Consider the following 72,089-nt stretch of genomic DNA (forward strand, 5'->3'; position numbering starts at 1 on the left):
AATAAAAAGAATTGATATTTGCTTATTGAGTACCTTTATGCTCATTTTTCTTTTTGCAAAATGTTTCAGATAAATCAGGTGGTGATTCTAAAATTGTGAAATTTGGCATTCTGGTATAAGGCATCGAAAGATTCTTCTCGTAGGATTTCATAGTTTATTTTTGGTTTGTAATAATGAGTTCTTTTTTCTTTGAAGTGTATGTTGTAAAAATTTCTAATCGTTATGTTTTCCATATTATTATTATAATAGTTGTTTTGAAAAATATAGATTGTCACACTTATCATTAGTATATGGACAAAAACAGTTATCTACCTCGTTTCAAAATGACTTCTGAATATTTAAAAGTTGGATTTAGTATCCTTTACCTTTCAATTTTTTTTAAAAAAAATATCATTACTGTTAGTATATGGACAGAAACCGTTATTTACACTCCATCACCTCCTTCTTCCATCTTCTTTTGTTCTTTACTTCAATCTATGACTTGATACTTTTTTATTTTCGCGCATTTTCCCCTTAGGACTTAAATGTTGTAACAATATTGTATATTAGTAGTTGAGTTTGTATTAATAAGTCATTTGAGTTTAGTACACAGAAAAATCGACACATTGAGAATTTGAATCATAATTTTGAAGACAACCAATAAGAGGAAAAAGAAAAAAAAATATGTGTGTATTGCAAATTTGTAGCGATGAAAAGGTTAATTTTGTTACGTGTTCAAATTTAGTCTAGTTTTTGTGATCAATTAAAAACGTTTTTATGATCAAAGATGATATTTCTTTATCTTTTTTTTATTCGATGATTCATTGTTTTATTAACTTGGAAATTTTTTATTATGAAATCTTGTGGGACTTTATGCTTCACTTTGCAATTTTGAGTTTTGTATGATTGCGAAGAAAAATTGCTGTAAAAATTATTAGATAAATGGAGGAGAAATGAGACTTGAGAGTATCTATGAAAATTTTGATTATGGAAGCTATAAGAATATTTAATTTTAAGGTTAAGTGTGCCACTCTTGAAAGTTCAAACTCAAAGACACTTTTGAAATGAGATATTAATGTTAGGAATTTTTGGATCTTTGATTTGAAAATTTAAGAGTAAAACTCTTAAAATTTCAAAAATATTTTAATTTTTTAACGGTATTCATAAAAAATTAATGATAATGGTATTTTTTAACTTATGTTTAAAAATCTAAGGATATTATTGAAACATTTGGAGGTTTATGAGTATTTTTGAAATACTGTACAAAGTCCATGGATATTTCTATAATTTACCTAAATAAAAGATTAAGAATCATTGAAAATATTTTCAAGTATATCAAATGTGACTGTATATATATTTGAAGAAGACAAAATGTCACATTAAGAAAAGAGCATTTTGTTTTTTAACATATTTTTTAGTCGATGCATTTTAATTACAAAAGGTATTAAAAGAATTCTGCCTATCAACTATTTTAATTTCAATTCAAGACGAAAGTAAATAAATACAAACCAAGCTTGCAACCTAACATCCTCATCCCACATAATAGAAAGAATATCATTTGAAAAAACATCTTTGTAGACCAACCATGCATCACTGAGAGGAAGCTAAAGATTTAAAGTTCTCATTTCGATCCGGTTTCCTAATTCTTGATGGTTATTAAACACCCCTAATATATATATATATATATATATATATAACAGAAGAAGAAGAAAAAATAGAAGATATTTGTCACGGAATTATATGAAACCTGCAACAGATCATATACCCAGAATAACTCATCCTTGCAATCATTAAAAACATTACAGAAAGCAACACTTATTATTCTTTACCTGCTTTCTTCATTTTTTTTTTTTTTTTAATTTTAATTTTTAAATAAATAAATAAAACTAAATTATTTATTTATTAAAAGAATAAGAAAGGAAAAAAGGCGTCCGGTTTTTTCTTCGCTCTCCCACATCGGCCATGTCAGGGAATCTAATTCCATGTGCAACTTTATCCTTCTCTTTTTACCTATAGCTTTCCTCAGACCCCATGACCTCAAAACTCACCCGTCGCCACCACCAATAAAATAAAATTAAAAAAAAAAAAGAAGCTAAATTACATGAAAAATTAAAAAATTAAAAAATTAAAAAAAAAATAAATTTTTGTACTTTAGGTCAAAATACTCTAAACTTTCAAAAGTATCAAATTTATCTCTTAAACTTTTAAAAATATCATTATCGTTAATTTTGGATTGAAGCCGTTTGTATAAGAGTACTTTTGACACAAACAAACTTTTAAAAATATCATTGTTGTTAATTTTGGATTGAAGCCGTTTGTATAAGAATACTTTTGACACAAACAAACTTTTAAAAATATCATTGTTGTTAATTTTGGATTGAAACCGTTTGTGTAAGAGTACTTTTGACACAAATAACAAAGTTTAGGAACATTTTGTATAATTTGACCAAAATAAAAATATTTTTTAAAATTGAAAAAAAAAAAGAATTAATTCCAATAATAGAATAAACCAGGACCACCCCTCTATTGAAAATTGATTACGTATTATACAGTATAACAGAAAAATCCAAGGTTTTTTACATCCGTAGCTTTCAGATTTCCTTTTGGGAAATGAAAATTCGACCTGCAAATTTTCACAGAGGAATTTGGTTTTCTGTGTTGGGGTTTTTGGGTTGTGCTGTAAATAGCAAATTCTTCTTGATTTTGTTTCACATGCCTCTCTATCTAAAATCTAAAATTGGAGAACCAAACAATATTGATTTTTTTACGAAATTTAAAGAAAACTTGTGCAAAAAATATGAACAAGCTTTAATTTCACGATGAATCTCAGATTCTGTAAACAGTATGTGCATGGCAAATATGAAATGCAAAAGAATATGAATTGAAGAGAAGAAGAAAGAGTTAAAAAAAAAAGAGCATATAAGAAACAAAAGGACAAAATCAAAACGGCATTTCTTATCTGTCCATAAAAATGTAACTAAAATATAATTTTAAAAAAAGGAAAAATGGAAAAGAGATGAGAAGGAATTTTCAGGGAATCTTACCAGAATGAAGAACTGAAACCGTGTGTTGCAAACTGAGGAATTTTAGATGCTGGATGGATCGGTTCATCTTCACAAATAAGAATCTTGTTTGTTCAATTTCTTCCTAATTTAATTACAATATCTTTTTCTGTGAAGAATCGTACGAAGAACAAATTAGCTTTGGCTTTTCTACTTTTACAAGATGATGATAGAGATCAGAATGCTAACAGCTGTACAAAATTAGAAGGAAAAAGAAGAAGATCAAGGAGAGGGAAGTTTACAAAGAAGGTAGGTCGATTGAATACTAAATGGAGGTTTAAGCCTAATTAATATTATTTAATTTATTGTTTTTGTTCTTATGGCTTTACTCGAACCCATTCGTAACGTCCTTCCAACGGAACATCCTCAACAATATCGTAATTATACCTGCAATTTGTGTTCACAATTTTTTAACTCTGTTAATTTCTTCCATGGCTACAAGAAAATTTGAAGAAGCTATTAGCTAGGCATCCTCCATTAAACTTACTTCTCAGCGAAACGTTTCTGTATGTTTTTCTCGGCAGCGATGAAGAATTCTTCCAGCTCCGATTCCGCCGGCATCTTCACCGAAGACGAAGATCTATTGCTGGAAGTCGCTTCGCTTTTCCTCGCCGGAGACTCCATATCGCCGGACTGCGGTGATTGGAATTCGCTAGACGGAGTCGTCTCTCTGCTGCAAGAAGATGAAGAGGAAGAACGGATCAGAGCGTGAAGATTTATGAGACTCTAATCGCAAACTGTGTATTTATGGACGAAAGAGAGAGGAATTAAAATCACAAACGGAAACAATTAATTAATCAATTAGTTTAATGGAGGTCAAGTCCGTTTCTGAAACGCTCTTTCTTTGAGTTTTGAATTCAAAAATTCGGTAACAAGGAAGACTCAACAATTTCAGATCGAGATCAGTAGGAAATTAATTAAAACCTTTCTCGGCTGGATTTGAACGCGACTCCATGTTCATCATTCTCATCCTGCAAAAAATAATATGAACACAAAATTTTCAGAAACAAACGAAATCAAAAACAGAAATCACAAGTCACAAAAACAAACAAACAACTCGGAATCAATTTAGAGTTAAAAAAAACTGTGACCTCCAGATCTACGAACTTGCTCTCCTCAACAATCTCGTTGCAAGCGTTACTGGAGCAGCAAAAGGCGGACGTATCGTCATCGGAGGTAGGGCTAATAGAGGTTATTTCCGCCGGCGGTGAAGGAACCGAATTCTCTGGAAAAAGAACACGGCGTCGGCGGCTCCGGAGCTTGAGAAACGAGGTTGTCGTGGTGGAGATTTCAAAGTCTATTCCGGCGGTGATCTTCCTCTTGTTGTCAGGTGGAGGTCTAGTAGTTCTTAGGTCGACCTCCATGACTGCAATCTCTGCAACTCCTCTACATTTCCTCACCATATCTCAATCTGATCTCTTCTTCTTCTCTCCTCAGAATTGGTTGGTTTTCTTTGTGGGTTACAGAGTACGAAAACAGAGAGAGTGGAAGAGAGAGAAAGAGACTCACTGTGGCTTTCAGGGACGGTTGATGCTGATGGTGATACTCATCACCACCACTCTACGCTACCCTACGGATTGCTTTTTTTTTCTCTCTTTCTTTTTTCCTTCTAATTATTTAATTTTAATCTTTTATTTAATTTTCCTTTTAACTATATGCAGTTAGAGATGCCCATTTTCTTCAAGGATTGAGACTCGGTGAGAACCCGCCCGATAAGTATCACACACAAATACATATATCCATAAATAATAATAATAATAATATATTATTTACATAGTAGAACATTATAGTTAATTTTAAATTTTCATAACCTTTTCATAGTTTGATACATTTTTAGAATGTTTTAATGTTAAGACTTTCCTATTTTTATGATAAAAATGTTTTAATATATAACACTAAACTATAATATTGTAATATTTAATTTTTAAATGGTGAGATTAAATAATTTAATTATATAAAATATTATTAATTTTATTATAACATTATATTTAATTTTTAAATTGTGAGATTAAATAATTTAATTATATAAAATATTATTAATTTTATAACAAAATGTTATAGTATTTTATTTGAATAAAAATATATTAGAAATAACTCATTTAATATATAATATTTTATTTGATTGAGAATAGATTTAAAAATTATTAAAAATAAATAAATTATATAAAAAAATAAGTGGGAAATTTTTTCCGCGGGAACTCAGTTCCCGCCAATTTTCCGTGGAGAATTTAACCAAGATGGGAACAGAGAAGGCTTCCTTGACCCTATCCCGAGCCGTGGACATCTCTATATGAGAGTGGAAATCAAACATTGTAAAAGTGATATTACACTTGAGCTAGACTCATTTGGCTTTTTAAATTTCAAACTAATAAACATTTTGGTATCACTTTTCTTGAAATATCATTTTAGTTTCTCAATCTCAACATTATTTTGTAACAATTTAGTTTTATTTAGGTTTGGTTTTGTAACCATTTGATTTTTTATTTTGTTTTTGAACATTAAACATGTAGGCACTACTTTCACCTCCAAATTTCTTCTTTTGTTATTTATTTTTTACCAATTGTTTAAAAAATCAAGCTAAATTTTGAAAACTGAAAAAATAATTTTTATTTTTGAAATTTGGCTAAGAATTCAACCATTGTATTTAAGAAAAATGTAAATTATTGTAAAAAATGAGGAGAAAATAGGCTGAATTTTCAAAAACAAAAAAAAAAAAAAAAATGGTTACCAAATGAGACTTTATGTATCATCAAAATTTTAACAATTTATTCAATTTAGTCCATATATACACCAATTTGAGCACATGGAAACATAACTCAAGAAAGCCATACTTCCCATAAAAAATATAGACCTCATTTATAACTATTTGGTTTTTTTAAAAAAAAACTAAATTTATTTTCTCCCAATTTTTTGTAATAGCCAAATTTCAGAAATTAAACAAGTATTTAAAAATTACCCTTTTTAATTTTTTTTTTTCCAAAATTTAGCTTAGTTTTTTAAAATATTGTTAAAAGGTACCTAACAAGTCAATAAATTTAGAGGTGCAAAGAATGTTATAGACTTAATTTTCAAAACAAAAAATCAAAATCAAATAGTTACTAACTAGATTTTGTCAAAAGTATTTAAATAAAAGTGATTTTTTTAAAAAAATATTTTTTTATAATCAATTCAAACCACCCTTAGTCTGTATAGTTTAAATAAGAATCATATATAATTTCAACGGTAAAAAAAACATTTAAAAAATAAGTTTCAACTTTTATTATATGGGTGACTCTTCGTATTTCTTTATACGACAATCTTTTTTTTAAAGAAGTTTTAATAAATTTTAATAATATTTTTTATGTTAGAGACTTGAATTGTTTGTAACAAAATTTTGACGTAGTAATTGAATTATTATTTTTATAAAACTTCATGAAGGTATTTTATAACCTAAAAAATCTCTATTCGGTCTCCTCAGATATACTCGTCTTTTTAACATGTGTCTTGCATGTGGTATATTATCCACTATTTTATTTGCATTGATGATATGATACGGTTATTTTTGCAATTTAATTAACTAAACAGAAAAAGAAAAAAAAAAAAGAGATTAATTTTAATGTATTTTACTTTTAGATGACTATTCCAAAAGGTTTTTTTGATAGATGGTAGTATAAGAATCTAGGTTAGCCTTTGCATCTTATATGCAAATACGAGAAACCTTTATACATTTTTTTCAAAGGAAGAAATCTTTATATTAATGGTCAGCTTAACAATAAATATAATTTAACTGATGTAGTACTTATATTATCGATCATTAAGAAAGTTTTTGATTTTCCTCTCACATATTATATATATAAAAAAAATAGTCAGTTTGCCAAATTATAGCAAGTAGCAAAAATTATACTACATATAAGTTTTGTTGATTTAAAAAAATTGAAACGGTTGAATATTTATATTTTAGCTAATTATTTTTTATTCATGGCTTACTAAAATCACGTAACACTATTATTCATTTAAAATTAAGAAAACCTAACAAAGAGAAAAGATAATAGTGTTTCTTATTAGGACAAACTAATTTTTTGGTCCTCAAGTTTTAAAAAATAGGTCTGTCTGGTCCCTGAATATTCAAAACAAATCTTTTTAATCATTGACATTTTAGAATAGATGCATTCAATCTCCAAGTTTTCAAAATGTACATTTTTAATCAAAGTATCTAAGAATCGGTTTAAAAAAATCCTTGAAATATTTTTATTTTAATTATATGAATATTGAATTACAAAAATATGTTTCAAAAATAATTTTAGAGAGAGAATCTTAAAAAAATAATTTTAATTTAAAATAATAATAATAATAATAAATTAATGCAAGGATCTCTTAAACATATTTTTAAAAAATCAATGACCAGAAAGTATATTTTGAAAATTTAGGGTTCAAATGAAGCCACTCAAAAAAACTTGAGAACTAAAAAAATGATGTTTTAAAAATCAAAAACCAAACACACGTATTTTAAAAACTTGAGGACTAAAAAGGTAACTTTTTCTTCTTATTATTACGTAAGAGATTACCCCATAGAATTTGATGCAAATGTATATGATTAGCTTCAAATGATACTATATCTTTAAGCTTAATAAAGACCACCTCTTAAATAACAACTTACCTATATCGCAGGTGTTTTTTAAGGTATATAGTTCAACTATGAAGCACAAATACTTTATGTGAGGCAAAAAATCAGTATCAGATACGTACCGGATACTGATACTTCCAGATACGTATCTGACACGCAATTTGACGTATCTATATTTTCATATATTTTCCAGATACGTATCTGACACGCGATTTGACGTATCTATTTCTATGCGTACTTTTTTTTAAAGGAAAAAAAAAGTAACTCATCTAATCTTTCCCAATCTAAAATTAGGCAACTTATTTAAAAAGCTCACTACTCGAGTCTAAAACTAAAAGAAAAATAAATAAATAATGGACCAAACCCTGGACTAGAATCATATAATCTCCATCTTCACATTTGAATCCCCACAGAGTCCATCAAAATATAAACCATTTGGATATTTTCAACAATTCAATGAAAAAGTTCTTCGTTTATCTTCATACTTCTCCCTCTAATCTTCTTCTTCTTCTTTGTCATATGAGTCACTTTTCTATTGCATTTATTAACTACTGTACTTAAACATCTTAGATGTTACTTTTTTTGTATTGTATTTCAGTGTTTGTATTCTATTTTGCGCTATTGTTATTAACTTGTATTCTAAATTTATTTATATCCTATATTTTTTAAAGGAAAAAAAATGTAACTTCAACATATCAGTACCATCATTTTTTAGAAATATATATATAAAAATATATATAAAAAAAGATGTATCCTTAGACGTATCTGTATCTTAGTTTTTTAGAAATTGACGAATTATCGTATCCGATCGTATTCGTATCATGTAGCCGTATCTATATCTATGCTTCATAGTAGTTCAAATATTACATCAATAAAAATTAGCTGGAAAAAAAATAATGAATGAGAGGACAAAAGTTGATAGACATAATAGTACACTTTTATAAGAAAGAGAAGTAGCAGAACGCTCTTTATATTTGTTAAAACAATAAATAATAATAATAATCATAATAATAATTATATTATGATTATTAATTTAATAAATAGGTATATTTTTACAAAGTGTATATTGTTGAACTATGATCCTAATTTTTGTAAGGTGTTTTGCCATTACTACACTTATTTATAGGAATTAGACTAATTTATTCATAGGAATGATAAAATGGATATTTCCGATGTTTCAAATAACTTATTTTTTTCGGATTCTAAATTGCTTTAAAAAATTGATTCAATTTTGAAAGGATTGAAAAAGCACTATCTCGTTACAAAAAAGAAGAGTAATTCAATGTAAATCATTACGTGTAACCATTAAATGAAAATTTTGAAAATCTCCCTGACTTCTCTCTTAATTAGGACTTATGTGTCTAATTTTGTTGACTCTGTTTAGGATAATTTTTATGAAACTTATGTCTAATTATATCAAATCGAGGCCTACAACCAACCGACCGGTTGGTTTTGTAAAATATTAAACTGATGTTGTCTTAGCCTACCAACTAACCGATCGACCGAATTTGATCAGGTCAGTTTTAGTTAATAGGCTAAGGTTTTTAGTCTGCTATGCTCAAACTCACCCCTAAATTTTTTTATATTTTCAAATTTATCCATCATACTTTAGCAAACTTTGAACAAACAAATTAAGAAATCTTTTTTTTATGCATGCGTTTAGATTAACTTTTTAAGTATTCAATTTTTAAATAAGTCACTTTAAAAAAGTGTATGGTAACCATTCAAAATAGTTTTTGAAACACTTTCGAAATTCATTGTAAACAATTTTTATTAAAAGAGTTTAAATAAAAATATATTTTTTTAAAAAAACACTTTTTTCTCTAGACAAAAGATTAAAGTATCTCTTTTCAAAGCTAAAAGCCAAATGAACGCTACATGTAGCTCGATTTATTAACGTATTATATTTTGAATCAAATAGTTAGATGTTTGAATTTTAAGCTTAATACATATTCGCGTGCTATGAATAAAGAGAATTTGAAATTTATTTTGGAGGGAAAGAAAGGAGAAAATAAAATATCAATTTGTTAAAGATCCCACAATGAAAAAATCAAGGCCCGTTTGATAATGTTCCCGTTTCCTGTTTCCTGTTTTTATTTTCTGTTTCTTGTTTCTTGTTTTCTCTTTTTTTAGAACAAGAAATAGAAATATGTTTGATAACTATTATTGTTTCATGTTTCTTTAGGAAAATAAACAAGAATAGAAACTTATTTGATAACTATTTCTAATATTTTTTCCCTTACATATATTTTTTTTTCCATATTTTATAGTTTAAGTATAAACTAATTATGTAAAATACAAAAATATATAGCATGCATTAAAATATAAAAAATAATTATCATATACATATAAGTCCTGATGTAAAATTAATAACAATAATACAATTGTTATTATCGTTCATATGTTACTAAAATTTGATTTACAATATTACTTCTCACTCAAGTCATTTGTTTTAAATTTTAAATGATGTAAACTCAAATATAACTCGATTGTATTATTATGTAAATGTCGTTGTTGTAAAATTTTTTAAAAAAACCTAAATGAATATCTTAATAAACAAAATTTATATATTGTAAAATTATAACCGGTCTCGTATGTAAGAAAAATAAAAAATAAAATTTAAAAAATATATAAATATGCATATTGCAAAAATATTTAAAATTAAGAATTCAAAAAATATTTATATATACATATCGAAAATGGAAATTAAAAATATTTCGGGGATAGACAGTGAAATTTTGCTATAATTTGCAAATATTTTGGTTTATTTTCCTATATTTGAAAACAACCCTATTGAAAATTTGAAATTCGAAAATAAAAATAATATATAAATCTAAATATTTAAAAATTCAAATTCAAAATTAAATTTTCTATATTTTAAAATATTTTGGTTCATTTTCCTTTATGTGAAAACAATCTTATTGAAAATGTAAATTTGAAAATCTATATAATATATAAATTAAATATTTATTAAATTAACATTAGATATAAAAAATAATAAATAAAAGAAAGAAATAATTAAAAAATATAAAAACATAGAGAAAAGGGAAATATAAAAGAAAGTAAGAAAAAAAAAAGTTTCATCTAAAATTGATTCCAACACCATGAAGTTGAGGAGAGCTATGGGCATGTTTCCTCACCAACTAGCCAAATCTACAATTCAATATATTTTATAACAACTTTAAATAAAATAGAAACAAAACAATTGACTCCATTTTTAAGAAAATTTCTCAAATTTTAGAAACAAGAAACAAGAATTTTATCAAACAAGTCAATTTTTTAAAAAATGAAAACCAGAAACAAGAAACAAGAAACAGGAAACGAGAATGTTATCAAACAGGTCCCAAGAGACTTACACTCTTTATAAAGATAAATTGACTAGTCCTTTCATTGCTAGTTGGCTTTGAGATGAGATGAAATCTCATGCATCTAATATGGTAGGGTCCGTTAAAAAAAAAAAAAAAAAAGATAGATAAGCAAAATTCACCCATTTTTTAGGTGTTTTTAGTACGCATGATAAGAATAGAGATTTTTGAACCTCTAATCTCATTTACAAAAATATGAAGTAGTTTTCGCTGAGATGGTTAGACATCAACTTTTAAAGCATTTAATGTGATTGATAAAATTAAAAACTAGAAATAATTCATACAAACATTTCTCAATTAACATAACTTAGAAACTTATCCTTATGAATTCCATTATTCAGTGGATAGATGGATATTATTTGATTTGATAATATTATTAATACAAACATTTGATAATAAATTTATTTATTTACATACTGTTCAATTGAAAAAAATTGTACTTGATATAATTAATAGCACATGTTATGTTATGATAGTAAAAGTACATGAGGTTAAATCTTGAAAGAAAAATAAAAACAAGTACAGAAGAAGGGTTTTATATGAGATATTTTAATGAAAAAAAAATCCCATTAAAAACTGTTTAAAAGGTATTTGTTTTTAGTACCCATGAATGTACAAGATGCCTTCTTTCTTTATATCATATCATTTAATGTAACGGTTTGGATTTTTAAATTATTCGTTGGTAATAATTCTTTTATTTTATTAAAAAAATAACTTTATTTTTTAATTGTGAAAGCCTACATTACTCAACTAATATACAGATGTATCGATCAAAAAATTAGTAACTTAAATCTTCCTACCTCTATTATTAAAAAAATAGTTTTTTTTTTTATTGAATTGTTTTCAAATATGATAAAATGAACAAAAAATATTTACAAATATAATAAAATATCATAGTCTATCAGTGTCTATGGACAATAGATGACACGGATATTTTGCTATATTTGAAAATATTTTCAATTTTTTCATTTAAAATAATTTCTCTTTTTTATTCATTACATATATAGATTATATTTTATACTTTTTTTTTTTTTAATTCTACTATGGTTGGTTATTTGACCTCTAATCAATATGTGCTTTAAATATTTGTGTAAAGATATTTTACTTGTTCATAAAGGGATTAATTAGAACCATCATGGGTTGTCCTAGCGGTAGTGGAAACATAAAAAAAAAAAAAAAAGGTCAAAAGACGAGGGGATTATGGGTTCAATTCATGGTGGCATGGTGGTCACCTACCTATGATTAAATATCGGTACATTTATATGAGATTTTTATCTAACAATTATTTTAAAATTAATAGAAATGGTTAAAATATATTTTTTTCACAAATATTAAGGAATTATTGTTGGGAATCTCACAATAAAAAAATCAAGGGATCTCACACTTTTTATAAGATAGATGATCTACTCCTCCATTGTTAATTGGTTTTGAGATGAAATCTTTTACTGTCTAATATGACATCAGAGCCCATAAAGCCCAAATATTTATACCATCCAATAAAGGTTAGGTTATCCAAATGTTTATTCCATCCAATAAAGGACGGTGAACCAAAATGAGGCATCATCTCCTGCGAAAGTAGGAGAGATTCAAACCTCTAATTCATTGATCGAGATCATATGCCTTTAACTAGTTGAACTATAGTATTTGATATGTTACAAGAAAAAAGGGGAAGAAAATAAACCAATAGTTAGTATTAATTTTACTTTGAAAATTTGCACCCTTATAATAATCGTTGTCAAATGGATTAACACAAAATAATATCCCATGAATTTAAAATTTAGAATTATATAATGAAATAGACACTAAAAAAATTGGTTAGAAGAGAAATTACATTTTTATTAAATGTTTGTGAGAATGAAACATTCTAGATTTTACAAATCAATGCCATTGAAATAATATTTTCTTTATTTAAACTAATATTTCATTAGTATTATCAGACACTGAAAATAACTAAATTCTCTTATAAACACATTTTTTTCAAGTAAATTCAAACAGACCAAAAATTTGATAAAATTATTTTGAAATCATATAAAAAGAAGCATTACAATTTATGTCCAGTTTAAAATTTAAATAGATGAAATTAAAAGTTTAGATAAAAAAAAATAAACATTTTTTTCAAAACAAATAATTAGGGAGAGAGACATAGGACACATGGATATTAATTAAAGGGCCATGACCATAAAATTAGGGCATTAAATTGTAACTGTTAGGTAAAAGGAAGGCTAATAATTGTTGGCGGAAACTGGCGCCATCTGACAATGTTTGTTTACAGTTATTTTCCAATGTCTCCCGCACGTGCCATCTTCAATTCCCCTCATTTTCCTAACCTTTTTCTTCAAAATATTTGCATTACCATACTTCCAATTTTCATTTCCATTGCCATCGTTGAATAGGATACTTTGAAAGTTATAAATATTCTAATTGGATATCTAATGTAAATGAAAAACATCATCGATGATATTTGTTCGGTGTCTTTGGTAATATCTGATGTGAGTTTTCATCACTGTTCTAGGGTTGAACTATGTAGTCGTGAAGTTTATGCAAGCTCTTTTGTATCTAATCTATGAACCTTCTTTTTCCGTAAAAGATGGACATCGTTTTGAAACTCTGGTTTTATTTCCTTCTTTTTATGGGTGGTTGTACTATTGTGTGATTAATGAATTACTCAATTTCAAATATAGGATTTATCGGTATTTTATTATATCATAGAAAGTTCAAAGATATTTTTGACACAAATTATGAATGGGTTTTGTAAAAAAAAAAAGAATGGTAAGGATCACTGCAAAAAAAGTTGGTCTATTTCAACCATCTTATATCGAAGGTTATAAAAATTCAAAAATGTATTCATTAATCAAAGGTATTGAAAATATCTTTGAAAAAAATATATATTTATTGAAGGTGTTGAGAAAACCTTTGAAAAATATATTTATCGTAGGTTATTAAACACCTTTAAAAAAAGATATACATTTATCGAATGGCACTAAAAACCTTAGAAAAATATATCATCTTTGATTGAAAGTTTTTAAAACCCTTTGAAAATATATACTTTTTGTCGAAGGTTATTAAACACATTTTGATAAACTAATTTGATATTACGTGCCTTGCAAGTATTTTGTAAAGTTTAAAATGTACTTAGTTATAAAAATTTAAAAATACAATTTATATATAATAGAGTTTAAATTAAACTAATTAGAGAGAGTAACTTTGATTTATAGATAAATACTTAATTAATTATCATTGTTAATTAACCATTAACAAAATAGTATAAATAAAACATTTCAAAAAAGACAAACCTAGACCTTCTTTTTATTTTGATCACCTACTTAATTATATTTTTTTTCCAAAGATATTGAATTAAATACATTGGGTGAGGGAATCGAACATTTGACCTCAAGGTTGATAGTACAAATATGCAAGTTGAGTTATATAGCAATATTCTAATAGGATATTCAAAGGATACCTACCGGAAGTCAAAAGCATCATTGATGGTATTAGTTTGGCATCTTTAATGATGACTGACATGACTTTTCATTATTGTTTTAGGGTTGAAAATATAGTGAGAAAACCTACGATGCCATATTACGAACTTTGGAAAGGCTATACACCTAATTTCATTTATATGAGGGTGTGAAGATGTTTGGCTAAAGTACCATATCTGCATTCAAGAAACCTATGGTAGGATCTAAAAGTTTTGATTGTGTGTTTATTGGTTCTGCTCAAAATCGTGTTGCATATAGATTTATGTGCCTGAATGATAGATCCATATGCGAATATAGGGATGCAGTATTCTTTGAGCATGTTTTTCCATTGAAAAGTGAAAAATCTGAATCTATTAAAACATCTAATTATGAGACTGTATCCGTTTCCATGCCTTCTTCGTCTAATAGTATACATAAAACTGAAAATAATAACAATTTTAGTGTTATGCATGAAACTAGGAATAATATAGCTTCTAGTAGTATGCTTGAAACTGAAAATATTAGTACTTTTGATAGAATGCATGATATAGAACCTAGAAGAAGTAAGAGACAGATAATTGAGAAAAATTTTGGTCCTAATTTTTTTTCTACCTTTTTAGTTGAGAGGCCAAATGATATTGACTGTCAGTATGCATATATGTATCTAATAGATGAGGATCCTAAAACTTACCAAGGAGACTTAAGTTCTGTAGACTGAGTGAACTAGATTCTCTAACCATGAACCAAACATGAGACTTAGTAGATCTCCCTAAAGAAAGTAAATCTATTAAGTGCAAGTGGATTTTCCGAAAGAAAACAAAGCCAGATGATTCAATTGAAAGATACAAGGCTAGATTAGTAGTAGTAGGGTATACACAAAAACAAGGTATAGACTACTTTGACACGTATTCTCTTATAACAAAGATAGCTATAATTAGAGCCTTGATTGCACTAGCTGTCATCCATGGACTTCTAACTCACTAAATGGATGTAAAAACAGTATTCCTCAATGGTGATCTAGAAGAAGAGATTTATATGATACAGCCTGAAGGCTTTACAGTTTCCGGTCAAGAAAATAAAGTATGTAAACTTAAAAAATCTCTTTATGGCCTTAAGCAAGATCCCAAACAATGGTATAAAAAATTCAACGACACTTTAATAAACAATGGGTTTAAAGTGAACTTTTCTGATACGTGTGTTTATTCAAATTTGTTTGGAGCTAAGTGTGTGATTATATGTTTATATGTTGATGATATGCTCATCTTTGGAACAAATATAGAGATAATAAGTAATACCAAGTTGTTATTATTGTTGCATTTTGAAATGAAAGATTTAAGGGAAGTTGATGTAATACTTGGTGTTAAAATAAGAAAAATTGAAAATAGATTTTCTTTGTGTCAATCACACTACATTGAAAAACTATTAAAGATATTTGACGTTTTTTATGATCTTCCTGTAATAACTCCTTATGATGCTAGAGTAAATCGAAAGAAAAATAAAGGAGATAGCATTTCTTAATCTAAATATACAAAGATCATAGGTAGTGTTATGTTTCTAATGAACTATACTAGACCTAATATTGCATATGCTGTGAATAGATTGAGTAGATATACACATAATCCAGATAGAGCTCATTGAGGTGCTCTTCGTTGTCTGTTGAGATATCTTAAGGGCACAAAAGACTATTGTTTGCATTTCAACAAATTTCCTGTTGTATTGGAAGGTCATTGTGATGCAAACTAGGTAACTGATAATGACGAGGTTAGTTCTACAAGTGGATATGTTTTTACTCAGAGGAGGAGCAATATTATGGAAGTCTGCAAAACAGACTTGCATAGCTAGATCCACCATGGAATCTAAATTCATTGTTTTAAAACAAGCAAGGCAAGAGGCTGAGTGGCTTAGAAGCCTACTAGGGGATGTACCATTGTGGGAGGTATCCGTACCAGTCTTTGTATGCTGTGATTCACAGGTTGTCATAGGTATTTCTAAGAAAAGTATATATAATGACAAAAGGAGACATATACATTTTAGACATGGAATTGTGAAACAATTGTTAAAGAGAGGAGTTATTTCCTTGGAATATGTAAGGACTAAAAAGAATTTGGTTGATTGACCAAAGGCCTAACAAGGAAAATCATTTTAGAATTTTCAGTGAACATGGGGCTTAAACTCTTATAGTGATCCACAACCCTCTGTGTGGGTGGTCTGATGGGATAGACTTGATGGTCCATAGCCCATTGTATGGGTGATCTTAGGATGGACTTGATGGATAATACTAAAACTTTTGAGTGATCCATAGCTCTTTCTTTGGATGGTACTGATATGGACTTGACGGATAATAATGGAATCTTCATAGCTTAGTATTTGAATGATTTGTCTTTGACAGACTTGATGAAGATGGTCCTAGCACGGACTAGATTACAAAGTTTTCATAGCTCAGCTTTAAGTGATTTGTTTTTAAGAAACTTGATGAAGCATCTGATGTGATAGTGAAGGTGTCGTCGTCTTCTATGAAAGAGTTTCAAGGTCTCTTTCTAGGGCTTTCATGGTGACTGAGGTTTATGTGCATGACCATAATAAACATACTCTATATCGTAGAATCAAGAAAAGAAGTAAAACCTGTCATGTGGGTCTCAACCAATATTATTGGAAGTTTAAGAGGTAACTCACTTTCTCTAACAAGGTGAAGAAACTCGTTTACAAGAGATCCATGAGTGGAAGCGGATCATCCAAATTCCATTTTGATTGAAAACACAAATTTACAGTAAACACAAATGGTTTATGCATTTTAACAAAAATTACAGCATGCTTTTAAACTAGAAAAAGAGTTTAGAGATTATACCTATGAAGAACACTTCTTCTTGTACAACCCTCGAACTGTCACGAACTCCTCGAACAGTCACAAACTTTGCAAACAGCAACAAAATTCGAACCAAAACTGTGAAGACACTACCATTTGGTATCATTGGTATTCTTAAGGTGAGAACCCAGGAGTGGTGGGCTCTGAATATTTTGGTTAGGAGGGAGCTTTTGAGTTTGGAGAAGGTAGAAGATTGAATAATAATTATCGTATAACAAAATCTTCTCAATCGTGTAGACAAAGTCTATCGTATAGTCTCTGTGATTTTGTGTAGATTCACTTAGGAAGAAGAAGAAAACTGTTTTCTTTTTATTCCTTTTTCCATAAAAAACCAACTAACCACCCATTAAAGTGGTTGGAGAGAAAATAGGATTATTATTTAAAATAATAAATAATATAAATAAATATGAAAATCAACTTATCATATTATATTTATAACCTATAGTTTTAATATCGCATCATATACAATATAAACTATAGTTTTTTTCCTCTATTTTATGACATTTAATATAAATCATATTTATATTAAATTTAACAACTATGAATCTCATTCATAGAAAATACATTTGAATCACATTCAAATATTCATTCCTCCAATTAAACTATAATGTATCAAATACATTATATCAATTATATCATATATAATTGAATCAATTTAATTACATCATATATAATTAAATTCCCTCTTATTAATTTGAAGAATTCAAATTAACCCAAAAATTGATTCTCAACTAAATCCTTTAAGCTACCAAGGGAACCTTATGGACTTGTAGCTTGAAGTTCCAATGGTACATGAATAATTAATTAAACTCTTTAATTACATTATCCACCATTCGTTAACTGTCGGACACTCCACTAAAGACTGACAGCTGCACTCTTCGCACTACAGATATATTTTTGTGTCCATTGGATATAACCAATCAATAGTACGATGACCCTTCACAAATTGCTCTTAAGTACAGCTAGGCCAAATTACTATTTTGCCCCTGTAGTTACCCCTAACTCTTTAAGTACCACTGATCCCTCTAATGAATAATAGATCATAGTCCCACTACGATTAAACCCTTTTGGGCCAGGAGAGGGTGTGCGTTACATTGTTCAAGACCCGAAATCAGCTCTTAAGGGAGCAATTTATCTACTTACCCCTGCTTCGAGGAAGGAGTAAATTTCATCTTGTGAAGCTGAGTTTCCAGCTCCCCAACCAGACGAATCTCCAAAATGGTAAGCTTGTTGAGTCAGCGATCTGGTCACTCTCACCCATACAAATCAAAGGACTGCCCTTATAGGCAAGAGTTCACATCTCACTCAAGATTAAGGTCATGTTATCTATGGTCATCCTAGTGAAATGAAAGTACCTATTATGAACGACATTATATACTGAGACTAAGCATTTCGTGGTCCGGTCTTATACAAACTCCTTTGTATAGAATATCCCCGCTCACATGTTTAATACATGAATGGTCAGGATTAGATCATTTGTAGCACTTTTACAACATTTGCGACATCTACAAAGCGGGCTATACTCGTAGTGTTACCAGGATAAGGTACCCAGCCTTATCCATATACTACATACCATTTAGGTTATCACTTAAACATGATCTACCTATATGTCTCCACATACATGTTTAAGTTACAACGATAACCTTGGATGTTAGTTTATTGATTTGTGGTTAATGCAACTAAAATATCACATATTTCATAGACAACGTGAATAAAATATCAAATATTATTAATCACATACAAGTTTGTTCATACAAGGTTTACAAACTATAGAACCCTACGAGATTTAGGGCATCAACCCTAACAATCTTCCACTTGTCCTACAGCTGGTGGAGTGTACATGATAATAAAATACAAGTACACAAAACAATAAACTAAGGCATAACATGCCCAATACAAATCTTCCACTTGCCCTAGTCCAGCCGTGGTCTGTCCCATAGACCCATACTCTGCAAGTGATCTTCAAACACTGTAGCCATGAGGGCCTTTGTAAACAAATCAGTAACGTTGTGCTCTAAATATCTTCATGACAAACACGTCCCCTCGATGCACAATCTCTCGGATGAGATGATACTTCCGCTCTATGTGCACGCTGCGCTTATGACTCTTAGGCTCTCGGGAATTAACCACAACACCACTATTATCACAATAAAGTGTGATGGGCTTTGACATGTCGGGAACAACTTCCAGGCAGTCAGGAATTTCTTGAGCCAAACGGACTCCTTAGTAGCTTCACAAGCCGCTACATACTCAGCCTCCATGGTGGAGTCTGCGATACACCCCTGCTTTGTGCTTCACCCTACTACAACCTCTCCATTAAGAGTGAACACTGATCCTGAAGTGGATTTCCAAGAATCCCTTTTAGTCTAAAAATCAGAGTTCGTGTATTCTGTAAGGATCAAATCCTTAGAACCATACACAAGCATATAATCTCTCGTTCTCTGTAGATACTTGAGTATGTTATTAATAGTTGTCCAGTGATCATATCCTGAATTAGATTGATATGTACTGACTATCCCCACTGCGTAGCAGATGTCAAGTCTGGTACATAACATCGCATACATCAAACTACCCACAGTAGATGCATAGGGGACTCATCTCATATCCTCAACTTCTAGAGGTATCTTAGGATACTGTTCCTCAGACAAAGTACCTCCGTGCCTGAAAGGCAATAGGTCCCTCTTGGAGTTCTACATCGAATACTTGATCAACATCTTGTCAATATATGTTGCCTGAGATAGGGCTAGCATTTTGTTCTTTCGATCTCGAAAGATCTGAATACCCAGAACAAACTAAGCTTCTCCCAAATATTTCATTTGGAATTGGGCCGCTAACCAATTCTTAACTGTAGTCAGTAAGTCTACATCATTTCCAATGAGTAGGATATCATCTACATACAATACTAGAAAAAAACTACTAAATTATTGATGATTTTCTTATAGACACAAGCCTCATCAACGTTCTGATCAAAACTATAAGATTTTATTGTAGTATCAAACCTTATATTCCAAGATCGAGATGCTTATTTCAGTCCATAAATGGATCGATTAAGCTTGTAAACCTTTTGCTCTTGACCTTGGACTATGAATCCCTCGGGCTGCACCATATAAATCATCTCCTCAAGATTTCCATTCAGAAAAGTAGTTTTGACATCCATTTGCCATATCTCATAGTCATAATATGAGGCAATGGATAGGAGGATCCGGATAGGCTTTAACATGACAATAGACGAGAAAGTCTCCCAATAGTTAACTCCATCCACTTGACCTACTATATAAACCTACTTCAACAACTCTCGTTGAAGTAGTAGGCTCTTTAACAACTCTTGTTGAAGATTTAGTAGTTTCTTTAGAAAGCTTATTCAACATGATTTTACTTCTAGGTCTGTGCTTCTTTATGTGGTCCTCCTCAAGAAAAGTAGCATTTTTCAATACAAATGTTGGGGACGATGCCCTAAACTCTCATTGGGTTCTGTAGTTTGTAAACATAGTTTTGAACAAACGCTTGTGATGTAATAATATATGATATTTTCTTCACTTTTGTCTATGGAATATTGGATGTTTTAATTGCTTTACCACAAACTAATAAACTAAGATCCCTGGTTGTCATTGTAACTTAAGCATGTATATGGAAACATACAGGTGGATCATGTCTTAGGTGATAACCAAAATGGTCTGTAGTATATGGATATAGAAGGAAAACCTTGTCCTGGTAACGCTACGGATGCGGTCCGCTTTGTAGTATAGTTATAAGTGTTGTGACTTGTTATAGATGGTCTTATCCTGATCATTCATTTGAAAACATGCGAGCGGGGGTGTCCCATACAAAGGAGTTTGTATAAGATCGGACTACGAAGTGTTATAGTCTCATTATATAACGTCGTTCATGACAAAGACTTCACTTCACTAGAATGACCATAGGTAATATGACCTCAATCTTGAGTGAGTTGAGAACTCTTACCTTTAAGGGCGGTCCTTTGATTTTCACGGGTGTGAATGGCCAGATCGCTGACTCAAACCTACCACTTTGGGGATTCATTTGATTTGGGAGTTGGGAACTCAGCTACACAAGATGGAATTCACTCCTTCCCCAAAGCAGGGATAAGTAGATAGATTGCTTCCTTAAGGGTTGATTCCGGGGCTTGAACGATGTGGCGCCATACAGCTTCTTATGGTCCAAGAGGTGTCCATACATAGTAGCACTATGTTGTATTATTCATTAGAGGGATCAGTAGTAATTAAGGAATTAGATGTAACTACAGGGGCAAAACGGTAAATTGGTCCAGCTGTACTTACAAGCATCTGTGAAAGGTTATTGTACTATTGATTGGTTATATCCGATGGACCAAAAAATATATCTATGGTGAGAAGAGTGCAACTATTAGTCTTTAGTGGAATGCCTAGTAGTTAACATATGGTGGATCTTGTGGCTAAAAAGTTTAGTCAGCTATTCATGTACCGTTGGAGCTTCGAGCCATAGGTCCATAATGTCCCCTTGGTAGCTCAATGGATTCAAGTTAAGAATCAGTTTTTTTGGTAAGTTTGAGTGTTTAAATTGACAAGAGACAGTTTGATTGTATATGATATAATTAAACGGGTCAATTATATATGATATAGTTGATATGATGTATGAGATACATTAATTGGAGGAAAAGGATATAAATATGATTTATATCTAGTGGAGGAAAAAAGGACTATAGTTCATATATTGCATATGATGTGATATTAAACCATAGGTATAAATATAATATGATTATATTTATTTTTTATTTAAACAATTATCGGATAGTTGTTTACGGTTTTTTCTCCGTAATCGAATGAGATAATGAGAGGTGGCATTAAGTTTTCGTAATTGAAGGATAAAATAAAAATGTTTTTCATTTTGCAAGATCTCAGATATTCGCTCACCGATTGAGTACACTTCCTATCACATAGCAAACCGAGAATATACATGACAGCTCAAAGTTTACACCGATTAAGTACACGCGCACATTTCCTAAACGATCACATAGAATTACCTAAACGATCGTCTAGTTTTTTCTAAGTGATCGCGTGCCCGAGCGTTTTACTAAACGATCGTCTATACAATCAAGCCCTTTTTACTACACAATCGTGTACCTTTACCTAAACAATCAAGCATCCGTCTATATGATAGACACCCGATATCTCCCACTTGTTTGGTCGTGATACATGATCGATCCTTTCTCCTTCCTTTTACCAAATCCAACAGAGTCCACACCTCCTGGATTCTCATTCCGAGAATACCGAGGGTTCTGAGTAGTGGTGTCTTCCCTGCTGCCTTATTCGTGAGAAGTCTGTTCGTGGGTAGATGACAACGTGATTTGGTGGACGATAGCTTGGACGATCTCAGCGACAACGAGATTTTCTTCCTTGATGAGAGCGATATTTAAGGCGAAGAAGAGTTCTTCAACTGGTATGTATCTTGTTCTCTTTGTTGTTTAAAGGTCAAAGCATGTCGTAATTTGTTATTAAATGCATAACTAGTTTGCTTGATTATGAATGCGGTAATTCTGTCACAATGAGTTTGGAACAATCTTGCTTCTGCTCAGTGGTACTCTTTGATAAGAGTTCCTTCAACAAATACTTTGTTTTCTTTAGGAACATAGAAACAACCACCTCTCATTCCCTTGGGGTAACCTACAAATATGCATAACCTTGAAAGTGATTCCAGTTTCTTAGGATTAGCCTCAAGCACATGTGCTAGGCAACCCCAGATTCTAAAATGACGTAAGCTAACTTTACGACCATTCCATAACTCTAAAGGTGTTATAGTAACACTCTTGGAAGGAAACAGTTCAGAATATAAGCTACAGTCTCCACTGCATAACCCCAAAACGAGTCAGGTAAGGAAGCGTAACTCATCATAGACTGAACCATGTTCAACAAGGTTCGATTTCTCCTTTTTGATACACCATTTTGTTGAGGTGTACCAGGTGCTAAGAGTTGAGAAACTATTCTATGTTCTATCAAATAATTCTGAAAGATGAATCCAAAAACTCTCCACCTCGATCAGATCAAAGTGTTTTAATTGTTCTATTTAATGCGTTTTCAACTTTAGCCTTAAATTCTTTGAAATTTTCAAAAGACCCAGACTTCTATTGCATTAAATAAACGTACCCATACCTTCAATAATCATCAACAAAATTGATGAAATATTCATAACCTCCCCTAGCTCTTACATTCATTGAATCACAAAGATCTGAATGCACTAGCTCTAAAGATTCTTTGGCCCTATTACCTTTTCCAATAAAAGGCCTTCTAGTCATTTTGCCTTCAAGGCATAACTCACACACAGGTAAAGAATTTTCTTCTAACTCGTTTAGAAGTCCATGCTTCACCAAGTTCTTAATCCCATTGAGATTAATGTTCCCTAAGTCGTTTATTTTGAGTTACGATAGTTTTAAACATCTCTATGTTATGGAGGACATTTGTTGCTAATGGCCTTAGCACATACAAATTACTATCCAGTTGAGTAGAATATATCAATACCATTCTTAGTAATAAACACTTTATTATAAGAAAAAAGAGTAGATATTTACATTCCAACAAACACTTTACAAACACTAAGTTCCTTTTTAAATTAGAACAATAAATACATCATTCAAAATGAGAAATTTGTTTTGTAAAGTTAACTGGAGACCTCTCACGTGTTGGGGTTGATGCCCTAAATCTCGTAGGGTCCTGTAGTTTGTAAACACTTGTATGAACAAACATTTTGTGATTTATAATATATGATATTTTATTCACATTATCTATAAAATATTTGATATTTTAGTTGTATTAAATACAAACCAATAAACTAAGATCCATGGTTATCGTTGTAATTTAAACATGTGTATGCAGACATACAAGTGGATTGTGTTTTAAGTGATAACTTAAATGGTCTGTAGTATATGGATAAGGCTGGATACCTTATCCTGGTGACACTACGAGTATAACCCGCTTTGTAGGTGTTACAAATGTTGTAAACTACTACAAATGATCTGATCCTGATCATTCATGTATTAGACATGCGAGCGGGAATATTCTATATAAAGAAGTTTGTATAACACTGGACCACGAAATGTTAGTCTCGTTATATAACGTTGTTCATAATTGAGACTTTCATTTCACTAGGATGACCATAGTTAACATGACCTTAATCTTGAGTGAGTTGTGAACTCCTGCCTATGAGGGTGGTCCTTTGATTTGCATGGGTAAGAGTGACCAGATTGTCGACTCAACAAGCCTACCATTTTGGAGATTCGTTTGATTGGGGAGCTGGGAACTCAGCTACACAAGATGGAATTCACTCTTTCCCCGAAGTAGGGGTAAGTAGATAAATTGCTACCTCAATGGCTGATTTTGGGTCTTGAACAATGTGGCGTTACACCCTCTCTTGGCCCGAGAGGGGTTTAGTCATAGTGGGACTATGATTTATTGTTCATTAGAGGAATCAGTGGTACTTAAGGGGTTAATGTAACTACAGGAGAAAAACGGTAATTTGGCCCAACTGTACTTATGAGCGATTTGTGAAAGTGTTGGGGTTTGTGCCCTAAAGTCTCATGTCCAGTAATTTGTAAACAACTTTGTACGAACACTTGTGATGTATAATATAAATGATATGTACTTCACTACTTGACTTTGCACATTCAGATTTTACCACAAACCAATAAACTTAATATCCCTAGTTATCTGTATGTAACTTAAGCATGTATGTGGTGACATACAAGTGGATCATGTCTTGAGTGATAATCAAAATGGTCTGTAGTATATGGATATAGGAGGGAAACCTTATCTTGGTAACGCTACGGATGCGGCCCGCTTTGTGGAATGGTCACAAGTGTTGTGACTTGTCACAGATGGTCTGATCCTGATCATTTGTATAAGGGGCATGCGTGCGGAGACATCCTATACAAAGAGTTTGTATAAGACCTGACCATGAAGTGTTAATGTCTTGTTATATAACACCGTTCATAACTGAGACTTCACTTCACTAGGATGACCATAGGTAACATGACCTCAATCCTGAGTGAGTTGGGAACTCCTACCATTGAGGGCGGTCCTTTGATTTGCATGGGTGTGAGTGGCCAGAACGCCGACTCAAACCTACCATTTTGGGGATTCGTCTGATTTAGGAGCTGGGAACTCAGGTACACAAGATGGAATTCACTCCTTCCCTGAGGCAGGGGCAAGTAGATAGACAACTCCCTTAAATGTTGATTCCAGGGCTTGAACAATGTGGCGTCACGCACCTTCTCATGGCCCGAGAGGTGTTCACACATAGTAAAACTATGTTGTATTGTTTATTAGTGGGATCAGTAGTACTTGAGGAGGAAGATGTAATTACAGGGGCAAAATGGTAACTTGGCCTACTGTAATTACGAACATCTTTGAATGGTCATCGTACTGATGATTGGTTATATCCAATATTGAATCAACACCATCATGCAGCAGAAGAAATCAGAATCTATAAGCATTCTAATTCATTAATTTTGGTTGAAAAGAAACATGCTAAAAACATAGTATAATGGGTTTCATGAACATACCTTGACCGAACCAATGAAATCTCCATTTCTAGCTGCAAAATCCTCCGAATCCTTGTGTAGACCACCATAAGATCTTCTCTACTATCCTTTTGGTGCTCTAGATTGAGTTGTAGGACTCAAAATAAGTTGGAATCAAAGGGAATATGGAGAAAACTCACTGAACAAAACCCATTGAAGAACACATTCTTCATCCGAATTTTTCAGCAAAAACTCAGTTGGTTCTCATGCCTTTCTTCACTTCAATCTCTTCAATATATTGCAGACTATCATGCAAAGAGATGTGCTGCATGGGATGCAGCTCATGCTTGGAGTAAAGCAAAGGAAAATATGGGTTCTAAGTAAGCTAGTTGATGATGAAAAACCCATTTTTTTCAAATTTGTGTAATTTTTTCATTTTCCAAATTTCCAAAATTGATTTTAAAATAATATTTTATTTCTATAATCAAAATTTATTAATTTTACAAATTAATTTCAAAAATTAATTTTCTAATAAAATTAATAAATAATTATTTAAACAATTTAAACAATTCTAATTAAATTAATATCTAATATTAAATTAATTTTTACACAAATTTATCTTCATATATTTAAGTCATATTTAAATATATTTTCTCCAATTACGTTTGATTCTAATTTGAACGTTTCAAATTAACTTATCATGCTACTCTAGAGCTAATTCATTTTTGAGCTAGTAGAGGGACCTCATGGACCTACAGATCATGGGCTCCAACGATCCGAGATTAATCGGCTAAACTCATTAGACCGATCTAACCCCCATTCGTTAACTAATGGGTCACTTCACTAAAGCCCATAGTTGAACTCACCTCACTGTAGATATATTATGTCCACTCGAACAGTCACGAACTCCTCAAACAGCAACAAAATTCGAACCAAAACTGTGAAGACACTACCATTTGGTATCCTCGGTATTCTTAGGGTGAGAACCCAGGAGTGGTGGGCTCTGAATATTTTGGTTAGGAAGGAGCTTTTGAGTTTGGAGGAGGTAGACGATTGAATAATAACTATCGTATAACAAAATCTTCTCAATCATGTAGACAAAGAGTCTTTCGTATAATCTTTGTGATTTTGTGTAGATTCACTTAGGAAGAAGAAGAAAACTGTTTTCTTTTTATTCCTTTTACCATAAAAAACTAACTAACCACCCATTAAAGTGGCTGGAGAGAAAATAGGATTATTATTTAAAATAATAAATAATATAAATAAATATGATAATCAATTTATCATATTATATTTATAACCTATAGTTTTAATATCGCATCATATACAATATAAACTATAGTTTTTTTTCTCTATTTTATGGCATTTAATATAAATCATATTTATATTAAATTTAACAATTATGAATCTCATTCACAGAAAATATATTTGGATCACATTTAAATATTCATTCCTCCAATTAAACTATAATGTATCAAATACGTTATGTCAATTATATCATATATAATTGAATCAATTTGATTATATGATATATAAGTAAATTCTCTCTTATTAATTTGAACAATTCAAATTCACCCAAAAACTGATTCTTAACTAAATCCTTTTGAGTTACCAAGGGGATCTTATGGACCTGTAGCTTGAAGCTCCAATGGTATGTGAATAATTAATTAAATTGTTTAATTATATTATCCACCATCAGTTAACTGTTGGGCACTCCACTAAAGACCGAAAACTGCATTCTTCGCACTACATATATATTTCTATGTCCATTGGATATAACCAATCAACAGTACAATGACCCTTCACAAATTGCTCTTAAGTACAACTAAGCCAAATTACCGTTTTGCCCCTGTAAATACCTCTAACTTCTTAAGTACCATTGATTCGTTTAATGAAAAATAGATCATAGTCTCACTATGACTAAATCCCTCTCAAGCCAGGAGAAGGTGTGCGCCACATTGTTCAAGACCAGGAATCAGCCCTTAAGGGAGCAATTTATCTACTTACCCTTACTTCAAGGAAGGAGTGAATTCCACCTTGTGTAGCTGAGTTCTCAGCTCCTCAATCAGATGAATCCCCAAAATGGTAGGCTTGTTGAGTCGGCGATCTGGCCACTCTCACCTATACAAATCAAAGGATCACCCTCATAGGCAGGAGTTCACAACTCACTCAAGATTAAGGTCATATTACCTATGGTCATCCTAGTGAAATGAAAGTCTCTATTATGAATGAAATTATATAATGAGATTAAACATTTCATTTTCCGATTTTATACAATCTCCTTTGTATAGAATATCCCCACTCACATGTCTAATACATGAATGATTAGGATCAGATCATTTGTAGCACTTTACAACATTTATAACATCTACAAAGTGGGCCATACTCGTAGTGTTACTAGGATAAGGTATCCAGCCTTATCCATATACTACATACCATTTAGGTTATCACTTAAACATGATCTACCTGTATGTCTCCACATTCATGTTTAAGTTACAACAATAACCTTGGATGTTAGTTTATTGATTTGTGGTTAATGCAACTAAAATATCACATATTTCATAGACAAAGTGAATAAAATAGCAAATATTATTAATCACATACAAGTTTTTTCCTACAAGGTTTACAAACTATAGGACCCTACGAGATTTAGGGCATCAACCCTAACACAAGGTTGTTGCCCTGCTTCACTAAACATCAATTCAAATCGTTAGAGTGATGTTTAAGTTTGATCTCCTTTTTTTGCTTAGAATAGTTTCTTCAAAAATAAATTCTTATTTTTGTTTTACTTGTTAACTTTGCCATAATAGTCATTTGTGGGGGAATGTTTGAAATGACTTTTAGGCTTAGGCTTATAACAAAAGTTAAGGGAGTGGAAGAACTTTGTCCCACATTGGAAAATTTAGGTAAAAATTTAGCAATGCCTAAAGGGTATAGATACCAAGGCATGCTAGTTGTGAGTTCAAAGTGTATTGGTGGTGGAAGTATAACCCCTTCACCACACACGCATGAGAAAGATTTGAAATGAATGTATTTTAATTTTATACCTTTAGACAAAACTTTGATAGAGAGGCCTTCATGTAGAAAATATAATCTAAAATTTATTTTTCTTGCTTTATGAGATGAAAAATTCTATATTAAATTTTGATAATCTAAGTTCATTAATATATCCTTTTCAATGAATAATATAACCAATCTATTTAATCTTTCTTGCGAACATAATTGACCTTAAATAAGATTTAATTAATTTTAATTTTGAAAAGTTTCTTTCAGTAGAAGCAACTGTTACTGATATTGTTAATAATATTATATAAGCAATATATGTATTGGAAAAAACATTTATTTTTTTGATATAATTTAATATATTAATAGGACAATCATTTCATTTTACAAGACTTCTCTTAATATTTTTAATTCAAAAAATAAATGGAAACAATTAATGTCAGAAAATGTATAATATTTTAATTTAGTTTCAAGATTAATACAATATCTTTTCAAATTATCATCATCTAATGACTTTAAAATTTTCATTTCAAATAAGAAGTTAAAATATTTTCATATACTTGATATTGTTCAGATCTATTTTTAAGTGAGAAATTGTTTGATTATAATATAGTAATAGTAATCAATTCTAAACGAATCTTCAATTGATCATGTTTCTTCAATGTTAACAATCATCAAATTGTTTTTTCTTTGACTCATTCTTTTTTCACAAAATATTGGTTGTATTTCCATATCATTCGCAATTTCTTTAGATGAAATCATAGTATCTGTGAATCAATTTTCTCTAATGAGACCTTTTTCTACCGATAAATCAATTAATTTAGAATCAATATTATTTTCATATTCCTGGATCATATATATTAAATTTAGAACGTACAATACATGTCTCATTATCATTACTAATATCATCATTGTTTTTTCTTTTTTACTTTCATCCTCAGTCTCTAGTTTTTTCATCTAAATTTATTTGATTACATGCTTCATTTTTAACCATATAATTATCTACTATTTTTGTTTCATCTTTTTGTTTGTCTATACCTATCGTTTCTTCTATTATTTCATCAATTTTATTACTTATACTTCCAATAACAAATTTATTGGGAGCACCTTTTTGAGATTCAATCAATTTTTCTACTCTTCTTTTCTTCTTGAGCTTTTTCATATCGAAGTTCATATTTTCTAGTAGACATATTGATATTCTAAATATGCAAATATGAACAAAACTTAGATGCTAAGATATTGAACAATCAATAATATGAAATAATTTTTTCAAACAAAAGGTAAAAGAATTTGAACGAAAAAAAATTGGAACTTTGAAGCAGCTAGATTTAGTTAAGAAAATGATTTCTGCTCTAGCAATTGATTCAAACTTAGACTCGTGAGGCCACACAGAATATCGTTGGAAATTCGAGAGTTGAGAAAGATTGAGAAAGAGAGAATTCAACTTAAAGTGAATCTAACTTACCGTACCTAATATATTTGTGAGGGAAACTAGAACGGTTTAAGTTTTGAAAATAATAAATAAATAAAGAAGAAATATGAAAGGTTTTCAACTTTTCTAAACTTATGAGAGTTTTGAGGGAGTTATATTAATGGTTGAGAATTTGAAGAAAAATTGAAAGGAATAATGAATAAAAAGATAAAAAGTTAATAAATTTAAAATCAAAATTTTGAGTGTTAATGAGTTTATTGATTATGGATTTTTTTAGTAATTTGTATTTTCAATATTATAAAAAAATTTATGAAAATAATAAGTATATTATTTTATATATTAAACTTAATTTCAATAAAAATTTAATTAAATAGATACCAACATTAATATATATATATATATATATAGAATATGAGGCCTTTCCGGCCTGTAGCTTAAGTCGGCCCTGTGAACTCCTCTTTCTACACTTTTACATAATATGCCTAAAAAACATCCATCAAGCACCGATCAAACTAATGTGTTCGAGAGAGGGGCAACGAAAAATGAAAAGGGAGATGAAAGGGAAAGGATTGTCATCATACAATTTAAGGATCAAATGAAGAAGTTAATTAAGAAGTAGACCTGACCTTGAAACGTCAAATGGAAGCTGCTTGCTGTGTAGACTTAGTGTGTGTGTGTTTTTTTTAATAAATGAATTTCTCTTTTATTTTTATATTTGATGGAGGGAAAGGAAATATAGGAAACTTGATTAATTATACAAAAGAAAATATCCCTTTGACCCCTAAATTTTAAGAATAGGTTTATTCGGTGAAATCACTCATTTTAGTTCCTCGATCTTTAAGAATAGGTTTAAAAGGTGCTTCTAATAATATAATTATTAAATTTAAATATTAAATTGTCTAAATAGATGATGTGGAAATATGAGTTGGAAAATAAATATTTTTTAATTTTTCTAATCTTCCCTCTCTCTCCCTCTTTGTCTTCTCTGAAAAACAGAGACCGTCATCTAAAAAGGTTCGCAGTTACTCTACAAATGTATAGGAGAGAGAGATTGAGAAGAGGACTAACTCAAACTCCATTGTCATTGTTTGGCTCAAACTTATTACTCATTAAAGGGTTTAGAGAGGACGAATTTGTGAAGTACAATTTCTTGCAAAGAAGACGTGGATGATATACACTCCGAAATTGAAGGTAATTTCAACTCAAAAAAAAAAAAAAATCAGCCTCTTAGAATCCTTCAAATTCAATTACTATTTGAGATTTCAAGTTGAACTAGTGGGATGCGTTTTTCTTAGAGAAAATGCAAGGATTGAACTAGACTTCTACGCTTAGAGTTTTCACAATTACACTACTATTTCGCTTGGATTGGGAAGAGAGAAGTGGGAAATATTAAAAAAAAAAAAAAAAAAAATTCAAGTCATCTTGACATATCATATTTTTAATTAATTTTATGTTTAAAGTTAATAGATTTATTAGCTGTGTGACCTTTTAAACCTATTCTTAAAAATTCAGGGACTAAAATGACCAATTTCAAACATTAGGAAATAAAAAACACTTATTCTTAAAAACTGAGCGACCAAAAGGGTATTTTTCCCTGTAATTATCATTCTTTTAGTTCTTTAAAATCAATTAATAGGCATTAATCTAACACTCAATGCGAAATGTGTGTATTTAATGAAAAATTCAAACTATTGGTCTGGCCCATTATTATCAGTTGCACACAACTCTTGTTAGTCTTAATTAAGAGGCAGGGCAATCTGTCAATGCATATCTCGCTTCAGCCTATTTGGACATAATTGGATCTGGTTAAAATCAGTGTTGATCATCTACAATGCACCAAAGTTCTCATGGGACTCCGTCTAAAATATGAATCTGTTCGTGCTGCCTTACTACATCGCAATCCTTTGCCATCTCTTAATGTGACAATCCAGAAAAATTTGTTTGAGGAGAAAAGACTTGTGATAGTCTCCTCCCTGTCATCTGATGTTGCTCTCGCTATAATTCATCCGCGATCTACAAGTGAGTCACTCTTCTGCAAAACCAAATAGTGCAGGTACTTCCAAAGCAAGGTCATATTTTAGACAACTGTCCTATCTGACCACCTCGCCCTCGAAGTCATTCTACTAAACTAAAGAGCTCCCCCAAAAGTGGTTCCTCTTCTATTGTTGTTGCTGCCACCTCCTCTGATTTCACCATCCCTCTGAGTCTCCAGATCAGTGACCTTCAAGATTTACTGAAACAGGTGATCTCTTCTAATTCTCTCGCTCTTGCTATCGCACCAGGTACCTCTTGGTTCCTTGATTCAGCTTATTGTAACCATATGACCTCTAATATAGCATTACTATCTTCCTCCAACCCTGTCAAATCTCTCCCCTCAATTCATTCTGCTAATGGGAATCCCATATCTATTTCTCACATTGGCACTGTTGACGCACCCACCATAAATCTTTCCAATACTTATCACATGTCCCTAATCTAACATTTAATCTTGCTTCTATCGGCCAACTATGTGACCTTGGTCTAACTGTCTTTTTACTTCCCATGGTTGTCAGGTTCAGGATTCGTGGACAGGATAGACGATTAGTACGGGTCACAAGGTAGGAAGATTATTTGAGTTCATGTCTTTTCAGCCACCCATTCTTCCATCTATTTCTGCAGCTGTCATTGATACTAATACATATTAGTGGTATCTTTGTCTTGGTCATGTATCTTCATATAAACTTCATAATTTAATTTCTATTGGTACTTTGAATAATGTTTCCAAATTTAGTTCATTTGACTGTGTGCATTGTAAACATGCAAAGCAACCTACTTTATCTTTTCCTATTTCAGCATCATTATGTGATACACCTTTTGGGTTAGTTCATTATGATATTTAAGGTCCGACTCCTACTACTATAGTAAATGGTTATCGATATTTTATTTTATTTATTGACGATTACTCTCGCTTTACTTGGATATATTTTCTTAAAAATCATTATTCTTTATCCTAAATTTACATTGATTTTGTCAATATGTTTCATACTTAATTTTCTTGAATCATTAAAGTTCTTCATACAGATAATGCAATGGAGTATAAGGACTCCTATCTCCTATCGTTTCTCTCCCAACAAGGCACTCTTGTTCAACATTCTTGTCCTCACACCTCTCAACAAAATGATCTATTAGAATGAAAACACCATAATTTTATGGATTTTGTTCGCGCTTAACTACTCATGGCATTCTACCCTGAGAAGTTTTAGGGTGAGACTGCCTCACATTTATTTGTGTCATCAATCGTCTTCCTTCCTTGGTTATACACAATGTTACAGAAAGAACAGAAGACAAGAAAACAAGAATGCATGTAGTCGACTTCTTTCTGTTATGTGTTGTAACCACCAGAGCTTCATCGTTGTCCATTGCGCTTGTGTATATAAATAAAAACGAATGTGAGAAGAATGAAAGAAATAAGAAGAAAAAGAGAGAGAGCAAGACATTCGTTCTGTAATAACTTTGAAGAAGAAGTAATAAAAGAGACCCTCCCAATTTGCATAGTGGACGTAGGCATTTGGCCGAACCATTTAAACTCTTGTGTTCTTTCTTTCTAACTCTACGATCGTTTAGCATTTACTTAAGTATTGTTTACACAATCGTGTAGTTCCTATCGCATCGTGTACACGATCGCATAGCTCCACGTCAAATCGTCTATACGATCGTCTAGCTCTTCAACTGTTGTCTATAAGATCGTTTAGCTCTAATCAACTATCGTCTAGCGCTTCGTTTAGTCGTTTACATAATTGAACTATCGTTTAGTTCTTTGAGCTTCGTCTACACGATTGAGATGCCATCAGGTAAACGACAGAAGAGTTTTGAAGCCTCAACATACAGTATCTCCTGACTCTTGAATTTTACTTGACCGTTAAATATGAGTAATTTGTGATTGCAAACGAGAAGATCTTAGTCATTTGGAACACCAAGTGGTATCAGAGCTCAGTGAACAGTTCAAGACAGATCCAAGATTTGAATTCTTGCATACTTCAAATCAGATAAATCAATCTTGAAGATCAAGAATGGCAACAACCAGATATGAAATTGAGAAGTTTGTGAAGGAACTCTTAAACAAGAGAATCCATGAGCGGAAGCGGATCTTTCCGATTTTATTGTGACAGAATTACCACACATATATATGAACAAACAAATATACATTGTAACACTAATTACTGACATGCTTTAACAAATAAAATACAAAAGACCGAGTAAATATACCAATTGAAGACTTTTTTCAATCGAACTCAATCCAGCTGAAGCGAACAACTCACGCTCTTTATCGTCCAGCAAATAGTCGCTTAACAGCACCACGATCATTTACACGATCAGCAACCCATGAACCAATAGCAACCAGGGACGACACCAACACTCGAAGCCCTTGGTATTCTCGAAGTGAGAATCCAAAGGGTGGACTTTGATGGAATTGGTAGAGGGAAGGAGGAAAAGATGATCGTGTAGTACGAACAAACAAGTGGGAGATAGTAGAAGACTATCGTATAGTCGGGTGCTTGTCGTTTGGAAAAAGGTACACGATCGTGTAGGTTTAGCTAAGTGATCGTCTATCAAATGATAAAAGATCATTTAGATATTGCGGGCAATCGTTTAGTTCGTGGGTTTGCGATCGTTTAGAAAGACGGACACTATCGTATAGGCTCTCAACGTTATGTGATCGTATACTTTCACACCGTGAGCAATTTTTCTTGCGCGTTTTGCAAAATGGAAACAATTTTAATTTTATTCTTCAGTTACAAGAACTGAATTCGAACTTCCCACTTTCACATGATTCCAAAGAAATACTCGGCCAATTATCTCATAATCGTCTAATTAATTAATTAATTAATATAATCATATTATATTCTTAACCTATAGTTTGATATCATATATCTACTATAGTGTTTTCTTCTCTACTTGATATAAATCATATTTATATTCAATTTCCTCCAAAATAATGTATCTCATACATTTAATCAATCATATCATATATAATTAACCAGATCAATTATATCATATATAGTTAAACTCCTTCTTGTCAATTTGAATAAAAACTGATTCTCAACTTTATCCAAGCTACCAAGGGGACCTTATAGATCTATGGCTCAAAGCTCCAACGGTACGTGACTAGCTGACTAAACTCTTTAGCCACGAGATCCACAATCTGTTAACTGCCAGGCATTCCACTAAAGATCGATAGCTGAACTTTTCTTACCACAGATATATTTCTGTGTCCATCAGATATAACCAATCATAAGTGTACGATAACCCTTCACAGATGCTCGTAAGTATAGCTGGGTCAAATTACCGTTTTGCCTCTGTAGTTACATCTCAGTCCTTAAGTACCACTGATCCCTCTAATGAACAATACAACATAGTCCAACTATGTGTGAACACCTCTCGAGCCAAGAGAAGGTCTGTGGTGCCACATCGTTCAAGCCTTAGAATCAGCCCTTAAGGAAGCTATCTATCTACTTGCCTCTACTTCAGAGAAGAAGTGAATTTCATCTTGTGTAGCTGAGTTCCCAGCTTCTAAATCAGACAAATCCCTAAAGTGGTAGGTTTGAGTCGGCGGCCTGGTCACTTGCACCCATGCATATCAAAGGACTGCCCTTAATGGCAGGAGTTCCCAACTCACTTAGGATTGAGGTCATGTTACCTATGGTCATTCTAGTGAAGTGAAATCTTTGTCATGAACGGTGTTATATAACGAGACATTAACATTTCGTGGTTAGGTCTTATACAAACTCTTTGTATAGGATGCCCCCACTCGCATGTCCCCAACACGAATGACCAGAATCAAACCATCTGTGACAAGTTACACCACTTGCAACTATTCCACAAAGTGGGCCGCATCCGTAACGTTATTAATATAAGGTTTCCCTCATATATCCATATACTATAGACCATTTTGGTTATCCCTTAAGACATGATCCACTTGTATGTCACCACATATATGCTTAAGGTACATAAAGATAACTAGGAATTTTAGGTTTATTGGTTTGTGGTAAAGAAAATAAAACATTCAACTGAGCAAAATCAAGATGTGAAGTAAATATCATATATTATACATTACAAGCTTTCATACAAACTGTTTACAAACTACAGGACACGAGACTTTAGGGCATCAACCCCAACAATCTCCCACTTGTCATAAAGCGAAGTGGGGTGTACAAAAACTAGTACAAAGAAATAAACTAGGGCATAAAAGCCCAGTACAAGAAATCTTCCACTTGCCCTAGTCTAGCCGCGGGCGATCCTGTAGACCCATGTTCCAAGATCTAGACGCCTGTTTCAGCCCATAGATGGACCAATTTAACTTGCAAACTTTTTCCTCTTGACCTTGGGCTATGAATCCCTCGGGTTGCACCATGTAAATGGTCTCCTCAACATGGCCATTCAGAAAGGCCATCTTGACGTCAATTTTCCAGATCTCATAATTATAATAAGTTGCAATGGACAAGAGGATGCAGATTGACTTGAACATGGCAACAGGCCAGAAAGTCTCCTCATAGTCGACTCCCTCTACCTGGGTATAACCCTTTGCCATAAGTCGAGCCTTGAAGGTTTGCACTTTCCCATCATCACCCCGTTTGAGCTTGTAGATCCAATTACAACTTATACGTCTTACCTCATTAGGCTGACCTACAAGATCCCATACTGAGTTGAAGTACATCAGCTCCATCTCGAGATCCATGGCCTTGACCCATTCATCGCGGTCTACATCCTCCATTGCCTTCTGATAAGATAATGGATCTTCAATGTCACCATTTGCTACCATAGCAAGGATTTTCGTGAAACCCAGATAACGAACGGGTGGGTTCGCAACCCTCCCACTACATCGAGGTTCCCTCAACTCTTGAAGTGGAACCAACCTATTAGATGAACTCCCATCAACAACTCTTGTTGATTTAGTAGGCTCTTCAATAACTCTTGTTGAATTTTCAGTAGTTTCATTGGAAAGCTCACGTAACACGACTTTGCTTTGTGGACTATGCTCCCTCATATGATCCTCCTCCAGGAAAGTAGTGTTTGTTGAAACAAACACCCTATTTTCCGTTAGATCATAAAAATAACCCCCTTGTGTTCCTTTGGGATAGCCTACAAAGAGGCATAACCTCGACCGTGGTTCCAACTTCTTGGGATTAGCCTCAAGCACATGTACAGGGCAACCCCAAATGCGGAAGTGATGTAAACTAGCTTTACGCCCATTCCACAACTCCAGAGGTGTTCTTACAACACTTTTGGAGGGAACACAGTTGAGTATGTATACCGTAGTTTCCACTACAAAACCCCAAAACGAGTCTGGTAAGGAAGCGTAACTCATCATCGAACGAACCATGTCCAACAAGGTTCTATTTCTCTTTTCCGCTACGCCATTCTGCTGAGGTGTACCCGGCGCTGAGAGTTAGGAAACGATTCCATGTTTTATCAAATATTCCTAGAATGTCGAGTCCAAAAACTCTCCACCTTGATCCGATCGAAGTGTTTTAATCCATATATCCAATGCATTTTCAACTTCAATCTTGAACTCTTTGAACTTTTCAAAGGATTCAGACTTCTGTTGCATAAGATAAACATATTCATACCTAGAGTAATCATCAGTAAAACTGATAAAATACTCATAGCCACCTCAGGCTCGCATATTCATAGGACCTCAAAGGTCAGAATGTACTAACTCAAAAGGCTCTTTCACTCGCTAACCTTTTCTAGTAAAAGGTCTTTTAGTCCTCTTACCCTCAAGGCAAGATTCGCACACCGGTAAAGAATTTTCCGCCAACTCACTTAGAAGTCCATTCTCCACCAATCTCTCAATTTTATTGAGATTGATGTGTCCTAATCGAAGGTGCCAAAGTTGGGCATTTTTTTTTTGGAGAAATTCGTTGACGTTTAGATTGAGTTACGACAGTTTTAAACAATTATGTGTAATGGAGGGAACTTATGGCTAATAGTCTTAGCAAATACAAGTTACTTTCCAGATAAGCTATACAAATATTAACACCATCTTTATGAATAAACACTTTATCCTCATTAAAAGAAAGCATATATTTACATTACAACAGACACTTTACAGAAATAGGGTTCCTCTTAAGTTTAGAACAACATATACATCATTTAAAACAAGAAATCTATTATGTAAAGATAACTGGATCCCTCCCACTGCCACAACTGAGCAACGTGCTTAGTGCCTACTCGCATCGTCATCTTACCAGCCTTCAGCTGTCACTAGGATATAATCTCCAAAAAAGAAGAACAAACGTGATTAGTGGTGCCCAAATCAATTATCCAGGCAGAATCATCATTCTCCACTAAACATGTTTCAAGTACAAGTAAATCATATTTACCTTTATCTGCCTTGGCCTTAGCCTTGGTGGCCTTCCTTTCCTTCAGCCAGCAAGGACAGTTCCTCTTCCAGTGACTGTCCTGATAGTAGTGGAAATATTTTCCCTTTTCAACCAGCGACGGACACCTTCTTGAGGCGACAGGTGGTGGGTTAGCAAGCGTCTTCCCGTTCTTCTTACCACCTTTCTTCTTCTTTTCCTTTGTAGAGTTAGAAGTAGAAGGTGCAGACTTTGTTCCTGAGGTCAAACCTCTATGGAACGTTCTATAGAATGAAGCAACATTTGCCTTAACCCTCTCCCTCTCCTTACTTTTCTGTGAAGATTGGTATGTCTGCAACTCGTTGAGGAGAGTTGTAAAGGTGTATTTCACTTTGTTAAGAATCACATTGCTAACAAAGTGTAGGAAGCTCTTCTGTAAAGAATGCAAGATTATCCTAACCTGACTGCCCTCATCGATCGTAGACCCATTCAACTCTGCCACATTAAAATGGACTATCATGTTAAGCACATGTTCACGAATAGAGGTGCCTTCTTCCATTATAGAGTTGTATATATACTTAAAAGCCTCGTGCTTGAGCTGTTTAAATAGTTGTCCAAACATCCCTCGCAGGTACTCCATGATCTCATACGCTAAGACCATGGGCTCATGCTTCTTGGCCAAGACGTCATTAAGATTTGCCAAGATAAAGGCTCGGGCCTTCTCATATGCCCATGTCCATCGCTCGTACGCCTCCCGAAAATTTCGAGCGGCATTAGGAACTAGAATAGAAGGACAGGCCTCCGTAAGAGCAAACATGAGATCCTCGATGATTAGAATAGTCGTGATCATGTGTTTCCATGTTGAAAAATTATCGCCAGTCAGTTTCTTGGCGCTAAGCAATGCTAAAGTGGCTGTGTCCATTTTAAAACTTGTTACTGAAAAACAAACAAACTTTTATAAGATTTTGCTAAACCACATTTTAATCAATTAATTTTGCAAAATAGTTTTCAAGTACCCTAAGTGTAAGACTTCTATTTTGCAATGATGCCCCAGGGAGGCAGGACAAACGTCACCGGTGGGGTGATCAGATGTCCCTTTACTAGGATGAGATATTCTCAACCATTAGGCAGAACCAACTCTTGGAACTGAACCTAACAGCCACCATTTATTTGGTCCAGAACTGTTAACCTTTAATAATTTCACGTAAGTGTGATCCCTCGCTTTCGGCGCCAGAGTCCCACCCTAATGAGCCCACCGTAGGGAAGAAGTAGATTAGGACAAGAAACTAAGTAACCTTATCCTCTTACAAGAGATCAAATAAAGAAACGCGCAAAACTGTCATCCTATAGGGGGACACTCCAAGGGTGCCTCGAGGCGATGCACAGAAACTTTATTCAATGCAACGAGGGAGACCGTGTGATATGTTGTCGCACTTTCCGCTCCCACTTACTATGAACACTCTCTCCATCCACCTTGATATTGACCTACCCAAACACCATCCTTTAGGGGGACACTCCTAGGGTGCCATGAGGCCGAGGGTAGATCTCTAGGTGTGGACTATATAGGAGAAACGTGAAAGGTTTAAACGAAGCATCATATGCCCCAAGTACCTCCCACTTAATGTTCTACCTAGTGGTTCATTAACCTAGACAATCCGGCTATTGATTTTAGTCTAAGTCATCTTTTTAAGTCCACTCATAAAAAAACTTTTGTCTATGAAATAAACAAGTTTAAGTAGTCACATGTAAATACTTTAATGGACTGTCCGTAACTTGCATGCATGCATCAAATCTATCTAATTCACCTTTCCAGGTAGATTTCCAGGTAAGGGTGTTACGTTTTCGTCAACTTAAATACCCCAGCTTAACCAGAACCCGCCTTAGACAAAAGGTCCCTTATAGATAGATTTGCTACACTTTAACCTTTTATTAGCCAATTTAATCCTATTAAACTGATTAAAAGATTAAAGCCTAAAGGTTGCTAATCATATTAGAACCGTGATTTTAGGTCTATGTCATCTAAGTTTTAAACATTTTAAAACCATGAATTAAACCTAAGTGAGCATGCATGTCTTTCTTATTGCTTTTAGTTCTAATTTCTCTTTAACCTTTAAAAAGAAACAACTAAAACATTTTGCGCATAACTAGGTGTTTATAACGCTTATAAAGAAACCTATGTGTCATGCTTCATGCAATGTCCGGTCATTACTATACATAACTTTTATATACATGTTATAACCAAGCAAACATGCTTTCCATACATCCTTATACTATAACAATTATAATATAAAGATGATGCATGCCAATGCTTTTTATGCACGCATAAATATAACTCTTATATTATATAATGCATGAGCATGATCTTACGTAATTTAAATCATGCTTCTCTAAATTATAACATTTATAATTAAAGAGATGATGCATGACCAATGCATAACCTAAGGTGGGATTTTCTATATGTACATACCATATGACATATAAATAAACCAGACTTTAGGGCATTAAGCCCAATAGTTTGATGGTAAGACAGATTTTGAACTATGGAAGCGAAGATTAAGGCAATCTTAGGACAACAAAAGGCACTCTTGGCCATTACGGGCCCTGCAAAATACCCTGAAACACTCACCAAGGCAGAGAAAGAGACAATTGAGGTAAATGCTTATGAAACCATTGTCTTGAATATCACGGACAGTGTTTTGAGGTAGATTGTAGACCAGCCTACTGCTTATACCCTCTAGAACAAACTAAATGAGATATATCTCAACAAAGACCTGTCTAACAAAGTTTTCTTGAGGGAAAGATTTTTCACCTACAAGATGGATGCTGCAAAGTCCCTCATGGGTAATTTGAATGAGTTCAAAAGACTGTCTTCTAAATTCAAATCAATAAGAGATAATATTGGAAAGAGAATGAGGCTTTCATATTACTGAACTCTCTACCAGAATCATTTAATGATATTAAGACAGCCATGAAGTACAGTAGAGAAAGAGTAACAATAGAAGCAATCATATCAGCATTAAGAGTCAGAGAATTAGAGTTACAAATGAGTAAAAAAGATCAACAAGAAGGTGAAGGCTTGTTTTCAAAGGGGAAAACAAAGAACAATGGGAAGGGGAAACAAAATGGTGGTGAAAAGTCCAAGATTAAGTGTCATTTTTGCCACAAAATGGAGCACATGAAAAAGGACTGCTATGTCTTGAAAAGGAAACTGAATCAACAGAACAAGGGGGAAAAATAGACCGAGGCTGCTGTAGGGGAGAATTCCCTTGTGTATTCAGATGGATTGGCTTCAACTGAAAAAGGTGGAGAGTAGAATACTATGGAGACTCAAGACTGGGTGATAGATTCTGGTTGCTCAGTTTATATGAAACCATCTAAAGGATGGTTTTGCACCTACAAGAAGTTGGATGGAGGGCTAATCTACTTGGGAAACAATAACACCTGCAGAGCTGTTGGAATAGGGTTTGTATGCCTGAAAATGCAAGATGGTTCAGTGATATTGTTTAGGAACGTGAGGCATGTTCCTACATTGAAGAGAAATCTCCTATCTTTGGGGATGTTTGATGCTATTGGCTATGAGTATAGAGGTGTTGAAGGCACCTTTGAAAAAAATTAAAGATTCTAAAGTAGTATTGGTGGCAACCAAAGTAAATGGCTTGTATGTCATCAAAGATGTGAAAATGGCACATTCAACCTTGATGGCAGCTGATGAAGAAGCCACAGAAGATGAGTTATGGCACAAAATACTTTCTCATATCAGTGTGAGGGGATTTCAAGTACTCTCAAAATAGGGGATTCTTCCAAGGGGTGTTGGAGATAGCTTAAAATTCTGTGAACATTGTATACTAGGCAAAGTAACAAGGCAAGGTTTCCCCAAAGGACAACACACTTCTAAAGAAATCCTTGAATATGTGCATTCAAACTTGTGAAGGCTAGCTCACTCTCCATCTCTAAGTGGAGCAAGGTACCAAAATCCAAAGATGAAGTGTTTAGTAGATTCAAAGAATGAAAGACCTTGATTGAAAAACACACCTCTAAACATATTAAACATTTGAGAACTAATAATGGTTTAGAGTTTTGTGTAGAGGAGTTCAACTTGTTTTGTAGGGAATATGGCATAGTAAGGCACAAAACAGTCACACCTCAACAAAATGGAGTAACTGAAAGATTGAATAGAACAATGTTGGAAAGAGTTAGATGTCAGTTGTCTAATGCTCTATTGCCTGAAAAGTATTGGGCTGAAGCTATTTCATACACAATATACACTCTTAATAGGTGCCCATATTAGTCCATAGAGCTGAAAACTCTTGAAGAGAAGTGGACAAGGCAGCCACCTAAGCTGGAACACTTGAATGTGTTTGGATGTGTAGGCTATGTACATCAAAGCCAAGGTAAGTTGAAACCTAGGGCTGTAAAATGCATGTTTTTAGGCATTACACCAGGAGTGAAGGTTATAGGTTGTGGCATCTTGTTGAGAAGAGATGTGTGAATAATAGAGATGTGGTATTCAGAGAGAATGAGATGTTTATATTGTTTGAGCAACCAACTACATCTATGCCAAAGATAAGTAGCACAAGGTTTGAGGTGGAGCCTCAAAATAATCATGGAGCTTCTACTTCCTCTCAAAACCTAGAATTTGAAGGCGATGATACTGCTGAAACGAATGAACATATGTCAAGAGAACAAGTAGAGACACATGGAGACTTATATAATTATTCATTAGCAAGAGACAGACCTAGAAGAACTACTGTGCCACCAGCTAGATATCAAGAATCTGACTTTGCTAGTGTTGCTCTAAGTGCTTCCATTTAAATGAGCAACAATGAACCTACCAGCTTTGAAGAAGCAACAAACAGCCCTGATGCTAGATAGTAGATTGAGCCAATGAATGATGATATGAAGTCCCTCAACCAAAATGACACCTGGAGACTAGTACCTTTGCCAAAAGGGTACAAACCTATTTCATGTAAGTGGGTTTACAAATTTAAAGAAGAAATTCCAGAGGTGCAAAAGTCTAGGTTCAAAGCAAGACTAGTTGCTAAGGGGTTCATACAAAAAGAAAATATAGATTACACTGAGGTCTTTTCTCCAGTGGTGAAGCATACATCGATTAGGCTACACCTTTCCTTAGTTGTGCAAAATGACTTAGAGTTAGACCAATTGGATGTGAAGACAACCTTTCTACATGGGTTGTTGAATGAGACCATTTACATGAAGCAACCTCAAGGGTATATGAAAAGGGGAGAAGAAGACTTGGTTTGTTTTCTAAATAAGTCTATCTATGGCCTCAAGCAGTCACCAAGGTGTTGGTATGAGAGGTTTGATGAAATGATCTCCAAAATGGGGTTTAAAGAAGCTCATATGATTGGTGAATGTATACAAACTCTAGTAGCTTCAAGAAACATGTTTATCTACTTCTTTATGTAGATGACATGTTGCTGGCCGGGAGTTCCAAAGAAGAGTCGAGGCAAGTTAAAATGCTTCTAAAGAAAGAGTTTGATATGAAAGACCTAGGGGAATAAAAAAAGATCCTAGGCATTGAGATTGAAAAAGACAGAAAACAGGGCAGATTGCAAGTGAGTCAATCAAAATATTGTGCAAAAATATTACAGAGATTCAAAATAGAGGTTGCTAACCCAGTTGGCACTCCTCTTGCACCTCATTTCAAGCTTTCAGTAGAAAATAGTCCAAAAAGTTTAGATGAAGAGCACTTAAACCATATGAAGATTGTTCCCTATTCCTAAGCAGTGGGATCTTTGATGTACCTAATGACTTCTACCAGACCAGATCTGTCCTATGCTACAAGTATGGTCAGTAGGTACATGGCAAACCCTAGTAAACAACATTGGGAACCAGTCAAGTGGATACTGAGGTATCCGTGTTCATCAAAGGATGCAAGGGTCTTATATAGACAAAATGAGCCATCCAATGATGAAGTGTATGGTTATGTTAATGCAGACTATGCAGGGGATTTGGACAGAAGGTGCTCTCTATCAGGCTATGTTTTCTTATAAGGAAATAATTTGATAAGTCGGAAGGCTAGTTTGCAGCCTTTTATGGCTATTTCCACAACAGAGGTTGAGTTTATCGTACTGTCTGAGGCTGTGAAAGAAGGTTTGTGGCTAAAAGATTTACTAAACGATTTCAACATTAGACAAACAAAGGTTAGGATATATTGTGATAACCAGAGCACAATTTACCTATCTAAAAACCAACAGTTTCACAGCAGAACCAAACACATTGACATTAAATACCATTTTATCAAATAGGAGATTGAGAAAGGGGAAGTTAAGGTAGTGAAGATTCATACCTCAGACGATGCAGCTGATATGCTAACAAAAACAATTCCATTAAGAAAGCTTGGCCGATGCTTGGACTTTCTTGGGTTCGAGTTACCTGAAAAAGGTTAGCTCAGGTTAGTTCAACAAGCAAAGAGCGATAGGTATTAAGGATTCTTACAAAGGTGGAGATTGTTACAGAAAGATCCGAAGACAAGAAAACAAGATTTCAGGTAGTTGAACCGTTTTCGACTTCTTTATGTTATGTGTTGTAACCATCAGAGCTTCATCGTTGACCATTGCGCTTGTGTATATAAAGAAAAACGAATGTGAGAAGTGGTTGAGTTTGTGCCCTAAATTCTCGTGTCCTATAGTTTGTAAAAAACTTTGTACGAACACTTGTGATATATAATATGAATGATATTTACTTCACTACTTGACTTTGCACATTTAGATTTTTTTTATTTTATCCCAAACCAATAAACTTAATATCCCTAGTTGTCTTTATGTAACTTAAGCATGTATCTAGTGACATACAAGTGGATCATGTCTTAAGTGACAATAAAAATAGTCTGTAGTATATGGATATAGGAAGGAAACCTTATCCTGGTAACACTACGGATGCGACCCGCTTTGTGGAATTGTTATAAATGTTGTGACTTGTCATAGATGGTCTGATCCTGATCATTCGTGTAGTGGACATGCGAGCGGGGGCATCCTATACAAAGAGTTTGTATAAGACTTGACCTCGAAGTGTTAATGTCTTGTCATATAACACCATTCATGACTGAGACTTCACTTTACTAGGATGACCATAGGTAACATGACCTCAATCCAGAGTGAGTTGGGAACTCCTGCCTTTGAGGGCGGTTCTTTGATTTGCATGGGTGCGAATGGCCAGAACCCTGACTCAAATCTATCATTTTGGGGATTCGTCTGATTTAGGAGCTAGAAACTCAGCTTCACAAGATGGAGTTCACTCCTTCCCTAAAGTAGGGTGAGTAGATAGATTGTTCTCTTAAGGGCTGATCCTGGGACTTGAACGATGTGGCGCCACACACCTTCTCATAGCCCAAGAGGTATTCACACATAGTATGACTATGTTGTATTGTTCATTAGAGGGATTAGTGGTACTTAAGAAGAAATATGTAATTACAGGGGCAAAACGGCAAATTAGCCTGCTGTAATTACGAGCATCTATGAAGGGTCATCGTACTGATGATTGGTTATATCCAATGGACATAGAAATACATATATGGAAAGAAGAGTTCAACTGTCAGTCTTTAGTGAAGTGCCTGGTAGTTAACGGATGGTGGATATCGTGACTAAAGAGTTTAGTCAGCTGTTCATGCAACGTTGGAGCTTCGAGCCATAGGTCTATAAGGTCCCCTTAGTAGCTTGGATACAAGTTGAGAATCAGTTTTTGGGTTAGTTTGAAATGTTCAAATTGACAAGGGGGAGTTCAATTATATATGATATAATTGAACGAGTTAATTAAATATGATTTAATTAACTTTATGTATGAGACACATTAATTTGAAGAAAATTGGATATAAATATGGTTTATATCTAGTAGAGAAAAATATTATAATTAATATATGATATTACTTTATATGTTATGAATATGATAAGATCACATTCGTTGGACGGTTATAAAGAAAATGGGAAGGTGCCTCTCTTGTTCTAAATAACGGACGAGTGCATTATAAATAGTAGACGATGTGTTGATCTCGGAGTGTGCGGACATTGTAAAAAGAAAGTGTCATCGTTTAAAATCAATGCCTATACGACAGTGACTGCACGATCGTTTTCATATACGATATTGCTAAGCGATCGCATATCGATTACACTGTCGCGTGCTATTATCTAAACGATCGTTTACCTTTTTCCTAAGCGATCATTTAGCTCCCGGTATTTACTAAATGATCATGTAAACGATCGCTTAGATTTTCCTACACGATCGTTCAGACAATCACTCATCCTTTTCCTATACGATCGCTGACCTTTCTCTACACGATCGTTTAGATGATCGCTTACTTTTCCTACACGATCATATACTTCACCTAAACGATCAAGCATCTTGTCTATGCGATAGACGACCGCTTCTCCCATTTGCTTGATCATTATGTACGGTCTCTCTTCCTCCTTCCCTCTACTAAATCTGGACAAAGCCCATACTTTGGATTCTCACTCCAAGAATACTGAGGCTCTGAGTGGTGTTGTCTTCTCCGTTTCCTTCTGTTCGAGTGGTGATTGTTCGAGGTAGATGATTGGGCTTCAGACTCGCTGTGAAGAAGAAATCTTCATCTGGTATGGTTTCTTGATCTCTTTAGCATTATGAAAGTATGTTTGAATGTATATGTGGTAATTCTGTCACAATGAATTGGTAAGATCCGCTTCCACTCGTAGGTACTCTTGGATAAAAGTTCCTTCAAGAAGAACGTAAGAAATAAGAAGAAAAAGAGAGAGAGCAAGGCATTCATTCTATAATAACTTTGAAGAATAAGTAATAAAAAAGACCCTCCCGATTTGCACAATGGACGTAGGCCTTTGGCCAAACCACTTAAACTCTTGTGTTCTTTCTTTCTAACTCTACAATCGTTTAGCATTTACTTAAGTATTGTTTACACGATTGTAGTTCCTATAACATCGTGTATACGATTGCTTAGCTCTGCATCTAATCGTCTATATGATCATCTTGCTCTTCAGTTATCCTCTATACAATCGTTTAGCTCTAATCAACTGTCGTCTACACGATCGTCTAGCACTTCGTTCAATTGTTTACATAATTGAACTATCGTTTAGTTCTTGAAGCTTCGTCTACACGATTGAGTTGCCATCAGGTAAATGACAGAAGAGTTTTGAAGCCTCAGCATACAGTATCACCTGACTCTTGAATTGTAATTGACCGTTAAATCTGAGTAATTTGTGATTGCAAAACGAGAAGATCTTAGTCATCTGAGACAACACACAATTTATCTCCTTTTGAATGGTTGTATGATACTTCTTCTTCTTACTCTCATCTTAAAGTCTTTGGTGTACATGTTTTGTTTTACTGCATCCTCATGAGCATACCAAACTTGAACTCCGTGCTCGTCTATGTTGTTTTCCTGGCTCTGGTACTGAACATAAAAATTTTCTTTATTGGGATCCTATCTTTAAATGCTTACGTATCTCTCACCATGTCACCTCTAGGGAACATCGTATATTTTCTAGTCTTTTTCAATTTCACACCTCCTTATCTAGCCTTCACCCATTCTTTACTAGTCCTTCCACTGATCTATTTACTACTTGTGATTCTTTACCTGGCCCTGAGTCTCATACACTACCTATCTCCGAGCCAAATCAATCAGCTCTTGTCAATATGCTCTCAGATCTATCATCTGCTCTCAGTGTAAAACCTGAACCTGCACCTGTTCGTTGCTCTACGCAGGTAAGAGAAACTCCCCATCATCTTAAGGAATATCACTGTTTTTCAACTATCAAGTCTTTCGCTGAACCTTCATCCTATCATGAATCTTGTACTAACCCTTTATCGCAGCAAGCAATGAATGAGGAGAAGACTCATACTTGGGATTATGTTGACTTACTCCTTGGTAAGAAAATTATCGATTGTAAATGGATCTATAAAATCAAAAGTCATTCTGATGGATCTATTGAACACTATAAAGCATGATTGATGGCAAATGGTTATTCTTAGGAATATGGTATTGATTACGAGGAAACATTTGCTCTAATTGCCCGAATGACGTCTATTCGTAGTCTTTTGGCTGTAGCAATTGCCAAACAGTGGCCCTTCTTCAGATAGATGTTAAAAATGCATTTCTCAATGGCACTCTATCTGAGGAGGTATATATGAAGTCACCACCTGGTACCTCTCATCCACCTCAGAAAGTGTGTCTTCTTCCTTATGCACTATACATGCTCAAACAAGCTCCATGAGCTTGCTTTGCAACTTTCAGTTCTACCATCACTCAACTAGGGTACATCTCCAGCTCTCATGATTCCACACTATTTACTCGTCAGACTTCTCATGGTATTGTTCTCCTTCTACATATGTTGATGTCATGATCATTACAGGTAATGGTCCTCAAGCCATAACATATCTACAATGTTACCTGGGACAACACTTTGAGATGAAAGATTTAAGGTCACTCAGTTATTTCCTCGGCCTTGAGATCTCATCCTGCTCTGTTGGTACTATTTATCTCAAGTAGAGTATGGTTCTGATTTCTTGGCTCGATATGATATCACTGACTCTATCACATCATCAACAGTGTTGGATTCGAATGTTCCTCTGACTCTTTTTGATGGTGCTCCTCTTGAGGATCCTACCATATATCGGCAACTTGTTGGTAGTCTTATCTATTTGACTATGACTGGCCCAGATATTACTTATGAGTTCATGTTGTTAATCAATTCATGGCAGCTCCTTACACTATACATTCCACTATAGTTCTCTGTGTTCTACGCTATATCAAAGCCACTTTAGGCCATGGACTTCTATTCTCTTCACAATCATCCTTGGTTCTATTTGGCTACTCTAATGTTGACTGGGCTAGTGATCCTAGTGTTAGAGGATCTACTGCAGTTTATTGCTTCTATTTAGGTGATTCCCTCATTTCCTAGCGTAGTAAGAAATAAAATGTTGTTTCTCGTTCCAGTACAGAGTCCCAGTATCGCGCACTAGCAGATGCTACTTCAAAGGTACTATGGCTTCGTTGGTCCTTGTAGATATGGGGTCTTTCAACACCCTACCACTATTCTTCATTGTGATAATTGCAATGCTATCCAGATTGCCCACAATGATGTTTTTCATGAATGGACTAATCACATCAAGAATGACTGTCATTTTGTTCGACATCATCTTCAGAGCACCACCTTCCGTCTATAGTCCATATCCACTTTAGAGCAACCTGCAGATATCTTCACCAAAGGACTATCCCCTATTCACTTCACTCAGTTACCACGCAAACTCAAATTGGTCTCTACTCTACCATCTTGAGTTTGAGGGAGAGTGTTAATGTATTTATATCATTTAGTTGATTTTTAGGAGGATTTACTTTCCGTTTGTGTATAATTATCCACGTTTTTACCTCTGTAATTATGAAAATACAATAAACCTTGATAAGCTAAAATCACTTGTCATAGTCAATTAATTATTGTTTGCAGCAGCCTTCAAATTGATTTGGTAAAATTCTTTTTTGGCTTATTGCACAGCTAAAGACTCATAGTAAGCATCTCACTCTACAGTCAACTTGGGACTTTTCTCAATATGAAAAAAGAATATATACATAAAAAGATAGAAATATGAACTTAGAGGAAGTTATAAAAGAAACACACAACTGTCAGAGACGGCTATGTATTAATGCGGGGAGTTGAAGTAGATAGCCTGTTGTGTCTAGAATAGATAGAAAAAGAATGAAAGTAAACTTTTTTTTCTTTTAAATATAAAAAGAAAGAAGGAATTAAGTAAACAAATAAAAAAAAATTTAAAAAAAAGCTAAATGAAATTCAACCTAATGAGGTCTGATAGGATGATGTATGAATATTGCCAAAGTTACGTTCTAGTTCGTCGACATTTGTGGTATTGCAAACTAGCTGACAAAATATCATTATATATATAAATTGGATTATTGAAAAACACATAAGAAAAGTTCAGAAATAATTAAATAAAAATTATGTACCTCGAAACTAAGAACAGCTTTGTATTAGTTTTAGTAAAACCAAAACTCATTTAGGGGTGTTTGATAAATGGGTATGAGTTATTGGGTTGGGTGGGTAACTATATTTGTTAAGCCCATTTATTAAAACATTTTCATTTCTTTCTCTCTTTCCTCATCTTTGCCGTTTGAATCTTTTTTTTTTTTTTTTTTATCGTCAAACCTATGGGTTATTAAAACCCATTTTTTACCCACTCAAAACTCTCTTTTTTATTCCTCAAAACTAACCCTAGATATCAACATATTTTCATTTCTTTCTCTCTTCCCTCATCTTTGTCGTTTGGATCCCCAAATATACTATCCATATTATATAAAAATAAACTGTATGATATGTGAAATAATAAAGTTAAGTTAGCAAGATTCAATATATATACATACAATATACCAATTAGTAATTGGGATAATTACCTTCAATATATATACATACAATATACAATATACCAATTAATTGAGCAATAATATGAAATATATTTTGTTGGTATGTTTTATCGATTGGAGAGAATTAGAATTATTACAGTTTTTAAAAAGAATATATAAAATTAATATATTATGTTCTACAAATTGAGAAAAAAAATTGAGATTGTCCAGTTTATGTCATAAATGATTTGAGAAAATACGTGTATATTTGAAAATTAATCAACAATAGCAAAGCATAAAACTAAAAAATAAAAGAATGAAATAAAAAAAACAAACAGAAAAAAATAGAACTAATCTCATTCACAAAAAAACTGCATCAGATCCTCCAACTCAATTCAACTCAACTCTGCACAGCAAACACAGATAATAATTACCAACTCAACCCAACTCTGCAAACAAACACAGACAATTTAACTCCCCAGATAATTTAACTCTCCAGATAATAATTACCAATTCAATTCAACTCAACTCAACTCTCTACTTTTATCACATACCAAACACACCCTTAGATATATCTTAATCTTACACTATAAAAAATCACACTTCTCCCGACGCCCCAAATTGTCGAGAAAGGATGAAAACTATGTTTGGAGATCCTCCCCGACAATAGATGGATTGTCAGGAATTTGGTCGGGAAAAATCCGTCGGGAGAGGATCTCCGGACGCATAAAACAGGCTATTGAGAGTTGTTCTATAACTCTTGAATCATTAACATGAAACTTCGCCATATCTAAAAACTGGGATACTTCTTCTCTATACTCCACTGATAACTTATTCCTTAGTTTAATCAATTTTTTATGCATCCTTAAAAATAAATCTTTTCTGACAACTTGTAATCCAAAACAATAACCTGTATTAGAGGACAAAGTACAAAGTCTTTATTAAGCATGAATTTTGATTAATTTAATAAAAAAATTCCAAGTTTGTTCGGAGAATTTAAAATTTTAAATAATTTCTAATAGGTGATTTGACTTGTGTATACACAACATCCATGGAGTATAATTTGTATTAAAAAAAGTAATGCGCATTTAGGAATGTGATTGTATGTTTTCACTTTTTAGAAGCATATTTCTTCCATATTTCTTACCATGATTTGCATCTTTCTTAAGTACAATTGTTATTAGACGGGACTTAAACTTTTCAATTTTGAATTTTTGTGATGTACTAGTTATAAAGGACTAAAGAGTAAACTAAGTCCAAAATTAAGTAATAAATAAAAGGGATCCCTTTTTTTGCCCCTAATGTTATTGATTTGGTTTGAAAACCAAAGTGTTTTTAGGGGTATAGAGTTGAATTTTCCTTTGTTAAGTTAGTTGAATTAACAGAGGTGAAAACTATGTGATGTATCGTTTTACTTATACATGTGTCGAACATCTCACAAACTAAATAACATACGTCAGTTAATACTCTCGTTATCAGTTTGAATATCCACTTCTTCATGTTTATCTTTTGAGAAGAATCCCTTTAAACTCTCTTAACAAATGAACACACTATTGTCATATCCTATAAAAGAGAATGGACAAGCCTTTCACAAATACTGTCTTGAATAGTTTATTTAGGTTAGCCAGACTGAACTACTTATACAATTATTAGAACTCAAAAAAAAAATTAGGCTTCAGAAAGAAAACTCAAGAAAATCATAAACTTCTAAAACTAGTTTCCTATTCGTGATCATCATTAGAGACCTTGACACAACTTTTAAGAAGAGTGATGATTAAATGTTCATAGAATTTTCAATAGAAGTTTTAGTCAAATACATAAACATTATAGTAAATTTGAAATATATTTTTAATAGTTTTGGTCAAGCAAGTCACTAAATCCCTAATCTTAAGAATTAAAAGAAAAGAAAAGACTCAATCCACCAAATTATAGAAATTGTAACATCCACAATTCACAATAATATCCACAATTTACCAAATTGCAAAAATTGTAACGTAATAAAATTGGTCAATCTCAATTAGGGCAACAAGGAAGAAAAAAATATATGCTAGAAATATTAGATTTAACTTAAAGAACAACAAGAGAGATGGACGTTAAATGACAATAAATTAAAGCAATAGTAATCGGATTTCAAATTCATGAGAAATGAAACAATTGCTTGATTTCGCAAAATAAGAGAAAGGAAATGAAAGAGATGTGAGCGAACCTATTGAAAGCTTGCGAAGGACACCGGAGTGGCGGACGACAAGCAATGGAACGACAACGATAAGGAAATGAACGGCGAAGGAAATGGAGAAGAGACGCGAAGAGAAGGGGTTAATGGGGCGACGACAAGGCAGGTGGCCACGGCAAGGCAAGTCGGGCAGGGCAGGCGGCAGCAAGGGCAATGCAGAGACACGAAAAGAAGAGAGGCGGCGAGGGCAAGGCAGGCGGCAGCTAGGATTTTCAAATTGGGTTAATGGGGAAGAAGTGGAAGGGAGGCGATCTGGTATATATCTGATCGGATTTCCCGACGGCGATCGACGATCGTCGGGAGATCCGTCGGGAGTTTCTTAAAAGATTAAATAATAGTGTCGGGAGATAAGTCCTATCTCCCAATGATCCTTTAGCACATTGGGAGATAGGTCCTATCTCCCGACGTCGTTATTTAATCGTCCGACGAGTCTTTGGAACTCTCGATGGTCCCTTACGTCGTCGAAAAAGACTCTATCTTCTGATGACAGATTTAGGCGTCAGAGGAACTCCTTTTTCTTGTAATGTTACTAGAATCGAAAAGATGAGTAGAGTACTTATGATAAAAATGCTTATGATTTCGAATTATAGGAACCTATCATCAAACGAAATTTTGATCTAGTCCTGTTCGTGTCTTAGTCAAAAGTGAAAACAATAAAAAAGATAGAATATAACATAAAATCCAATACATAAATCAATCAAAATTCAAAAATTCAAAGGCATGCATTTATATGAGAAAACTAGTAATTAGGAGTGAGATTGGCGTGGCGATGTGACTGCGCATAGAGACTTTTGGGCTTTTGGGGGTGTTACCGACTTTTGGATTTGATTTTGATGTAATATTTGAATTCATTAGGCTATTCATTTAATTATAATTGGCACTCTTTAATAGTGTATAAACTTTTTTTTTTTTTTAATATATATTTGGCTGCTAAGTGATCTGCCAGCCCAACTTTGTCCTTAAGCCCATTTTCTAGCCGGGCCTTTTTTTTTTTCCATCTTTGGGGTAAGGGAGTCTTTTAAAATTGAACTAGTTGCATAAATGAAATTCAAATCCAAAATAATAGAATATGTAGTACAAGGATAAAATAACTATATATATAGAATAAAAAATGGTGAAAGACTAAAAAGCCCACGTCCAGCCACCATTTTACTCACTTGTTCTTGATTTTCTCAAATTGAAAGTTATCACTGATAGCAGCTATCAGTCAATTGCTATAATTGATAGTATAACTGATAGCTGCTATCAATGGTAGCTTTCAATTTTGAAAAATATTAATACAATCTTGAAATATTAGCTTTCAATTTGCTATCATTTATCAGTGGTTATCATTGATACACTTTCATCAATTAGAATCAACCTTGAAATATTAACACTGAAGGCTATTAGTGAATGATAGACTTTTATAAGTAGTTATCGACTTTGGAAGAAAACCAACAACTTTGAAAGATTAAGCTATACTAGTGATGGAAAACTACTAGTGGCTATCACTTATAGACTTTCATAAATGACTATCAACTTTGAAAGATTAACATAGTAGTTATCACTAATAATCTTCTACCATAACTATCATTGATAGCAGCTATCAATCGCTATCACTGATAGCAGCTATCAATCGCTATCACTAATAAGCTTTCATCAATTAGAATCAACCTTGAAATATTAACACTTAAGGCTATAAATGATAGACTTATATAACTGGTTGTCAACTTTGAACGAAACTCGACATCACCTAAGTTCTATCACCTATATCACTAATATCACTCATATTATGGTTATCAATGATAGCTTCTTTTACTGATAATATCACTGGTAAGATGTTATCAATAATTTCACTAATATCATTCTATTAGTGATAACTATCTATCACCGGTAACGTGCTATCAATGGTAGCTTCTATCATCGATAATGTGCTATTAATAGTAATTTGTATCACCAATATCGTGCTATCAATGTTAACTTCTATCACGTATTGGTCAGTGATAGGAACCATAGCACTGATAGACTAAGTGTATTACTGATGTCACGGGCTATCAAAACTTTAATGTACCCATTTTTCATTTCGTTTCTACAAAAATCTCAAATTTCAAGAAATTGAGAAAAATAGTTTCTTTAAGTCTCTTGGTTTGCAACCTAACAGCTTTCTCAATTCTTTTTTTAATTAATTATTTTTAATTACAAAGTAAAAGTAAGCAATGAAAAATTAACAAGGAAAAAAATGGAAGATAGAAAATCAAAATTAACAACCAAAGAAAGAAAGAAATTAAAAAGTAAAGTAAGCATTGGAAAAAAACCACAAAAAGATCGAAGCTCAATGAAAAAAAAAAAGGAAACAAACAAAGGAACGAAGAACACACAGCAAGAGAGGAGAAGAAAAAAAAGAGAACGGGAAAGAAATGAAATGAAAGGAAAGGAAAGGAAGAGAAATAGAGAAGGGCAAACTTGAAAATTGAAAAAAAAATGATGAAATAAAATTCGGGACAAATTTAGGGATCTAGCAAAGCAATTGAAAAAAAGGAAAAAGAAAAAGAAAAAACGAAGACTAAGCAATTGAAAAAAGCAAATGAAAGAAAGAAAGAAATTGCGTGTAAAACAAGGGAAAAAATGGTAAACTTGGACAAATTAAAATATTTGAAACTTAACCGGTCAAATGTGCTATATCTCTAATAATTTAGAAACGGTATTTGTAGTTATTATCTTTGATTGTTCTCCTTGTTACAATTTTCCTATAAAAATTTATGACTTTTGTTGGTTTGGGCTTTTAATAACATGCCCACTTCACCACCTGAAAAGCCCTTTTCCATGGCCTTTTCTTCTTCGTTCCTTTTAAGCCCACTTGTATTTTCTTCATCACCACTTTTTCCTTTTCCAAATTTGACCTTTTCCTTATCTTTTCCCTATCTCCACATGCAACGTAGATTAGTCTTCACTTGAATACTTCAAATATTTATACATTATATCAAATGAACACACGACACAAAATTTAAGAACTTATCGAGGATTAAAATTAAAAAATAAATTACGTTTATCAAAATCTGCCATGTCTTGATCATTACAAATTACATAGCTTTAAATAGTCTCAAAATTAAATCCTAGATATTCTATGATCCATTTCAAGGGTTGTAACCCTTACACTTTATGGTCATAACTAACCATGATTTTAGTGCAATATAAAAAAAAAAAAAAAAACAAATAAAAGGACTTAAAGCTGAAAATATATATTACAGGCACCATAAATTCGAAATTCTTCGTCTTTTAATCTGTCAACCATGAATTTGTAATCATCCAAGAGGTATGAAGTCCCACTCGAAGTCCTTGTTCCTTAAATGAGGCGTGATTCTTCTTGAATTTCACTTGACCTCATTTAGTGCAACTTCTTTTGATTGTAAATTTAGACAAATGGTATGTTTCATTCTTGACATCTTTCTCCAATTTTATATAGGGCTTGATTGAGATTTCTTCATTCGTATGAGGTGCCTAACTTCCAATTGGAATAATAGAACTTGTTTTACAAAGACAGGTCAACCTTGTCTAAAACTTCTTCCTTCATCCCATATTCCATGATTAAGTTTTGGGGCACTCAAGGATTCCTAAAAATATATGAAAAGAAATACAGGCGAGTTTGTATTTTAAGAGTATGAAGTTGGATGTAAATTTTTATGTGGAAAGATATTTGATTTGTCAAAGAAATAAAGTTGGGTTGTGTTACTTACGTAGTTGCTCCAACCTCTTTTGATACCTAACCGTGTTTGATAAGAAATTACTATGGACTTCTAATGATTCAAAATCAGTTTTAATAGTATGAAAATTGCTTTGAAAAGTATAAATTTAAAAAATGAATTGATTTTAAGTGATTAAAAGTGAGTTTTGGAGTGATTTTAAACATAACTAAAGTGATTTAACCATTACAAAATCACTCTCAAATATGTACTAATTAGACGAGTCGAATTGATATTCTACAATATGAAATCGAGTTGTCAACAATTCACCCCATATATGAGAGTTGGGATTTGGTTTATTTCCAATGGCAGGGTATTCTTGTAAAAAACTTTTAATATTTAATGGAGCTACATTTTCTGTTTCTCCAAGTGTTCTGTTATCCCCTAATCTTGATCATTACTGGTTTGTAAAATGGAATGTCCCATATCACAACATTCACTTGCATTTTTGGCCATTTTCATACCATTTTAATATATTGGTTTCACCTTATTTCTAGTTTTGGTGGATGAAATCCTGACTCCATTCATACCCTTTCCTCTTTACTGTGCCAATTTAGAATAGATTACAGCAAACACAATTTGTTACAACAGTAAAGAATAATAAAATACTCTCCCTTAAACACGTGAGAGCGGAGAAGTCACAAGCCTTCCACGACAAAGTAAGGTCTTGGAAGATAGAGCTCTGGTGAACAAATCAACCATTAGATCTTTTGAGGAGACAAAGCGAACAATAACATATTTGCCAAACATTTTCTTAAACAAAATGATAGTTAATTTCAATTTGTTTCGTTCGAGCATGGAAAATGGGATTGTTGGCCAAAGATATAGCATATATATTGCCATATCACTAAACAAAGGTGTCTTTTAAGGTAAACATTCTGATCATAGAACAATTGGTGAAGTTAGTGGAGATCGGTTGTAGTAGTAGAAAACAATTGATATTCAATTTCGATAGAAGAACATGAGACAATTTGTTGCTTGTTGACAGACCATAAAATTGGAATGGTCCCAAGGATAGCGACAAAGCTAGATGTCAACTGATGATTAAAAACATCACCTACCCAATCAACATCATAAAAATGGGTGAGAGATGAATCTCTGGATAGAAATAGAATTCCATGATCTTTATTGCCACATTGATAGCAAAGAATATGTTTGACTGTCGTGAAATAAACAACAGTGGGATGCATGAGCTGATTTACACAATTCACAACAAAAACAATATCAGTTCGGGGTGGATATAAGATACTAAAAGAGCCGATAAGTTAACGATGGTGGCTAATTGTTGGGATTAGTGTCCTAATTCTCCCGGAGTCTCGTAGTTTGTAAACATTGTACACATTGTTATGAATAAAAAAAGTTATTTTATTTTGTATTTACTCATATCCAATAAACAAAGCTCCATGATTATTGTATGTAAACTTAAGCATGTATATGAGATATACAAGTGGATCATGCCTTAAGTGATAACCTAAAAAGGTCTGTAGTATAAGGATTAAGGACGAATACCTGATCCTGGTGACACTACGGATACGGCCCCCTTTGCAGAGGTTTACAAGTGTTGTGAACTACTACAGATGGTTGAACCTGACCATTCATGTGGAGACATGCAAGCGGGGGTGTCCTATACAAAGAGTTTGTATAAGACCGGACCACGAGATGATTCGTCTCTTTATATAACGCCGTTGATACTTGAGACTTACATCTCACCTAAACGACCATATGTGACATGACCTTAATAATGAGTGTTTTGGGAACTTCTGCCTTTAAGGGTGGTTCTTTGATTAGTATGGGCGAAAGTGACCAGATTGCCAACTCAACAAGCCTACCTTTTTGGGCATTTGTCTGATTTAGGAGCTGAAAACTCAGTTACACAAGATGAAATTCACTCCTTCCCCGAAACAGGGGTAAGTAGATAGATTGCTCTCGTAAGGGCTGATTCCGGGTCTTGAACATAGTGATCACAGCCTCTTTTTGGAAGAGAGGACTCAGTCATAGTAGAACTATGACTTATGTTCATTAGAGGGATCAATGGTACTTAAGAAGTTAGATGTAACTATAGGGGGAAAATGGTAAATTGGCCAGCTGTACTTACAAGTGATCTGTGAAGGGTTATCTCACTATTGATTCGTTGATATAGACACAAAATATATCTGTAGTAAAGAGAGTGCAGCTGTCGGTCTTTAGTGGAGTGCCTAGTAGTTAACGGATGGTGGATCCCGTGACTAAAGAGTTTAGTCAGTTATTCACGTACCGTTGGAGCTTCAACCTACAGGTCCATAAGGTCCCCTTGGTAGCTCAATGGATTCAAGTTGAGAATCAGTTCTTGGGGTTGATTTGAAATGTTCAAATTAACAAGAGGAAATTCAATTATATATGATATAATTTGTGTGATGTATGAGATACATCAAGTGGAGGATTAATGTAAATATGATTTACATTAAGTACCATAAAATAGAAAAAGAACTATAGTTTGTATGTTTCATGATATGAAATATTAAAACTATAGGTTATAAATATAATATGGTAAGTTGGTTATCATATTTATTTATAATAATATTAATTATTTGATAATTATCTCTTTTTCTCTAATAATCAATTGAGTGAGAGGTTATTGGTGGTTTTATGGTAACCGTGAGATAAAAAGAAAAATGTTTTCATAATTTTTACAAGAGTTGTTAAATTCAAAAAGTTACTCACGGAAAGGCTATCAAGTGAAAGTATTTTACTAAGCGATAGCAACAGAGAGACTACACGATCGTGGACATCAACTGTACGATAGTTCACTAAGTTGGTCGTAGCTAAACGATCGTGTGGCATTGTCTATACGATTGGCAACCATCTTCTATACGATTGAGCACATCATCTATACGATAGACTATGTCATCTCCCACTTGTTCCATCATCTACATGATTGTTGTTCCTCCAGTCACTTCCTCTAACTAAGATCATACAGAGCCCACAACTTCTTGATTCTCAAACCGAGAATACATAAGTAACCATTGTGGTGGTGTCCTCATTCAACTCGAATGAGTTCAAAGTTCTAGAGGCCATTTGTTGGGTTCGTGTTCGTTGTGATGTGTTGTTGTTTCGATCGTTATGTTTGAGGGCTGAGTTGCTATTCTTGGATGATTGGAAATTGATCGAAGGAGTTTGAAGAATGGTTCTTCAAAGGTACGCATACTATATCCCTTGATTATCTTAGTAAGCATGTTCTAATTTCTTATTGTTACATGACCTGATAGTTTCCGTTTCTTGTACTATAATTGTGTATGTTCAATATCGAATGAAATTTGGACCGATCATTTCGTTGCTCATGGAAATCCTTATGTTTGATTTCCTTCAATTGGTATCAGAGTCAGGTTTTTCTGATATTCCAAATTTCACTTCTGTTTTGAACTTCTTTTACAGTCATGGTGGGTTTTCTGCATTGCGTTTAAGTGTTAAATGCGTTTGTGGATGGATGTTGATGAATGTTTATAGGTTAATTGAATATGTTTAAAGCTTTCTTTTTTATTACAAAGTGTTAATTTGTAAGGGTCCCTACGTTTTTTGGGCATAATTAACAAGCAATTGAGTCTGTAATTAAAAGTGTTTGAGTGTGTTGAGTTGTTTGTGATGAAGTTTCGAAGCATGGAGATGCAAATCTCATCGAGGATGAAGACCAAGGGTTGGTCGTATCATGTAGCCTCAGGTAAATGATCGTTGGGGTTTGGCTAAACGATCGTGTAGAATTTTTCTGCGCGATTGTGTAATATTTACTAAACGATAGGGTAAAGTGTTTACTCTATCGCATAACGTTGGTTGCCCGATTGCGTGGATGGTGGAGGTAAACGATCGAGTAGGAGCATTTGATGCTCATTGTTTAAGAAAAGGCACGTGCACTAAACGGTCGTGTAGTTAGTATGCTTCATCGCATAGTCACTGACTACACGATCACGCAGTATATGATACCTCGCGCTTACTCAACGATCGTCTAGACGATTGTGCTTCACCGCATCGTTGTCATTTAAATGATCATTTAAGGCTTGTGTTGTACGTTTCACGCTGCATGATCGCGTGCTTCATGCTTCATCGCATAGTAAAAGGTACACGATTGTTGCTAAACGATCGTTTAACTCAGGAAGCATTTGTAAATGATTGAGTAAAGCGTTTACTCTTTCGTGTAGGCGATCACAAGAAGTTTGGTACACGATCAAGGAGACATGTTCCTTCGCCCGGATGGTTGATGACATGCAGAAATACATGCCATCTTAGTCCTCTTACTTAGAATTATGAAGGTTGTTAGGCAGAAATTGTGTCAATCATGATAGGAATTCATGAGAATATGAGTTTGCGTCGATCATCATGTTGAATCTCAGCTAACCCATTACTTTACATTAATTATGCGTTAATGTTCTATTTTTGTAGCTAATGTAGGAAATGAAAGAAAATGCGGAAATCGGACCACTGCATAGACAACTGCATGCGGAGAAACACTTCATCGCAAAGCCAAACGCGTCGATCAACGCATGGATTTTGCGGTAATCATCCGTATGCGTCCATCGCATGGGAGTTGCGCTCATCAAGCGAATGTGGTCATCATGTAGAGTTGCAGTATTAAGCGAATGCGGTCATTGAATGATTTCGGCTACGCGATAACACATTCTAATGGGATCAACGCAAGGTAGGCGGAATGAACGCATCAACACATCTACCTCGAAAAAATCCAAAGCTGATGCTGACATTTCACCTACCACGCTGTTGGTGGCAGAGGTTCAGAAAGGACTGATGCACCGAACGTCAGACTCAGAGCAGTCCAATTAATGTTGTCGGCGATCGAAACTCTATAAATAGAAGCCGATGAGCAAAATTCCAAGTCATCCGGGGAGGATCCTTGAATCCGGAGATTATCCCTCAACCGCGATCCAGACAAACTACGTGAGAAGATGGCTGAGAGTTCTTCACCTCCTTCATCCATTCCGAGTGACGACTGGAGCCTTCGATCGGAGCTAGATCTCAAGAGAGGCAGCTCCTCCGCCTATCCATGGCACCATCGGCAGCCTTGACGCACATCCGCTGGGAGAAAATCTTTGCTTCCAACCGGTTATTTCTTTTTCCTTTCTTTTCCTAAAGTGTATTGTATGACATTTTGAATTAAAAATATTAATACAATGTGTTTTCAATGCATTTCTCTATTCCTTCGACTCCATCTTCATCTTCTTTACTTAGCATCTTTACTTTCATTGCAACACTTAGTGAGATTGCTTGGGTATTGCATACTTAGTCATGTGGATTAGGGATATGAAGCATGTAGCAACCTACCGAGAGGTATGCGTTGCGTGAGTGTGTGAGTAACCTTGCTTAGTGTGAAACTACAGCAACGCCTATCTATAGGCTAACGCAATGCTTGTCTATAAGTAAAGTCAGCAACAACCAACTGCCCAGGAGGGTAAGTGGTTGGTCGCATTAAGCAATGTTTGCGTTGTTCACTAGGGATAGTAACAACCTTGCGTCAACCAAGTTCATGCAATTACCTTGTCCTATGAGTGCATCATTCGTCATTTAGGCATACTTGAGAGAGTAGTCTAAACCCCAAATCTAAGACTCGAGAGAGCGGATTGGAACGCATAGGCAAGAATGGGGATCTTAGAGATAAGCTCTTTTGTCAACACTGCATCGCATGCACCCTAGGAATAGGAATCATATTATGTGATCGCATATTTGTGTGGATATCATTTTTTCATCGCATAAATAGGAATAGAGGCTTATGTGTAGGCCCTGTAGACTTAGCACGTATATCGCAAGCGTTCTAGCATTAGAAGCCGTAGCATTCACACCGAGAGATGGTTTGCTATTGTATGTGGGTTGCATGATCGCATGGCTTGCATTGACTAGGGTTGCCCTTGCGATCACTCTTAAGTTTTGCAATGAAAACATCTCCGCATTTTATCTATTTTCCTACATATTTATTTCATGTCAAGGTTTGTCGCATTTCTATCTTTCATGCATATTCTCATTGCGTTGTCTGTTAGATAGGAGTAAGAGTTGGATTAACATAGCAGTATCCCCTCCATTCTTTTGTTTAAACCACCGCATGCACATCACCGCAAACATATAGTTACAAGTCCCTGTGTTCGACCTCGGATTACCCGAGAAACTTGCGTTCATGTTATACTTGGCGTGAACGCAAGAAAACTTGTGGCATGATGCATGGTCATCGCATACATTCGTTAACGCATTTTTCATTCCAATGCATGACCATCGACGCATGACCATCAGGAACATACATCGCATAACGCATCCATGGGATTTTGGTTGTCGAGTAAAATTGACTTCTAATATACCGTGCACTAAGTTTTGGCGTCGTTGCCGAGGACTTGGCAACTAAATGTTTGTTAAGTTTTGTGTCTCTGCGAGCAAACTTTTTATCTTGGATATATTGCAGCTTGTGCGACCAAGTTGCAAACAATATTGAAGTGTAGGCAATGCGCTGAAAGTCAGTATTGACCCCAAGGTAGGAGGGTTCATGTTCGTTGGGTTCATGTTCGTTGTGATCATGCTGTTGTTCCGGTCGTTGTGTTTGAGGACTGAGTTGTTGTTCTTGGATGATTGGAAATTGATCGAAGGAGTTTGAAGAATGGTTCTTCAAAGGTACGCATACTCTATCCCTTGATTATCTTAGTAAGCGTGTTGTAATTTCTTGTTGTTGCAAGACCTGTTAGTTTCCGTTTCTTGTACTATAATTGTGTATGTTCAATATCGAATGGAATTTGGAATGATCATTCCGCAACTCATGGAAATCCTCATATCTGATTTTCTTTAGGCTAACCTCATGGTATGCTAAAGTAGTAATATGAAGATCAACAGTAGTAGATATGGAAGTGAGACACAATTTGATTGGGCCCATTTTAGAAGAAGTGAGGAGATTATCAAATATTTTGATTGATTGACGCAAAGACCATTGGTCAAGAGGTAAATCTCCGAACATAAAAAATATTATAGGTAGCCGAGATTTGAAATTTGAAATTCACATGCTAGTAGTTGTTTTAGTAGTGGAGATATATGTAGAAGATAAGTTAAGGAAGAACCAATAAAGCGCACAAAAAGGGAGAAATTAGCAGTGGAGGCAGCAAAACCAATTGTCAATGTGTAGGAGGTAAAATGATCCAATGAGATGGGCCTACTTGAGGCCATAGAGACTTTTGTGCAAAAAACATCCATTAGTTGGACATGATTTATCAATAAAACCAATATGTTGAACCATGAGTCATAAATATCATTTCTTTTAATATGCCTGGAGAAAGGTATTTTTGACATCCAATTGATGTAGAGTCCATAGAGGACCAACAATAGCCAAAATAACATGAATAACAGGTTTCTTAATGACGAGGCCAAAGGATTCATCGAAGTTAAGACCTTTAATTTGATAGTAACATTTTGTAACCAGATGAGCCACAAGGATTATGCATGGTTTGAAATACCTATCAACAGTCACGAGGAACGAATAACCACATACCTTATTCTTGGAGGGGAATGAACTCTTCAACCATAGTTTATCACCATGCTAGATATTTGGATGCATCAGTATAAGAGGATGGAGATGTGAGTATAGTAGAGGATATAGCAAGATGTAGAACATTCAGTTTTAAGATCCCAAATTTGGCTCATGTTTGAAGAGGATGGACACTACGTAAGATGTCTAGTCATGGGGACAAGGTAGAATAGTTAAAGGTAAATCAACAGGCAAATCTGTTGAGAAAGACAAAGAAGGCAAAGTAATGGAGTTCGAATATTTTGTTAGTACTTGTAATGGTTATGATACAACCCACATCTTGAGGAAAGGTATGTTTTAAAGGGTCAAGTAATGTGAGAGTACTAGTTAGGGGAAATATGATAAGATTAGTGTAATATTAGTATGAGCATAGTGGTAATTAGCTAGTAGTATCTTGATTATAAATAGAGGAAGTAGATCATTTTCGTGAGAGTTTTCATTCTAGGACTTTATAGAGATATTACTATCTTCTGGGACTTTCATTCTAGGACTTTGGAGATATTTCATTCTCGAAAGGGAATTAGTATATTGTAACTGCTCTTGTTATTATGATATATTACTATCTTTGTATTTCTATGGTGATAGTTTCTATTATAAGTGTAGGGAACATATCTGGTAATGGATTCTTGTGTACACAAAGTACCTAAATAGCCATAATCCAAACGATCAAAACTACTCTAACAATTAATACGAGAAATTAGAGTTTATAGTCGAAGTCCTGTGTCAAAACAGAAGAAATAATAGTAATAAGGTGAAAAATATCATTTTGGTTCCCATCAATTGAAAATTTGTTCAATTTTAATCTTTATACTTTCAATTATTCAAATTTAATCTCCACACTTTCAATAAATCTTAAATATCAACCCTCAAAGTTCATTTTTATCAAAATTAATTAAATAATAATAATAATAATTTTCTGAATAAATTTTCAAAAGTTATACCGAAAAAGTTATAGAAAACAAAAGGATTTTTAAATAATCAATAATAAATTAATATTAGGGACTAAATTTAAGATTTATTGAAAGTACAAAGACTAAAATTGGACAATTAAAAATATATTAATTAAAATTGAACAAAATTTCAAAGTAAGGAACCAAATAATATTTTAACATCATAATAATAATAATAATAATAAATGCTCCTCATAATGATAGATGGTCGGTGTATATAAGCATCTAGCCCAATTGGAAAACATGCATTTTTTTTAATCTTTTATGGAATCTGTCTCTTGAAGCCTGTTGGTCAAGGATTAGAATTTAGTCGGCTCTCAAGTCCATGTTTAGTCCATGATATTTTAGATGATGGGTTGACAAGAGAAATAGTAAAATTTAAAGTTTCTTTTAGAAAAATGGTAAAAAGATTTCAAAATTTTAAGAATAGAAAAATGAATTTAAATAATAGAAAATACAAATTGGTAAATGACCAAACTATCCCAAAGATTAACAAATAAAATACAAATAGACAATGCTTCACTTGAAAACTGCAAATACACTCTATCTAAATTTCTAGAAGAAAAAAATTACAATCTCAACCAAAAACTAAAAAATAAATAGCATGGTCAAAATCTTAAAAACTGTTCGAAAATCTAAAAACTCGCCAATATGGTCCTCGTCGAGAAACAATTGGTGGCTGTTTTTCAATGGACGACCACGATGGTATGTCTGTGGTGCGATGGTCACCGGTGGTGGCATGCGGTTGCTTAGAGAACCAGTTGATAATGAGCAAAAGAAGATTCGATCGAAATGTAACAGAGAGGGTGATGGTGAGAGAGGAAAGAATGAAAGGTTCTAAAGGAGGTGATCCAAGATGCGATTGTGGTGAGGAGGGTATGCTAGCGGATTTTAAAGGAGAGGTTGTGGGGATGTTATGGTTACAAGCTTGCTGCAGATGTGAAATAGGATAGAGAGAAAGAAAATGATAAGATAAGAGAGAGCTAAAGTAGAATTAATATTTTTTAAGAATATATATATATTTAAATATGTAAGGAAAAAAGTGCTTAGATTTTTTTTTTCACAAATTATAAATATATTGAAACTTTGGAAATAAGAGTTAGGTTTTTTTTTAGAAAAAAATATAAAACAAATCTTATCAAAATAATAAATAGGTATATAAATATGTTTTATATACCAATGATATATTGTTATATCATTAGATTACATTTTAAAAAGTATAAACTATACAAATAGTAATAATATACACAAAAAAATTAATATAATAACAAAATGTATGAACTAATATTAAAAAAAATATAAAGCAGAATCCGATAACAAAAGATAGATTGAAATAAATATTGTTAGAGAAAAATAAGGGAAAATCTCTAATTTAAATCAGAAAACACGAAAAATGAAGTCTAAAATCGCATAACTTTATATTACAATTACACTGTATGTGTAAATGTAGATTAATTAATCTTATAACTTCATGTTACAATTACATTGTATCTGTAAATGTATATTGATTAATTTTTAGAGCCCATCGAGTGATTGCTGAAAATATGTTTAACTTTATATTACATTTTGAACCTGATAACAAATGTTTAAACTAATGAAAAAAAAGATTTAGATAAAACTAAATCTGTTAACAAAAAGTTAAACCAATTAAAAAAGAGTTAAATAAACCAAAATTGATAATAATGTGCTCAGAAGGATGAAAAGAAGCTTCTGTTTTGCTTAATTATTATTCAAATATATAGTGTATTTACAAGATTCACATGCACAATAGAAAATAGTCAACAACCACACAAAAATCATAACTCCAAGTCTCTGGCGTTCCTCTCAACTGCGAAAGTTTCGATTTATTGTAGTGCCTAACTCTAATTTTCTCCAGTGAACAAGATTTCATCCTCTTTGGCCGAAAAACAAAGAAAGTTGATTATAATAATGAAACAAAAGAAGATCGAATCGTCATACAAGAATAAATAAAGAGAAAAAGAGGAAAATCGATAGATTGATGGAAAGAGGAAAAGAGGAAAAGAGAAGTCTAATCTGTTGTAAAGTCATAGCCAAAACAACAGCTTGTGAAAAAAACCACAACAGAACCTAAATTGATAAACACTTTGTGTGAAAAAACCACAACAAAACATATGAATGTTTTTTTCCAAATCGTTAAAATAATATAAAAATATAATTATATAACACAATTTAAACCTTCAAGGATATGAGAAATATTCGATTAATTTATGAAGAATATGTATAAATTATGAAAAAAAATTCAAAGGTTTGAATAAATTTGAATATATATAAAGTAATGAAAAACAATTCAAAAATTGGAATAAATTTGAAATTTGATTAGATAAAATGAAAATTGATAATATATGAAAATTTAAAATATAAATTTGGTAAAAAAATCTGGATATTTAATTAAAGTGAGATTAATTCGAAAAGTGGTTAAACATAATCTAAATTAATAATAAAATATACAAATTATGTTAACTACATGAGAAAATCAAGAGAGCAGATGTTCTTGAAGAAAATTAACAATTACCCTGCATATAGAACTCGACCTTATTTTTTATTCTGCACTTACCATGTATTTGTAGTTCCATCAATAACAATGACTACGAATCAAACAAGAACAAATCAAGTATATGGAAATTTGTGGCTATATGCATGTTACGTGAGTTGCCATAAATATTATTATTGACCGATTTTTATCATTTTTTAGAACAAAAGCCTAACTTTTATCATACTCTTCAGATTCCCTTAAATGATTGGGAATACAAGAGGAATATATATCGGGTCACTCCAGTTGTCTCCACATTTTCACAAACCACACAACTCTCTCTCTTAGGGATGTTTGGTGTGCATAGTTGAATTGAGTTGAATTATCAATGATTATTTGGGAAGTTAGATTATCTGTTGAGGTAGATTATCTGTGTTTGGGATGCAGAGTTGGGTTGAGTTGAGTTGAAATGTATGTGTTTAGGATGTTGAGTTGAGTTGAGTCAAAAGTTTGTGTTTGGGGTGCGAAGTTGAGTTGAGTTTAAGTATCTTGTGTAGTTTTTTTCTAAACGAAATTGATTTTGTCTTCAATTTCTTTCACTATTTTTTAAATTTCCAACTACACTTATTTTCCAAAAATTTTTAACAGTAAAAAAAAGTTATATTTTTTCTCCATTTTTAAAACATAGCAAATTTCTACAAAGTAAACACGTACTAAGCAAAAAATTTGAATTCAATTTTTGAACACTCAATTACATAACATATATTTTTTTCCATCCCAAAAACCAAATAAATAAAAACTTTTCACAACTACTTCGTCATCAATCATGAACATTGAAGAAGCTTAAAAATTGAACAATTTTTTATTTTTTCTTCTTGAAAAATGTGACATATTTTCATCATACAACTTGAACACTCAATTGCATAACAATTTCATATACATCATCAAAGACATGTCATATTCCAATAAAATGAACATTTTCTCTAATCTCAACCTTTAATTTTTAACTCTCGATAAATTTTAACTCAACCATAAATGTTAATTAAAAAAATTTATCTCGAGTTTTTTTCGTTTCTGAAATATGAATCTCAATTTTTATGGTTAATGATTTTGTTATATTTGTAACACCCCGCACATTTTTTTAGTAATAATGTAATTTTAGTAACTTTATTATTTGGAATCTCAGTAAATGGTATTAGTTGGAGGGCGTTTTTGGAATTTTGGACTTCAAGTGTAAATGCGGGAATTTAATTGTTGGTGTGAAATTATTCAATTTGAAATTCAATTGAAAATTAATGGCAGGAATTAATTTTCTTTTGAAACGGAAAAGAATTTAATAGTATAAAACGGAAAGGAATTAAATGTAATTATATTTACTTCCTTTTTTGTTTTATTATTATTATTGTTGTTTTTTTCTTATAAAAAGTCAAACCACACCTCCCTTTTCTTTCTCATGTTCGTTAGCCCGTCCGACACCGCCCAAAGCTGCCACGTCAGTTTCTTCTTCATGACCTCCGTCCACCACTACTCAAGCGTCATTCACTTTTGTCGTCACTGGATCTATCGATTTGGGTAAGATTTCTGCCGTTTGGGTTGTTTTCGGTTGATTCTTGAATACTCATTTACTTTTGGCATCAATTGGTTGATACTCATTGTTTTTCAACTTTGGATTCAATTTTGTGAAGGTATTGAGGTGTTGTTCAGTGAAGTTGGAGTTTGTTTTAGTGAGTTTTGGTAAGTTTTATGTTTTGATGACCCTCTTGTGGATTAATTTTGGTTGTTGAGAAATTTTAGTAAAGTCATTTGGAAGTGATTTTTTAAGTATGTATTTGATTCAAGCTTTAATCATGTAAGCCTAATTTCAAATTATGATTTGGGAATTGATTTAAGAATTTCATTCAAGATGAAGAAGAATTTGGTTTGCTAATTATTTGGGCTTAAAATTGGAGGTTTGAAAGGTGAATTCAAATTGGACCACACCTTAGGTAAGGTTATCTGGAAATATTTTGTAATATTTGGGTGTTTGGAATTTGGCCTTAACTATTAATTTTAAAGCTTGGTTTATGTTTAGGCTTGATTAAGGATTCAAGAATTTCACAAAGATTCAATTGCTTTTTGGTTCGACCTAATATCAAGATAAGTAATCTTACTACTGGAACTGCCCACAGGCCAGACATTAGATGTATGCTAGCATGTTAAATGAAGGTTATGGCAGAATGACAGCATGAAAGATTGATAATATAACATGATTAAAGTATGTTCTGTTTCAAGATTCGAATTATTTATTTACGCACATAGACACTTGAATGCTAGTATGAGATGGTATGTTCTTCCATGATTGTATTTGATCTAACGATGTTGAGGTATACATGTATGTTGTAGAACCATGATGTTGAGGTATATGTGTATGTTGTAGAGCCACGATGTTGAGGCTTATATATATGTCATTGATTCGTACAGTGATAATTATGATGTTGAGGCTGTGCAAATGTCCTTACTAATTAGTTAGATGCCCATTAGATTTTTTGTTTCCTTCGGGATTCACCAGTTTGTGTCTCCTTCAGGATTCACCAGAGGTAGTGGGCATACTTAACTACAATAGGATAGGACTCAGTCTCCTTCTTGTTTCATGTGCATATGTGTCCCATGAGGACTAGAGTAGTTTATATGTTTCACCAGAGGTGGATATTTAGAGGACATAGATGCCCAACCTGACCCCAGTAGTGGAGTTACTTACTGAGTATTTTATACTCATTCTTTCTCATGTTGTTGTTTCAGGTAAGGGTAGAGATGCACTAGCGATGGACAAGCGGAATTCGTGATCGAGCTACTAGGACTAGTTTTTACACTTCCGCTCATGAGATTTAAAGTTCTTTTCATGTTTCTCATAATTTTTAGTTTTGATGTTTAAAACTTACTTTTAAGAATCTTTTTTCAGATTTATTTATTATCCTTTATGATTTATGGGTACCCTACTATTGATTTAGTATTTAAATTTAATGAAAGTCTTTTGAACTTACCTTATTTAATTAGCATTTATTTCACAATAACATATTGTCGTTTTGAGTTCCATGCATGTATGTATTTAGTAACAACCTAACTTAATTCCTAGGGGGTCATGTCGTTACAATATTTTTGTGCAAACGCTTGATTTTTTACATTTTACACTAATATAACGAAATGATTTTTTTTTTCTGCAAGCTCTTTTTTTGCGAACATTTTTTGTGGTAGTTTTTATGATTAAGTCTAACTTGCCACTTACAAATGAAATAATAATATCCACAAAAATATCTATGCACATGTAAAAAATGCATAACAATGGATAACACTCAATAAATCACAAATTGTTCCCCAACATTTAAACAAAATTTGGACTATAAAAAGTAAACTCCAAACTTAAAACTAGTGAACCCCAAACTAATTATTGGAGGAATTATGCAATTAGTTTGGGCCCTACAAGTAAGATAACAAACTATAGTTAAATTAGAATAAAGTTAGATGCAAATAAAATTAAAGTCAAACATACCACAACATATCTTCAAAGGTGAATTAGATCGAAATACCAAGACTAAATAGGGTCGTCATTAAGGATCTCGTTAGATGTGATTATTCGTTGGAGTTGGTTGTCTTGTTGGGATTGGTGTCCTAATTCTCCCGGAGTCTCGTAGTTTGTAAATTTTATACACATTGTTATGAATAAAATAAGAGTTATTTTATTTGCAATCATTCATATCCAATAGATAAAGATCCGTGGTTATTGTATGTAAACTTAAGCATATATATGAGATATACAAGTGGATCATGCCTTAAGTGATAACCTAAAAAGATTTATAGTATAAGGATTAAAGAGGGATACCTTATCCTGGTGACACTACGGATATGGTCCGCTTTGTAGAGGTTTACAAGTATTATAAACTATTACAGATGGTCTGATCCTGACCATTCATGTGTAGACATGCGAGCGAAGGTGTTTAATACAAAGAGTTTGTATAAGACCAGACCACGAGATGATTCGTCTCTTTATATAACATCATTGATACTTGAGACTTACATCTCATTTAAACAACCATAGGTGACATGACCTTAATCCTGAGTGTTGTGGGAACCTCTGCCTTTGAGGGCGGTCCTTTGATTAGTATGGGTGAAAGTGGCCAGATTGTCAACTCAATAAGCCTACCTTTTTGGGGATTTATT

The 72,089-nt window shown here is 33.2% G+C and overlaps 1 protein-coding gene across 2 annotated transcripts; it reads right to left on the reverse strand.

Annotated features, from left to right (window-relative positions):
• Positions 1-3,048: 3,048 nt before the first annotated feature.
• LOC120087809 (cyclin-dependent kinase inhibitor 7-like) lies at positions 3,049-4,763 on the reverse strand. 2 transcript variants are annotated; one of them, XM_039044713.2, is made up of 4 exons: positions 4,133-4,763; positions 3,966-4,012; positions 3,529-3,714; positions 3,049-3,428 (listed from the first exon to the last, which is right to left on the reverse strand). In XM_039044713.2, exons 1-4 carry the CDS (start codon positions 4,442-4,444, stop codon positions 3,359-3,361), a joined length of 615 nt encoding a protein of 204 aa, XP_038900641.1. In that variant the 5' UTR covers positions 4,445-4,763; the 3' UTR covers positions 3,049-3,358. The 2 variants fall into 2 exon arrangements, with proteins under 2 accessions (XP_038900641.1, XP_038900642.1); XM_039044714.2 differs by having other exon boundaries at positions 3,529-3,711; positions 4,133-4,685.
• Between the last annotated feature and the right edge of the window lie 67,326 nt (positions 4,764-72,089).

The sequence above is a fragment of the Benincasa hispida genome, chromosome 10 (genome assembly GCF_027475165.1).
Source record: "Benincasa hispida cultivar pf3 chromosome 10, pf3_genome.v1.1, whole genome shotgun sequence".
Taxonomy (NCBI): Eukaryota; Viridiplantae; Streptophyta; class Magnoliopsida; order Cucurbitales; family Cucurbitaceae; genus Benincasa; species Benincasa hispida.

Coding starts and splice junctions, on each gene's coding strand:
- LOC120087809 (XM_039044713.2), bottom strand. CDS start 4,444: ATGGTGAGGAAATGTAGAGGAGTTGCAGAGATTGCAGTCATGGAGGTC. Junction 4,013..4,132: donor GCAAGTTCGTAGATCTGGAG/GTCACAGTTTTT, acceptor TATTTTTTGCAG/GATGAGAATGATGAACATGG. Junction 3,429..3,528: donor CAGAAACGTTTCGCTGAGAA/GTAAGTTTAATG, acceptor CACAAATTGCAG/GTATAATTACGATATTGTTG.